At 48.9% G+C, this 71162-nt stretch overlaps 4 long non-coding RNA genes across 4 annotated transcripts; 2 read left to right on the top strand and 2 right to left on the bottom strand.

Moving 5' to 3' along the window:
* Positions 1-13579: 13579 nt before the first annotated feature.
* On the bottom strand, positions 13580-18829 carry LOC135180367 (uncharacterized). The gene is made up of 2 exons (XR_010304415.1): positions 18366-18829; positions 13580-14684 (listed from the first exon to the last, which is right to left on the bottom strand). It is a non-coding gene; the product is annotated as an uncharacterized LOC135180367 (long non-coding RNA).
* A 771-nt stretch (positions 18830-19600) lies between these two features.
* LOC135180366 (uncharacterized) lies at positions 19601-20786 on the bottom strand. The gene is made up of 3 exons (XR_010304414.1): positions 20717-20786; positions 20096-20191; positions 19601-19915 (listed from the first exon to the last, which is right to left on the bottom strand). It is a non-coding gene; the product is annotated as an uncharacterized LOC135180366 (long non-coding RNA).
* Positions 20787-32378: 11592 nt separating this feature from the next.
* Positions 32379-33345, top strand: LOC135180364 (uncharacterized). The gene is made up of 3 exons (XR_010304412.1): positions 32379-32448; positions 32974-33069; positions 33266-33345. It is a non-coding gene; the product is annotated as an uncharacterized LOC135180364 (long non-coding RNA).
* Positions 33346-33445: 100 nt separating this feature from the next.
* LOC135180365 (uncharacterized) lies at positions 33446-37430 on the top strand. Its single transcript, XR_010304413.1, has 3 exons — positions 33446-33652; positions 33764-33896; positions 37224-37430. It is a non-coding gene; the product is annotated as an uncharacterized LOC135180365 (long non-coding RNA).
* The last annotated feature ends 33732 nt before the right edge of the window (positions 37431-71162 follow it).

Below are 71162 nucleotides of genomic sequence, written 5' to 3'. Positions count from 1 at the left end.
CAGGCCACACCTTGAGTGCTATGTCCAATTCTGGGCTCCTCCATTGCAGAGAGATGTTGAGGTGCTGGAAGGTGTCCAGAGAAGGGCGATGGAGCTGGTGAGGGGCCTGGAGCAGAGCCCTGTGAGGAGAGGCTGAGGGAGCTGGGGGTGTGCAGCCTGCAGCAGAGGAGGCTCAGGGCAGAGCTCATTGCTGTCTGCAGCTACCTGCAGGGAGGCTGTAGCCAGGTGGGGTTGGGCTCTTCCGCCAGGCAAGCAGCTAGAGAACAAGGGGACGCAGTCTCAAGTTGTGCCAGGGGAGGTGTAGGCTGGATGTGAGGAGGAAGTTGTTGTCAGAGAGAGTGATTGGCATTGGAATGGGCTGCCCAGGGAGGTGGTGGAGTCACCACCCCTGGAGGTATTTAAGAGGAGGCTGGCTGAGGCACTTAGTGCCATGGTTTAGTTCATCAGAAGGGTTAGGTGATAGGTGAGACTTGAAGATCCTAGAGGTCTCTTCTAACCTGGCTGATTCTGTGATTCTGTGAAAGGATAAAGAACTGCTCAAATTACCAAGAAAAAGCTGTCAAAAGATTTGTTTGTCTTCTGACTCTTTAAGAAAGGAAAACTAAATTCAACCCAATTACATGTACATATCAAAGAATCAGAATCAACCAGCTTGGAAGAGACCTCCAAGCTCCTCCAGGCCAACCTATCCCCCAGCCCTATCCAGTCATCTAGACCTTGGCACTAAGTGCCTCATCCAGGCTTTTCTTGAACACCTCTAGGGGTGGTGACTCCACCACCTCCCTGGGCAGCCCATTCCATATGTTACTACAAAAAACATTGAAAGACTCAGGACAGATTGGTCTTGGTGCCAGCCACAGAATCATAGAATGAACCAGGTTGGAAGAGGTCTTCAAGATCATCCAGTCCAACCTAGCACCTGGCCCTTCTAATTAACTAAACCATGGCACTAAGTGCTTCATTCGTAGCTGTACAAGGAAAATTGAAGTTGTTGCATTGATTCTATGTTTCTGTGATTTTTGGTGATGGAATGGGAACCCAAATCAAGAATTGGATCTCTAGGGAGTGTAAGAAGCAACATCTTGATTGTCACCCAGCGAGGCACCTTTGTTTTAGGGTTAGCAATCTTGCTGGGAGAGCTCAGAAATGAGTCCAAGTTTTCAGGCTTAAAAGTGACAGAGCAAAGTACAGAGGCTCTGCTCTGGGAAGTCAGACAGAGGAGCTGTTATCTGAAACCTGCCAGACTTAACACATCCTTCCTCAGGAGTCCAGGTGGGAAACTTTACTCTAAGGAACAAAGTGAAATGCAGAAATACCTGCTAATAGTTCAACTCGTGCGTCATCAGCACTCCACAAATAAAGCTGTTAAAGCACAGCATCTCCAGCAGTGCAACTGCTAGGCCAGCTGGAAAGCATCTGGAAGGCAAGAAAATAGGGCTTCCATCACCTGTCTTAATTAGGGATAGATCAAAAGATGGAAACGTTTTTTCTTCATTAAACTGAGCAAGGAGATAGGTTGGGTCATTGGCTGTAGAGTTATGGCAGAGATTCTGAGCCTCTGATGGGTGCAATACACTTACACAAAGGCCATGCAACACAGGAGGAGACACTGACATCCAGGCACAGATCTGGAATAGATAAGCAAGCAGTTTGGGGAGAAAAAACACATCCCATCTCCCTAGAAGAACGTCATTCCAAGATTGGAAGGATCCAAGTTCTCTCCTCCTTAGATACTCTAAAGCTTTTCTGGCAGATCCTCCCTGCTGTTGACTGTGCCAGGCTCGACCACTTATCATAAGCTGGAGGGGGAGGTTTCCCCACATTTATATTTGGCACAAGAATTTTCAGCTCAAAAGGATGGAGTCGTTACTGAGGTAGTGCTTATGAGAGCAACATCCCCCCCAGATGGCCCCATAAAGGAGGGAGAGGATGAGCTTGTCTGGCTGACTTGGAATTGCCAAGTTGGCAGAGCTAAAGATGGAGTTTGAGAAGAAGAGGTCGCATTGCATCACAGAAGTGCTGCCCTCCCTAAGAGAACAGACAGCCTTAATCCAGCATCACATCAACAAGAGTTTTTCCAATCACTTGAACAGCAGCAGGAGCAAACTTTGGGGGCACCCTCTAAAGTCAGAAGAGAATAGGAAGCATAGAAGATAATAGGAAGCATAGGAGACAATTGGAAGCATAGAAGTTAATAGGAAGCATAGAAGACAATAGGAAGCAAGTTTGCTGATGGCACCAAGCTAGGAGGCTTGGCTGAGACAGCTAAAGGCTGTGCAACCATCCAGAGAGACCTGGACAGACTGAGAGCTGAGCACAGAGGAACCAGATGAAGTTCAACAAGGACAAGTGCAAAGTCCTGCATCTGGGGAGGAAGAACAAATGGCACCAGTACAGGCTGGGAGGTGATCTGCTGGAGAGAGGTGAAGAGAAGGTTAAAGGACTGGTGCAGAAGAGGAGGCTCAGGGCAGACCTCATTGCTGTCTACAACCACCTGATGGGAGGCTGTAGCCAGGTGGGGTTGGTCTCTTTTCCCAGGCAACCAGCAACAGAAGAAGGGGACACAGTCTCAAGTTGTGCCAGGGAAGGTCTAGGCTGGATGTTAGGAGGAAGTTGTTGTCAGAGAGAGTGATTGGCATTGGAATGGGCTGCCCAGGGAGGTGGTGGAGGCACCATCCCTGGAGATGTTCAAGCAAAGCCTGGCTGAGGCACTTAGTGCCATGGTCTGGTTGACTGGATAGGGCTGGGTGCTAGGTTGGCCTGGATGATCTTGGAGGTCTCTTCCAACCTGCTTGATTCTATGATTCTATGATTCTTGTGCTTGCATAGGAACCTCCCTACACTGAAACAGATGCAACGTGACTAATAAGCTCCTCATGACTAATAAGTTCACCCCAGTTACAGCACATCAGTCAAATCAAGTATTGCTTTTCACCAGACATGACACATCATGATGTGCAAGGCTGGGAATTTTGAAAGATAATATTAGTGATAGACTGCAGCCTGATGCAACATCTCCAAATGCAATTTTAACTATCTCAGGGGCAGCCATGTGGAAGGGCTGCCTGGAAGCCTTGGGGGCCCAGGATCTCAGCTGGGACTAAGGATCAGGTGTGCATAAGGATATTGATCTGCAGTGCTCCTGTCAGCTTGTTACACAGGGGATGTTTTCAGCAGGTCAGTCAGCCAGGTTGGGTTCCAAGCTTATTGGGATTAAGACTTGAGATGGAATCATGCCTTAGGTAAAATGCTTACAAAGATCAAACCTTTGAATTGCTTTTAACTAGGATTAAGAGGTGAATAAAACAGGAAAGAGCAAAAGTAAGCACTCGGCAAAGGGATCAGTCAGCATGGCTCTGGAGCTGGGAGCTCTTCAGTGGCTGTCCAAGCAAGGCAGGCCAGGGAATGCTGACAGCTTGAGGGTACCTGTCTGGTCTTGTGAGAGGTGGGTGCAGCTGCCCAAGTCCTGCAGCAATACTGCCACTACTGCCATAAAAAGGGGCTCTGGGAGAAACTGGGTGTTTGAAAAGCAAGCATCAGAAGTCTGTTAGTTAGGAAAACAAGAACTGGCAACTTCCTGCTGTAGTCATGACCTCAGTCTCCCACTGCAAATCTGCCTGTTCTTCCAGGTAAAGAAATAAGCACAGAATCAAGGCACAATTGAGCAGAGTCTGTCCCCTCCCTCTTGATCCCCAGCACTCAGATATTTATAAGCATTCATAGAATCATAGAATCAAGCAGGTTGGAAGAGACCTCCAAGATCATCCAGGCCAACCTAGCACCCAGCTCTGGCCAATCAACCAGACCATGGCACTAAGTGCCTCAGCCAGGCTTTGCTTCAACACCTCCAGGAACGGTGACTCCATCACCTCCCTGGGCAGCCCATTCCAATGCCAATCACTCTCTCTGACAACAACTTCCTCCTAACATCCAGCCTAGACCTCCCCTGCCACAGCTTCACACTATGTCCCCTTGTTCTGTTGCTGGTTGCCTGGCAGAAGAGCCCAACCCCACCTGGCTCCAGCCTCCCGTCAGGGAGTTGTAGGCAGCAATGAGGTCTGCCCTGAGCCTCCTCTTCTGCACCAGTCCTTTAACCTTCTCTACACCTTTCTTTTAACCCCCCACAGCCCATGAAGCAGGAATTATGCTCTCATCCTTGAGGTTCAACACACAGACCCTTGGAAAGGAGCTGCAGACTGAGAATCTGAAGCTTTGTCATGAGAACATCAGCATCTCTTAAGCTTCACAGCTCCCAGGCTTTATGTGGAAGCCTCAGCTCTGGCATTTCTGGACACTAACCCCCAGACCACATTGTTTTGACTGGCACCAGTAGGCAGCCCCTGGTTTGCTGCTAATTACACCACAGAGCTGTCTGTGAAGACCACTCTTGCTTGTGGGATTCATGGAAATGTGCAGAGTGAGAAATATGATGTGGGTTGATGGGAAGATTTCCTTCTGACCTTTGTGAATTCAAGTGCTGATGGGATGGTAGCACTGATGGTCAGCTTGGTTTGGGGGAATCTTAGCTTCATTAGTTCTGCTGCTTGATGCCACGAGGCTGACAAGTGTAGAAGGTAATGGCCAAAAAAAAAGATCTCCCAAGATGCAGTTAACTCTGACATAATGAGGACATTATAAACTCAGGGGTAAGTGTTTATGATTAACTAGGAAAGTCAGCAGCATTCAGTGGTGCAGAACAGCAGAGGAAAAGACAGTCCTCCAGACCATTATTTCATTACAAGGTCGTAACTCATAGCAACTTCTTAAGTGTCCTGACTGAAAGCAGGCATTTTCAACAGAGCCTGTGTGCTGGGTGTTACTGCACCCACATCAGTACAACCAGTACAGGCTGGGAGGTGATCTGCTGGAGAGCAGCCCTGTGCAGAGGGACCTGGTTGTGCTGGTGGAGAACATCCATGGCACAGCAATCTGCCTTGATGGCCAAGAGGGTCAATAGGATCCTGGGGTGTATTAAGCAGAGTGTGTCAAGGGAGGCTCTCTGCCCCCTCCACTCTGCCCTGGTGAGACCTCACCTTGAGTACTGCCTTCAGTTATGGGCTGCCCAGTTGAAAAGGGACAGGGATCTGCTGGAGAGGGTCCAGTGGAGGGCTACGAGGATGATGAGGGGACTGGAGGCTGAGGGACCTGGGGCTGCTTAGTCTGGAGAAGACTGAGAGGGGATTTAATCAATGTTTATAGATATCTGAGGGCTGGGGGTCAGGATGGGGGGGCACAGGCTCTGCTTACTTGCTCCTTGGGATAGGACAAACAGCAATGGATGGAAGCTGCAGCACAGGAGGTTCCAGCTCAACACAAGGGGGAACTTTTTACTGTAAGGGTCTCAGAGCACTGGCACAGGCTGACCAGAGAGGTTGTGCAGTCTCCTTCTCTGGAGCCTTTCCAGGCCTGTCTGGATGTGTTCCTGTGTGACCTGAGCTAGATTGTATGGTCCTGCTCTGGCAGGGGGGTTGGACTTGATGATCTCTTTGGATCCCTTCCAACCCTGACATCCTGTGAGCCTGTGTGATCAGTAAAGCTGATGTGAGTGCCTTGTAAACCTTTATTGAAGCACCAGAAGACATAGTCCCTACTGCAGCCTGCAAATGTTAGCTGGTGTAAACATGTGCTCTATTCTGATACTTTCTGAAACGAGCAGAAAAACTCTCTCCCCATTGGTGCATTTATAAACCATCTCATGGACTTAAAAAGAGGGTCAGGGAGAAATCTTGCTAGGAAGAAGAGGTTTATGCATAGCTGTGTTTAAGCCTGGGTAAGAATTTGCCAGATGATGAGGTAGCAGAACAGGCAATTCTGTTCAGAGCTGTGTTCCTTCAGCAGGGACCTTGCAGGAGTGAGTCAGAGGAAAGCCAGGCTGTGTGTGTGCAGTTCTGATATGGCCTCACCTGGCCAAGAGATCAACCTACAAGTGATAGAGGCTGGCAGACCTCCAGCATCCAGCCCAGGCTGTATTCCACATAACTAATGAGAAGAAAGATAGTGACAGGCTGGAGGGTGTTCAACAGAGAGCAGCAAGAGTGTTGCAAGGTGAGAGGAATTGAATTATAGGGAGGGATTACAGCAAAAATGAGATATTGCTCAGGGCCAGGTCTGTGCCTAGAGCAAATTTACACATTGGGTTGCAGTGATTTATACTGGTGAAGGTTTTCCTTTCTAATGACTTCATTCACTCTGTGCAGAAGGTCTTGGTCCTTGGATCATAGAATCATAGAATCAGTCAGGGTTGGAAGGGACCACAAGGAGCAGCCAGTTCCAACCCCCTGCCATGCCCAGGGACACCCTACCCTAGAGCAGGCTGTCACACAGCCTCAGCCAGCCTGGCCTCAAACACCTCCAGCCATGGGGCCTCAACCACCTCCCTGGGCAACCCATTCCAGCCTCTCACCACTCTCATGCTCAACAACTTCCTCCTCATGTCCATTCTGAATCTCCTGGAGAAGAGGAGGCTCAGGGCAGACCTTATTGCTGTCTACAACTACCTGAGGGGAGGTTGTGGCCAGGAGGAGGTTGCTCTCTTCTCTCAGGTGGCCAGCACCAGAACGAGAGGACACAGCCTCAGGCTGCGCCAGGGGAGATTTAGGCTGGAGGTGAGGAGAAAGTTCTTCCCTGAGAGAGTCATTGGACACTGGAATGGGCTGCCCGGGGAGGTGGTGGAGTCGCCGTCCCTGGGGCTGTTCAAGGCAGGATTGGACGTGGCACTTGGTGCCATGGTCTGGCCTTGAGCTCTGTGGTAAAGGGTTGGACTTGATGATCTATGAGGTCTCTTCCAACCTTGGTGATACTGTGATACTGTGATACTGTGATACTGTGAAAGGGGAATCAAAATAAGAGGGAGGGAACATGAGGTCTGCAGCACCCACAGGTACAGATGTTCATAGTTTTCCCACCCAAGCCTTAGCAGATAGCTTGATATGAGCCAACAGATCAATAGACTGTGTGCAACAAGAACTTATGCCTCTGTAATGTACTGCTGAGCTTCTGACCAAACCCTGCTCATATACATGGTGCCTAATAACCATTTCAGGGCTCATTTCTAGAACTGCACAGAACAGTCCCTGGAGGTGTTGAAGCAAAGCCTGGATGAGGCACTTAGTGCCATGGTCTGGTTGCTTGGCTTGGCTAGGGCTGGGTGCTAGGTTGGGCTGGATGAGGCACTTAGTGCCATGGTCTGGTTGATTGGCTAGGGCTGGGTGCTAGGTTGGGCTGGATGAGCTTGGAGGTCTCTTCCAACCTGGTTCATTCAATGATTCTAGAACCCTAAGTGGACCATAACATGCCATTGCAGAAGGTGCCTCAGTTACTCTGACAGAAGCTTTTCCCTTGAAGGAAGGGGCATTTAGATGTGGTGCTTAGGGATATGGTTTAAGATAAATCTTGTAGAGTAGAGTTATAGGTTGGACTTGGTGATCCTGAGGGGCTTTTCCAACCTGGATGTTTCAGTGATTCCATGAAACAAGTGTAGCTCAACATCTAAACAGCCCAGACAAGCAGTAACAGCTAGGGAAAAAAAAAAAAAAAGCATAAAACTCCACTTGTGGCAGCTGCCAAAGAAACAGAATTAATAAAAGCAGATTTACTTCACCCACTAAATCCATCAGCCCCTGGGAGGTGCATTAACAAACCTTCCTTTCGCCACCCCAAGGCTCTCACTCCCTAGGATGCTATGTGCTGTGGCCAGAATTGCCATAGTGCAAGGCTGGTGACATGCAGAGCTGTTTCCCCTTGCACTTTCTGCTGCAGAAACAGAATTTCTCCACACCAAAATTCTCTTTGTTTCTTTCCCCCCCTGTGCTCTGGCCAAACGTCCTGCGTGCTGTGTCTTCTCTGCACACCTCATCAGAGTGCCTGTGCCACCCCTCCCTCTGCATCCAGACCTTGCAAGAGGGAAGCTTGAGCACAAGGTGTCAGACCTGGCAGGGAGCAGTGCTGGCAGTCAGCTCTGCTCCTCTTGGCTCACAGGAGAGCAAAGCTCCGTCACTTTGCAGCCCTGTTACAGGAATCCTATGGTCTGCAACCTCTCAGGGGACCTGAACCTTAGCACTACCTGTGAAATGAGTCCCACACTGTCTGCTGGGACTGTTGCAGGACTTTCTGCAATCAAAACTTTGCACAGCTCTGAGACATTTTGGGGTAGGATAGCCTGTAATGAGCTCATGCTGGCACACAAGGTGCCAGACGCTGTCACACCCACCCAAGCAAAGACCTCATGCTTGCTGTTCTGAAGGATGGTGTCATGCGTGACCCCTCCAGTCTGATATAACATCAGCATCTACTGAACTTCCTCAGCCTGTGCCATGGAGTAGTCTGCATGAATCATAGAATCAGGCAGGGTTGGAAGGCACCACAAGGAGCAGCCAGTTCCAACCCCCTGCCATGCCCAGGGACACCCTACCCTAGAGCAGGCTGCCCACAGCCTCAGCCAGCCTGGCCTTAAACACCTCCCTGGGCAACCCATCCCAGCCTCTCACCACTCTCATGCTCAACAACTTCCCCCTCACGGCCAGGCTGCATCTCCCCACCTCCAGCTTTTGGAGAGCAGCTTGTGGGTTCTTCCTTTTTGGGGTACATTGGGGTGGTTGCCAGAAGGTGCTTGGGTGATCCTGTGGCCAAAGAGACCATTAGCTTCGGCCACTGTCCTATAAAAGTGTTGTGCTAGTTTGAAGCAGGCTAGAATGTTTTGTTGAGAACTAGATTACAGGCTGGGAAAGGAAAACAAGGCTGATGCCTACTTCACTCGTAGGCTTGCTGAGAGGTATAAAAACATAAGTCAAAACACAGATAAGACACTCGGCACCACTCTCACTTGGGCTGCTGGCTGAGCTGCATCTCTCTAACCTCACCCTCCATTGTGGACTAACCCACTTTGCTTCCTAACCCTCTGACCAAACTCTATTCTTCACTGAGACTGGGGCAAGGTTGAGAGGGGTAGGGGGAAGGTGAAGGGGTGGTTAAGAGCCCCTCCTGGGGACTCAGTTTTCTGGGAGGGCTGCTGTGTTTCTGTATTACCTTTTACCTTGTCTGTTTCTGTCTATAACTGTATGTACTGTAACTATCTGCTTGTATATTGTGCCAGCTGTAAATATAAGCTTCATTCACAGTGTCACAGTACCATCAGGGTTGGAAGAGACCTCTCAGATCATCAAGTCCAACCCTTTACCACAGAGCTCAAGGCTAGACCATGGCACCAAGTGCCACGTCCAGTCCTGCCTTGAACAGCTCCAGGGACGGCGACTCCACCACCTCCCCGGGCAGCCCATTCCAGTGTCCAATGACTCTCTCAGGGAAGAACTTTCTCCTCACCTCCAGCCTAAATTTCCCCTGGCATAGCTTGAGGCTGTGTCCTCTTGTTCTGGTGCTGGCCACCTGAGAGAAGAGAGCAACCTCCTCCTGGCCACAACCACCCCTCAGGTAGCTGTAGACAGCAATAAGGTCACCCCTGAGCCTCCTCTTCTCCAGGCTAACCAATCCCAGCTCCCTCAGCCTCTCCTTGTAGGGCTGTGCTCAAGGCCTCTCCCCAGCCTCGTTGCCCTTCTCTGGACACGCTCAAGCATCTCAATGTCCTCCTAAACTGGGGGGCCCAGAACTGAACACAGTATTCATATTTCCAGAGCTGGCTGATACTAGTCTGGGTGATTTCTAAAGTGAGGGGGAACACCCAAACCACCACAGGGGCATGACCAGGTGAATAAGGGGCTGCCCAGGGAGGTGGTGGAGGCACCGTCCCTGGAGGTCTTCAAGAAAAGACTGGATGAGGCACTTAGTGCCATGATCTAGTTGACTGGATAGGGCTGGGTGCTAGGTTGGCCTGGATGATCTTGGAGGTCTCTTCCAACCTGGTTCATTCTATGATTCTATGGTTCTATGATTCTATGCTTGTTCGCTCGCTCATCACCTCCACCTGCTGTGCCAGCCCAGAGAGGCTGGCTGACCCCTGGTGCACCAAATCCAGTCACCTTAGCCTCCAGCCTGGATTCTACTCTGCCCAGCCAGATGAACATCTGATGACCTTCTGAGAAGCCACCGAGGGACCTTGCCCCAGCCCAGCCACATGGCAGCCCAGGTGGAATCCACCACAGGACTTCTACTGTATGCTTTGGAGCACAGACAGGAAGGCTGAGGACCAGTGAGTATTCTGAATTCTCTTTGTTCAAGTTGCTAAAGGAATTTGGTTAACCTCACAAGCAGTGAATGAAGCCACAAGACTTCTCTAGCAAAGACATTTCTAAAGCCTCTTCAAAATTCCATTGTATGAAGGCATTCTGTAAAACAATTCTGCTGACCACATCCAAGAATTGGTGTGGAGAGTTGTAAATAAGTTTGGGGGGATTCTCTTTGTGTATATTAATGCATTATTTAATACCTTTTACATCAGCCTCATTGCATTTCACCCCAAACTCAGATTCAACTAGCCCCCTTCATAACATGCCTTCAGTTGTATTCTGTACAGGAGTGGCTGAGTCCTGGTTGCTATCAGATTTTCATTAGGTGTCTGGAGATGCTTGAGCGTGTCCAGAGAAGGGCAATGAGGCTGGTGAGAGGCCTGGAGCACAGCCCTGTGAGGAGAGGCTGAGGGAGCTGGGGGTGTGCAGCCTGCAGAAGAAGAGGCTCAGGGCAGAGCTCATTGCTGTCTGCAACTACCTGAGGGGTGGTTGTGGCCAGGGGGAGGTTGCTCTCTTCTCTCAGGTGGCCAGCACCAGAACAAGAGGACACAGCCTCAAGCTACACCAGGGGAGATTTAGGCTGGAGGTGAGGAGAAAGTTCTTCACTCAGAGAGTCATTGGACACTGGAATGGGCTGCCCGGGGAGGTGGTGGAGTCGCCATCCCTGGGGCTGTTCAAGGCAGGATTGGATGTGGCACTTGGTGCCATGGTCTGGCCTTGAGCTCTGTGGTAAAGGGTTGGACTTGATGATCTGTGAGGTCTCTTCCAACCTTGTTGATACTGAGATACTGTGATACTGTGATACAGACATAAATCAAAGCAATGTTTCCCATGGCACAGGCAAATCAAACCAGCAATTATTTACTCATTTCACTTTTAACCACTAAACTTCTTTTTTTTTTTATCTCCAGATAAAGCTGGATGTGGTTCTGACACCAGAGGTCCACATGCTCCTGCTGTGCTTGTTCAGCACAGAGCACAAAGAAGTTGCTTGTTAATATATGAACTGTCATTTAAGAAGCCACAGTTATGCATGATTCACCCCTACAAGCTATGTAAATCTGTGGTGTGTGGATGTGATAACAAATGAGTGCTACTTGATGGGAAAACACAGGTGCCAAGAGCTAGGACTGCCTGTACTGAGGATGTCAGGTACAGCATCAGTGTTAACACCTCCACCAACTCTTACCTTCAGGTAGACATGCTTCCAGAGGCTTATCAAGCATCCTCTATCACTCCAGTCTGTCAAAGTGCTGGCAGCAAGCCAGCCCATGCAGTATTGTGTTGTGGGAGGGGATGAGAGCAGAGCAAAGAGTTTGCCTCCTCCCATAGACCAAAGCCTCTCTGCTTCCAGTTTCCTTAACGGGCAAAATTTGGCCACGTGCCTGTTCTTGCCACAGCAGTGGTGATGGTTCTGACAAACCACAACAGAGCTGCACTGGCAAATGGCTGAGAGCATCCCTGAAAAACAGGCCCTGGGGGTCTGGGGTGAGGAAAAGCTCAACAGGAGCCTGCAGTGTGAGTGCAGCCCAGACACAACTCTGTGCTGGTCTGCAGCAAGAGCAGTGTGGGCAGCAGGGCAAGGGAGGGGATTCTGCCCCTTGGCTCTGCTCTCTTCACACCCCACCTGCAGTCCTGGGTGCAGCTCTGGAGCCCCCAGCACAAGAAGGACATGGAAGTGTTGGAGCCAGTCCAGAGGAGGCCACCAAGATGCTGAGAGGGCTGCAGCAGCGTTGCTAGAGGACAGGCTGAGAGAGTTGGGGCTCTGCAGCCTGAAGAAGAGAAGGCTTTGAGGAGACCTTGGAGTGGCCTTTCAGTGTCTAAAGAGGACTACAGGAAGTCTGAGGAGGGACTATTGACAAGGTCTTGTAATGAGAGGATGAGGAGGAATGGGTTTAAACTGGCAGAGGGGAGATTCAAACTGGATGTTAGGAAAGGGTTGTTTGCAGTGAGGGTGGTGAGACACTGGCACAGGTTGCCCAGGGAGGTTGTGGAGCACAGAATCACTGAACATGATCTTTGATCACATTGGGTGATTCTGTGCTCCACAACCTCCCTGGAGGTGTTAAAGGTCAGGCTGGATGAGTCCTTGAGCAACCTGTTCTAGTGGGAGGTGTCCTTGCCTATGTTAAGGAGTTGGAACTGGCTGACCCTTGAGGTGCTTTCCAAACTAAACCATTCTATGATTCATGGTGAAGCAGGCTCATGATTCTGACTGGAGACTCATTGGGCAAGGAAGACTGGAAACAAAGCATGTAAGGAGACATCTCAAAGTGTTTGTTGTCTAGTGGAGATGTTAGTGATGATGTGGGTTACTATCCCCCCCGTGAAGCCAGCAGGGATGTCATATATATATATATATATATATACACACATATTAAAAGCTTATTTTGTGGTTGTTGTTAGCAGTTGTGTCCTCTAAGCAGACATTAGTTCATTAACTCTCTCTGCCTGGAATCCTTCAAATTCCATTGTGGTGGATGTGGCTGTGACAGAGCACTCTGTGTGACACCAGGAAAGCAAGGCAGGAAAACAGAAGGCACAACACAGAAAGGTCTTCAGTCATGCACACATCTTCCATTTCAGCTCCCATCCTGACCTACAGAGTCACACAATCACAGAATTAACCAGGTTGGAAAAGACATCTAAGATCATCAAGTCCAACTTATTACTTAACACCTTCTAATTAACTAAACCATGGCACTAAGTGCCTCAGCCAGCCTCCTCTTAAACACCTCCAGGGATGGTGACTCCACCACCTCCTCAAGCAGCCCATTCCAATGCCAATCACTCTCTCTGACAACAACTTCCTTCTAACATCCAGCCTAGACCTTCCCTGCCACAACTTGAGGCTCTGTCCCCTTCTTCTGTTGCTGCTTGCCTGGCAGAAGAGCCCAACCCCACCTGGCTACAGCCTTACTTCAGGGAGCTGCAGACAGCAATGAGGTCTGCCCTGAGCCTCCTCTTCTGCAGGCTGCACACCCCCAGCTCCCTCAGCCTCTCCTCACAGGGCTCTGTTCCAGGCCCCTCACCAGCCTTGCTGCCCTTCTCTGGACACCTTCCAGCACCTCAACATCTCTCTTGAATTGAGAGCACTCAATTCTGTTCCCAGAGCACTGGAACAGGCTCCCCAGAAAATTTGTGAGGTCTCCTTCTTCCTAACATCCAGCCTGAACCTACCCTGGTGCACCTTGGGGATGTGTCCTCTTGAAGAGATCAATCCCACCTGGCTGCAACCTCCCTTCAGGTAGTTGTAGAGAGCAATAAGATCTCCCCTGAGCCTCCTCTTCTCCAGGCTGACCAACCCCAGCTGCCTCAGCTGCTCCCTGTAGGACTTGTGCTCCAGCCTACTCAATCAGCCTTGGTGCCCTTCTCTGGACACCTTGAAGCACCTCAACATCTTTCTTAAACTGAGGGGCCCAGAACTGGACAGAGCACTCCAGGTGTGCCTACAGTGTAGTATGATTTGTGCAGAGCTAGGGAATTCAGAAGTCTTTCCTCATGCAAACAGCTCATTACAGCTGTTAGCATCTTCCTCTCCTCTGCTTCATCTTCATCACTGGGCTAACCTTGGCCACCCCTTCTGTCTTTGGCTAGGCAAACAGGGCAGGGAGCAGTGGTTGCCTCCCCTATCCAATTCCACTTTAACCAGAAGTGCCAAGTCCCAAAGCACATTTTCAGGCTCTGCCCTGAAGCCCTGGGGGAAGTGAACAGGTTAATGTCCTGAGCCTTCCTAAGCCCAGCTTGAACTCTGCCTCAGGATGCCAGTGGAAGTCTGCATAGGTGAGTCTGAATTATGGACAGGGCAAGAATGCAAAATTATACTCCTCTTTCCAGAGAACAAATAGACAAACCTGCCAGTTTCAGGACACATCCTGACCACTTCAAAGCAAAATTAAAGGTTGCAGTGGTGGAGAGCTTTAGGTCAGCACAATTTTTAACTTTTGAGGGCCTTGATGAAGCAGCTACTAAAAAAGAGTGGTTTGTACTCTTTGGCTCTGATTTATTAGTGTTATAAATTATAGTGCAGACCACCCTGTAATCAAGTGCTTGTGAACTCTGTGTGTAACACCTTGGAAATGGGAGGTAACAGAAGCAGTTTCCTTCTTTAGGTAAAAATGTAGACTCTTGAAACACAAACCAGAGCAGTCCAGGGGTCAGAGTGAAAAAATAAAACCCTGCTTTTGCACACAGGTTTTGAATTCTTCTTCATGGCATTCTGTTAGTTGTGGTGTTGGATAACATATTTGGTGTTTTCTTAGCCCCCAGTGGACAGCAACACACAAAGCCAAGCTCCATGGACAACTGGAATCATCTCTGGGTTTCAGCAACAGAAAGCTCCACTGAGTCACCATTAACCTGTGTAACTGGGACCAGGCAGAGTGCCTCTTTGAACAGGGGGTACATCTTGATATGTGTCCTCAATTCTCACCCACACAAGGCAAGAAAAAAAAAGACCATTTCATTTTTTCCTGCTCCTCCATCCAATGCTTTGTGCTGTAAAGCCTGGAAAGGGGGAAAAAAGTATCCCTGATTTCTTTGGAAGGAATAAAATGCTTCCAATTTGTATCATAGAATCAACCATGTTGGAAGAGACCTCCAACATCATCCAGGCCAACCTAGCACCCAGCCCTGTCCAGTCAACCAGACCATGGCACTAAGTGCCTCATCCAGGCTTTGCTTCAACACCTCCAGGCACAGCAACTCCACCACCTCCCTGGGCAGCCCATTCCAATGCCAATCACTCTCTCTGACAACAACTTCCTAACAACATCCAGCCTAGACCTGCCCTGGCACAACTTGAGGCTGTATCCTCTTGTTCTGTTGCTGGTTGCCTGGGATAAGAGCCCAACCCCACCTGGCTACAGCCTCCCTTCAGGTAGTTGCAGACAGCAATTGTACTCCCAGCAGGGGAAGAAACTGTTGGGCAGTATGAACCAAACCCTGATCAGGCTGACCCTACAAAGACACAGCAAGAAACTGGATGCAATCATGCCAGGCACATTGTGTTCACTGTCAGGTGCTGTCCATGGGGCTTCTCACCTTCTGAGAACTTGAATTTGTCAGCAGTTTTCAGACAGGCTGTGTGCAGGAGAAACCCTGACAGCCCTGGGAACTCTCTGTGCTAGTTTGAGCCTAGCTGGGATATTTTGGTGAGAGGAATTAAATGCTAGGCTGTGAAAAGGCAACGATGGTGATGGCTGCTGCACTCATAGGCTTGCTGAGATGCAGAAAAACAAGAACATAAATACAGATAACAGAGTTGCTCTCTGGCTTTTGGCTGCCTCCTTTCTCTCTCTTACCTGCTGTCTAACTAATCCTTTTGCTTCCTAACCCCCCTGACCATCTCTCCAAACTCACCCTGCACATAAGGCAAAGTCTGGGGTATGGTAGAGAGGTGGGAAGAAGGTGGAAGGGTGGTTGGGAGCCCCTCCTGAGACCCCTGGCTTCTGGGAGGGCTGCTGTGTTTCTGCATTACTTTTAACTTGTCTATTCCTGTCTCTATCTGTAGAAATTGGAAATCTCTGCTTGTATCTTGTGCTGAGTTCTAACTATAAAGCTTCATTCTCTAATTTCCAGAGCAGCTGAGCCTAGTGTGGGTGATTTTCAGAAGAGTGGGGGGGCAGGTAACACCCAAACCATCGCACTCTCTCTGGCATCTCTGTACTGTCAGTCACCATAATATGCAGCCACCATTGCATGCCATAACTCAGTTTTTTCCCCCCTCTCCCTCTCACCCTGCCCAAGCAGGTGTGCAGGGCTGCTGAAGCAGCTTTCCCTCTGATTGCTCCTGCTGCACTTCCCAGCACTCGATTCCCAGCTGAAAGGCAAACGTTCACACAGAGCAAGCGCAGCTCCTTTGCTTGCTGCCTGCCGTACAAGATGCACAGAGCAAACACTTGTCAGTCACATTCCCTTCCTGCTCATATCCCCGAGGTGCAGCTCTGATACAGAGCAGCACAGTGTACTTTGCTCTGTACCCTGGGGAGCAGCATGTGCATCTCTTCATCTCTGCCTTCACGCTTCCTATTGCAGAGTTGCCCTCAAGCTCTTGAAGGTTTTCCTCCTTGCAGGATGTGCTCAGTTACTAACAGCATCTTAGATTTACACAGATTTGCAACTAAGACTCAGAAAGGAATGGAGTTTCAAAGACCTGTAGGTTTCTACACTGTGCTGCCTGGTCTACTTTTGAAAGCACTGAAGACCTAGATCTAAGTGACCTGCACAGAGTCACATTAGGAGGCAGTGACTGAACAGTGAGGCAAACTGCAACTTCTAAACCATCTGGAAAGAGAGTACAGTCTCAAGTTGTGCCAGGGAAAGTGTAGGCTGGATATTAGGAGGAAGTTGTTGTCAGAGAGAGTGATTGGCATTGGAATGGGCTGCCCAGGGAGGTGATGGAGTCACCATCCCTGGAGGTGTTGAAGCAAAGCCTGGATGAGGCACTTAGTGCCATGGTCTGGTTGATTGGCCAGGGCTGGGTGCTAGGTTGGCCTGGATGATCTTGGAGGTCTCTTTCAACCTGCTTGATTCTGTGATTCTAAGTCCACAGCTATGCACAACCATAATTGCAATGACTTGGTCACCAACAGCTAGCACATGCAGCAGACATCAAAGTGTTATCCCCCAGAGAAGGTAGTAAGAGACATTTGTCTCAAAGCCTATGGCCCATAGGGATTGAGAAGCCAGCAGCAAAGAGCAATGTAGCATTCTCCCCTCAAGCCAAACAGCTGTTGGGCACACAGCTGGCAGTTAAGACAAAGACAAAAGGATTCAAAAGGCATCCAAAGTCTTGACCTCCTTTCTGAACTGGTGAAGAAGGGTTTGATTTTATTTTTCATGACAGGTTGGGGGTATGATAGAAAACTCACTGCAGTTCATAGAATCAACCATTTTGGAAGAGACCTCCAAGCTCATCCAGTCCAACCTAGCACCCAGCATTGTCCAATCATAGAATAAACCATGTTGGAAGAGACCTCCAAGCTCATCCAGTCCAACCTAGCACCCAGCATTGTCCAATCATAGAATAAACCATGTTGGAAGAGACCTCCAAGGTCATCCAGTCCAACCTAGCACCCAGCATTGTCCAATCATAGAATAAACCATGTTGGAAGAGACCTCCAAGCTCATCCAGTCCAACCTAGCACCCAGCCCAGTCCAATCAGGTTGTCATCTCTTCCTTGCCTCTTTTCCCTCTCCAGCCTGTGTTCCTGTTTCTCATTTGGAGGCTTTGCTAACGAGCTGAGGTTTTCATCTCAGCAGGTCTGCTGATAGTACAGGACGTTCCCCTGGATGTGTGATTTCAATGCAGGGTTTTCTTCAGAGAGGGAGGAATTTTTTATTAGAACCAGCCAGTCTACAGTACTGAACTGTGCCTAAAAATAGAAGGGATTGCTTGCTTTTTTTTTTCCCAGTTGTTAAAAATAGAGATGCATAGAAACAGTCATGTGTAGGCTGCTTTTTACACAGAGGCGCTCTGAATGGAAACATTTGCTGTCTATCATCTGACCAGGAAATGGAGCATTTCACACTGCCATGAGTGGCTGCTGGTGAAGAACCAAGGAGAACACAGTAGCCCTGGTCTGCAGATCCCATGCACATACATCTCCAGGGAGAGCATAAGATCTCAGTGCTGTCTATAGCTACCTAAAGGGAGTCTGTAGCCAGGTTGAGCTCTTCTCCCAGGCAAGCAGCAACAGAAGAAGGGGACACAGTCTCAAGTTGTGCCAGGGCAGGTCTAGGCTGGATGTGAGGAGGAAGTTGTTGTCAGAGAGAGTGATTGGCATTGGAATGGATGCCCAGGGAGGTGATGGAGTTGTACTCCCTGGAAGTGTTGAAGCACTTAGTGCCATGGTCTGGTTGATTGGACAGGGCTGGGTGCTAGGTTGGACTGGATGTGATCTCTTCCAACCTGGTTGATTCTATGGCAAGACATTTGATTCTGTGCACACAAGCATCTCTTCAAAGACAGGGATCACAGAATGGTTTAGGTTAGAAGGGATATCAAAGCTCATCCAGTTCTACCCCTCTGCTATAGACAGGGACATCTTCCACTAGAACAGGTCACTCAAGGCCTCATCAAACCTGGCCTTGTACATCTCCAGGGAGGTAGTGGAGCACAGAATCACCAAATGTGATCAAAGATCTCCATTTTTCCTCCTGCAGAATCCCTCAGTTTCAACCTACATTCAGGTCAAGCACAGATGTCTTCCTGGGAAGAAATGCTCCCAGAAGCCAAGAAGACTCAAGCCCATGTAGAAAGCTGCATTCTCTGCTAAACACCATCCTTCTGGGTGATCTGGCAGAGTGAGGACAGATGGATTTTGTCTGCTGTGCTCTTCTCATTCCACGTTCCTCACAGTTAATTGTTGGTCATATTAATCTGCCATATTCCAGTTGAGACGTTCCAAGCTGCTGAAATGATTTGGGTAAAAAATAGCTACCAATAACTGGAACTTGGCCTCCATTTCTGTTAAAAGGGGAAAAGCCCTCAGCCTAGCATTCTACATGCCACTGAAGAGCTGTTTTGTTGGGTATTAATGGATTACTTTAAATGCTGTTTCAGAGTTGCACCAACTAACTATAGCAGAGAGACTCAAGGTGGATTTCACATGACACAGCCCAGAGACAAGCACTGCAGTACTCTACCTCAGCTCATCTAAATGAGTACCTGTGTCCAGTTCCGGGCCCCTCAATTCAAGAGAGATGCTGAGGTGCTGGATGGTGTCCATAGAAGGGCAATGAAGCTGGTGAGGGGCCTGGAGCACAGCCCTGTGAGGAGAGGCTGAGGGAGCTGGGGGTGTGCAGCCTGCAGAAGAGGAGGCTCAGGGCAGAGCTCATTGCTGTTTGCAGCTACCTGAAGGGAGGCTGCAGCCAGGTGGGGTTGGGCTCTTCTGCTAGGCACCCAGCAACAGAACAAGGGGACACAGTCTCAAGTTGTGCTGGGGGAAGTATAGGCTGGATGTTAGGAGGAAGTTCTTCCCAGAGAGAGTGATTGGCATTTGAATGGGCTGCCCAGGGAGGTGGTGAAGTCACCATCCCTGGAGGTGTTGAAGCAAAGCCTGGATGGGGCACTTAGTGCCATGGTCTAGATGACTGAATAGGACTGGGTGCTAGGTTGGGCTGGACAAGCTTGGAGGTCTCCTCCAACCTGCTTGATTCTATGAACTGCTGTTTTTTTCTCTTCTTCCCCCATATTACAAAGGGTTCACCAAATTCTTAAGATACACTAACCATCACCTCCCCAGCCTCCCACCACCACCTAAATCCCCCCCTGGAGAACCAGCTGTGCCTCAAAACTCTCAGGTCAAGCGCCCATGACATTTTATGAGACGTGGGTGCCATGTGTGTCAAATTCTGCCCTCGATTACCTCCAGCTAAGAGACACTCATATTTCCACCAAAGGATCTGGTACTCCTTGATTTAATGGCTGGGGCAGTTAAGGTTTTATTACTGTGGAGATATCCTTTCAGCTAGAGTTATGTGAAACAGCCACAGCTCAGTTCAATCCTCTCTCTAATACCAGGAAAAGAAAGTGGCCAACAGCCGCTTAACGTCAGTGGTGTTGTGGAGCTCAGTGTGCTGCTTGACCTCCTGGTCCATGAGGACTAAGACACAGAATCAGAGCTCCCTTCCAAGAGAGAGCAGAAAAGAAGCTTTAAAAAGCCATCATGGGATTGATGAAACAGGGAATACTTCCCATCTGGTTTGATTCCTCTTCTTTGCAAGGCTGCTCCCTGTAGAGGAACAAAAAAAAGGAGGCATGGAAGTACAGAACAAAACAATAGAGCAACATTTGTGGTTGTTACTCCTTAGGTATTTTAAATCATAAACCTCTGGATCTTACAGGCTGCATAAGAAAAACAGACTTTAAGTCTTTGGGGCGACCTGTGCAGTAGCTTTGCACCTTTACCCACCTGGAAAGAAAGAAATCAATGCATTTCCCAGCCAATCCACAGAGCCTCTGAAGAGATGCAGCTTGCAGGCATAGCTGAGATGAGCTTGCTTGGTGCCTGTGAAAATCAGCACAGTTTGGAGCAGAAACACACATGGGGTGTGAAAACCTCTGTCTGTCATGCAGCTTCATGGAGTGCAACCCTGAATCAGAGACATCCAGTACCCTGACCTGGCTTAACACAGCCAGGAGCTCACCTGGTACTGAAGGAGGCTGGGTTTAACTTAGGCATCAAACAAGGCAGAGCTTTAGCCACTCTGACATGAGAATGTCAGTGAGGTTTGAGTTCTGCTCCATTTGTCCCATCAGGGATTCTCTGCCATTGCCTCCATGCTCATTCAGTGCTTCTCCAAAGGCTTCTCTGAGTCAGCCTTGTCCTTTTTGCAGCTGCACAAGAGAGCAGGAAGAAGCTGCTAAACACAGAGGGGCTGAGCCTAAGTGCCCAGCCAGCACCCGTGGGGGATGTGGGAGCAGATGTTGGAGCAAATGTCAAGCCTAGCCCTACCTAGCCGGGGGGCCAAGCAGGCCCCCCGGCCTTTGAATCCCCTCCACCACTCACCCAGTGCTCACCAAGGGCACTCACCAGTGATGATGGGAGGAGGATCCCTCTGCCCACAGTGGGCAAGCTTGGGGCTTGCCTGTCCTGGGCTCAGTTATAAAGGGGAGTGGGGAGGGAGGGCAAAGTGGTTACACCTGGGGTGGGAGGAGACTCCAACAGCACTCAGGTGCTCTGAGTTAGGGGGGTAAGGGGAAAATGGCAGAATAAGGGAAAGAAGGGCAACAAAAAAAGGAAACATTGTTGTGATTCATGGAAGCAGACAATGAACCACCACACAATGACACAGCACACAATGACACAGCACAATGAACCACCACACCATGAACCACCGCACAATGACACAGCACACAATGAACCACTGCACAATGAACCACCGCACAATGACACAGCACACAATGAACCACAGCACAATGAACCACCGCACAATGACACAGCACGCAGTGAACCACCACACAATGAACCACCACACAATGACGCAGCACACAATGAACCACAGCACAATGAACCACCGCATAATGACACAGCACACAATGAACCACCACACAATGAACCACCACACAATGACGCAGCACACAATGAACCACAGCACAATGACACAGTACACAATGAACCACCACACAATGAACCACCGCACAATGACACAGCACACAATGAACCACCGCACAATGAACCACCGCACAATGACACAGCACGCAGTGAACCACCACACAATGACGCAGCACACAATGAACCACTGCACAATGAACCACCGCATAATGACACAGCACACAATGAACCACCACACAATGAACCACCACACAATGACGCAGCACACAATGAACCACCGCACAATGACACAGCACACAATGAACCACAGCACAATGAACCACCGCACAATGACACAGCACGCAGTGAACCACCACACAATGACGCAGCACACAATGAACCACTGCACAATGAACCACCGCATAACGACACAGCACACAATGACACAGCACACAATGAACCACCACACAATGACGCAGCACACAATGAACCACCGCACAATGACACAGCACACAATGAACCACAGCACAATGAACCACCGCACAATGACACAGCACACAATGAACCACCACACAATGAACCACCGCACAATGACACAGCACGCAGTGAACCACCACACAATGACGCAGCACACAATGAACCACTGCACAATGACACAGCACACAATGAACTACTGCACAATGAACCACCGCACAATGAACCACAGCACAATGAACCACCACACAATGACACAGCACACAATGAACCACCGCACAATGACACAGCACACAATGAACCACCACACGATGAACCACACACAATGACACAGCACACAACGAACCACTGCACAATGACACAGCACACAATGAACCACCACACAATGAACCACCGCACGATGAACCACCACACAATGACACAGCACACAATGACACAGCACACAATGACACAGCACACAATGACACAGCACACAATGAACCACCACACAATGAATCTCCACCCAATGAAACTCCACACAATGAAACTCCTCACTGCCCTTATCTTCTCAAAACGCTTAAACCTGGAATCAAGGTTATCACAGGAATGTGTTGCAGCTCTGCATGCATTCAGCAGTTACGCATGGGAAAGATTTTGAGTGGGAACTCTAAGGTGTAAGTCAGAAGAGGTTTCAGGAGTGGACTGCATGTCTGTGGGTAGCTTTGATCGTGCAGGAGATCCAACCCTTTGGGTTCCTACTCCCTTAACTCATCTTAAGTTGGTCTAATAGCCAAGCTAAAACACTGAACAAGTGTTGGTGGTGTCCACACTGCATGATGCTGAGGTCTTGCTATTCTGAAATGTGATGTAAGGCTTTTAACAGGACCACAGGATGTGAGGGGCTGGAAGGGACCCAAAGAGATCATAGAATCAACCAGGTTGAAAGGGACCCAAAGAGATCAAGTCCAACCCCCCTGCCAGAGCAGGACCATACAATCTAGCTCAGGTCACACAGGAGCACATTCAGACAGGCCTGGAAAGGCTCCACAGAAGGAGACTCCACAACCTCTCTGGGCAGCCTGTGCCAGTGCTCTGGGACCCTTACAGGAAAGAAGTTCCTCCTTGTGTTGAGCTGGAACCTCCTGTGCTGCAACTTACATCCATTGCTGTTTGTCCTATCCCAGGGAACAGTGAGCAGAGCCTGTCCCCTGCTGCTGACCCCCAGATATTGATAAACATTGATTAAATTCCCTCTCAGTCTCCTCTTCTCCTGACTAAGCAGCCCCAGGTCCCTCAGCCTCTCCTCATAAGGCCCCCAGGAAAAAAGAATCAATTTGTCACCCTGCTCATGCATAGATGCAGCAGACACTTACAACTTCATGCATATTCCAAAAGTGAAGCTGAGGTTATGTTTTTGTTTCACATAACTATAGATAGACTTGGCAGTGAATCATTGCATGAATGATATTCCCTTTGCAATGGTAATGGTGCTCCAAAACAGAGCAAATAATAAACAATACTAAAGCAACACATTCGTGAAGAAAAGTGTTATTCATAGAGTATAGAATCAGCCAGGCTGGAAGAGACCTCCAAGATCATCCAGGCCAACCTAGCATCCAGCCCTAGACAATCAACCAGGCCATGGCACTAAGTGCCTCAGCCAGGCTTGGCTTCAACACCTCCAGGCATAGTGACTCCAACACCTCCCTGGGCAGCCCATTCCAATGCCAATCACTCTCTCTGCCAACAACTTCCTCCTAATATCCAGCCTAGACCTCCCCCTGCACAGCTTGAGGCTGTGTCCCCTTGTTCTGTTGCTGCTTGCCTGGCAGACGAGGCATCATGGGTAGATTCCCATCATGGGTAGTAGTTCCAAACTGAGTACTTCTCTTTTAACTCTCAAACTACAAAGCAAAGGGCTTTTCCTGGAGTTTCATAGAATCATAAAAAGGTTTAGGTTGGAAGAGAGTTCAAAGCTCATCCAGTTCCAACCCCCCACCATAGGCAGGGACACCTCCCACTAGAACAGGTTGCTCAAGGCCTCATCCAGCCTGACCTTGAAAATCTCCAGGGAGGTTGTGGAGCACAGAATCATGCAATGTGACCAAAGATCACCCCCCACTATGGCAGGGGGATGGAACTGGATGACTCTTGTGGTCCCTTCCAACCTAAACCATTCTGTGATTCTATGAAATTAATTTGCTGGCTCACCACTGCAGGCAGAAAGCTCAAACTGAAATAACTGATTATTCAGAGGTAGGATTCTTGCATGTGGTCTCAAGAGCATATTTTGTTTGTGAGTACATGCACACATGCATGTGGCCATGAACATTCACTTGGTGAAATCTCCAAACCTTAGTCTATTGACAGACTCCCTCCTTGAATGCCATTGGAATGGGCTGCCCAGGGAGGTGGTGGAGGCACCATCCCTGGAGGTGTTGAAGCAAAGCCTGGCTGAGGCACTTAGTGCCATGGTCTGGTTGATTGGCCAGGGCTGGGTGCTAGGTTGGCCTGGATAATCTTGGATGTCTCTTCCAACCTGGTTGATTCTATGATTCTAATGGCTCTAACTCATAAAGTAGTTTGTCTGGACTCCTTCTGAAGCTTCCTGCCATATTTGCAACCCTGAAAGTCCAATTAAACCCCACCACCCCTCCAGGAATTTTCATGAAGGACAAAACTGGAATTCTCCCTTGAATGTAACTATTCTGCTTACTTGTTCAGCTTCAGGCCATATCCACACACACACACAAACACATAGCTTTGCAGGTGACCTATTTTCCAGCTGCAAACCACTGCCACTATCAGAGATTTGTGCCAACTAGGATAGGATGTGAACCAGGGAGGTGTGGAGCAAACTGCAGTGTCTGCATTATTTAGAGGCTCAGCATGCCAGGTCCACAGGTGTTCAGACTGCCCAGGAACCATTTGGCCTGCTGAAATGGAAAATATGACTCCAGAGATTGAAATCAGCAAGCAAAGGTGTTCAACCAACTAGCTACTGCAGGACAGGGGATAAGTTAAGACTTTCTTTGCGCTTATCATTTGGTGTTTCTTATTTTCCTCCCCCCAGCAGCACCTGCTGCTTGCTTAACACCCTGGGGAGCTGCTGGCAGTGGAGTATCTGTAGGAAATATTCTTCACACTTGCAACATTTCAGACAGAAAGGAACCTGAAGGAGGGAAAAGGACTAAAAATCAGATTCTGAATGCCTCAGTGAATGGAGAGCTCCAGGGTGTAACAACACAAGACAGTACATTTTGTAGAAGTTTGACCAAGGCAGTCACAGCTCAGTGCCACTGGGGAGAAACAGAGAATCATAGAGTCATAAAATCATAGAATCACAGAATCATAGAATCAACCATGTTGGAAGTGAACTCCAAGATCATCCAGGCCAACCTAGCACCCAGCCCTAGACAATCAACCAGACCATGGCACTGAGTGCCTCAGCCAGGCTTTGCTTCAACACCTCCAGGGACGGTGACTCCACCACCTCCCTGGGCAGCCCATTCCAATGCCAATCACTCTCTCTGTCAACAACTTCCTCCTCACATCCAGCCTAGACCTGTCCCAAGCACAACTTGAGACTGTGTCCCCTTCTTCTGTTGTTGCTTGCCTGGCAGAAGAGCCCAACCCCAACTAGTTATAGTTTTCCTTCAGGTAGTTGTAGACAGCAATGAGCTCTGCCCTGAGCCTCCTCTTCTGCAAGCTGCACACCCCCAGCTCCCTCAGCCTCTCCTCACAGGGCTGTGCTCCAGGCCCCTCACCAGCTTCATTGCCCTTCCCTATACACCTTCTAGTATCTCAACACTAAAACATAAAAATTGCCTCACTGGCTCCTACCTCAAACTCCAGTTTGCAAAGGAATTTAGGACTTCACTGCCAAAGATGTTTAGGTACCTGAAGGTGCAGTTAAGAATATTCCCAGGCATTCAGATATGGCCAACACCTATAACCCATTGACTTCAACAGACTTCAGGCTCCTGGATGACCTTTGAGAACTTCCAGCCTGCTTCTGCCTTTCTTAGACACTGCAAACTTGGCCCATGTATTATTTTTTTCTGCCCACATTCCTTACTTTGCAGAAACCAAATGTATTTCCTTTCCCCTGGATCTCTATTTATAAAGACACAGCCATGCACACACTCCAGGTCTGCACTGATTGGTATTTGCAGTGTAAGCAGTGGCCTTTCCTTCCTTGCCATCAATGAAAGTAAACATGATCAAAGCCTGCCAGTATTTCATGGTGAAAATGGCCCATGTCTCCACAGCCTTAATGCCATTGGAATGAAATCCAAGACAGGTTTACAGCAAAGATCATTTAAAAGGGGGTTCATAACAAATTGAGGGGAGGCAAAGGCATCTTTAGCTTTTCTTTAGCGTTCTCTGTTGGGTCTAAAGGGAAGAAAACCGCGCAGAGATGTTTTAAAGTGGCCTATTGAGGGGCAAATTAAATGCACAGAGATTTTTATCCAGCACTTCTAAGGAGCTTGGAAGTGCTACAACTGCACTGTAGTTTCTTTGTTATAGCTCTGTATACGTTGATACAAAAGAAAGATGAAAGGGGGAGAGAGTGGTTGATAGGGGTTGTGAGAAGTCGGTGGAATTAGATGGCAAGGGGTCAGGTTACAGACAATGTAAGCTGAAATGCATCAAAGGATATGAAGCAAAGGACTAGATCAAAGTCTCAGAAGCCAAGTACAAGAATAAAAGAGTGATAATTGTAGGCAGTGAGAGAAAGCACTGGAATAGAAACGTGATAATGCTGTGGCCTCATGACTCAGTCGCCACGCAGGGCGCGCAGGCTGGAGAGGGCAGGAGCGTGTGCGGCAGGAGGGAGCAGCGAGGAGAGGAAAGGAGATGAATTCTGGGGTGGGCAACCTTCAGGGGTAACATGGCTTTGGTTTCTTGCAATGTGTTCCATTGATAGGTTTCCCAAAGGTTAATGGAGCTGTCCTCACAGGCACTGGTGTAAAACAGCATAAAGCTGAAGAGAAGTGCCTGGGAGGTTGGAAAGCCAAAGGTTAGATCCTGCTCTTTCCTGAGATATTGGACACTAATGCAGCTGAGATGTCAAGGCTAGGAAAGTTGTTGTCATCTGGAGAGCTCCTAAATTATACTCATCTTCATCTGTAGGTTTATTCTGAGGATGGCATTTGCATTAGAGATTCACTTTGATAGGAACCAAATGCACTTCACTGCCAGGAAGAGACTTCCCCTTCATAAATAATGAAGCCTGGATGAGGCACTTAGTGCCATGGTCTGGTTGATTGGCCAGGGCTGGGTGCTAGGTTGGGCTGGATGATCTCAGAGGTCTCTTTCAACATGGTTGATTGTGTGATTCTATTCCAGGTCACTCAGTCCTGTTGTACAGCAAAGAATCAGATTTAGCCAGGTTGGAAGACACTTCCCAGCTCATCCAGTCCAACCTAACACCCAGCCCTGGCCAAACAACCAGACCATGGCACTAAGTGCCTCATCCAGGCTTTGCCTGAGCACCTCCATGCACAGCAACTCCACCACCTCCCTGGGTAGCCCATTCCAATGCAAATCACTCTCTCTGACAACAACTTCCTCCTAACATCCAGCCTAGACCTCCTCTGGTACAACTTGAGACTCTGTCCCCTTGTTCTGTTGCTGCTTGCCTGGCACAAGAGCCCAACCCCACCTGGCTACAGCCTCCCCTCAGGTAGTTGTAGACAGCAATGAGCTCTGCCCTGAGCCTCCTCTTCTCCAGGCCAACATCTTGAGGACATTCAGTGAATGCTTAAGCCTTTCCTTGCTGGGCCACACATTCATGTTCAGGACTTTCTTCCTTAAAAACCTAAGATATTGAGTCTCTGCCTCACTGAACTCTAAGGCTGAGTAGACTCCTTGCCCTATCTCTGTGGATTATCTCTTTCCTGATGCGCTCTCAGGTAGCTGTTGGGTTTTCATTTGCATCTGTCTCATAGCCACACTTAACCAGAATGATTCTTCAACCCATTAAACTGCCCTTTAGTTCATACCTGAGTGAAACAGCTTAGGAGGCCTTCCAGACAAAGATCTGTACCTTCTCTATGAGTCAAGCATCTCCAGCTGCCCTCTGCTAGATTGTTGAGGGACACTGTAGGCAATGAGCACATTGACTGACTTGAATCAGAAAGGTCCTTCCTTTCTAAAGCAATTTTGCTTCTCTGTGTGCCTCAATTCTTGACGTTTCAGCTTGTAGAGAATACAAAACCTGTGTGAGACTTCTATGAGATGTTGCTCTGGAGCTCAGACACCAATCAGCATTTTTAATGTATTAAAGGTACTCATTGTCCGCAGGAGCTGGGCTGGAAGAGTTACTGGAGGGAAAGCTCAGGCACTTTGAGGACACAGGAGGGTGTGGAAGAACAGAGAGGAGTGTGACAGTTTCAAGTTCAAAGTGTTTGTCATAAAGCATGTGAGAAATTTACAGGAGAATGGAAGTTCTTAGTGTTGCCTCTTCACTGGCTCCCGGCAGGCTTTGGCATTTGGGTCATTGACTGATGCTCCTGAGGAGCAGCTGCCATTTGGAACCTGGTTCTACCATCAACTGACCCCAGCACACCTGTGGGACAGTAGCAGCAGGCTTTAGCCAGAAGTCCAGTGGACCAAAGCTGCTGATTAGCAGTCGTGGCTGAATGCCAAGCTGCCTTGCAGGTACACTGATGCCGGCGTGGACCAGAGGCAGCTGTGAAATGAGGCATGTTTCGTGCTGCTCTCTGCCCTCACTGAAACCTGCTGCCCTGTGCTGATAAAACAGCTCAGAAAACGTTGTCAGACTTGATCATGGTTCAGTTGTGTCAGGCTTGGTACCACTGATGTGAGTCATGGAAGATAAAGAGTAAAACTGCAGGAACTTTTGCCTTTAAACTTGCTTGATCCCATCAACTGTTCAAAATCCAATACAGAGAAGCTGATCCCATACAGAGAAGATGACCCTTGTGGTCCCTTCCAATCCTGAGTGATTCTGTGATTCTAAGCAGCAGTCACAAGGTGCCAAATGCCTTCTAAACAATCATAGAATAGTCAGGGTTGGAAGGGACCACAAGGAGCAGCCAGTTCCAACCCTCCTGCAATGGCCAGGGGCACTCTACCCTAGAGCAGCCTGGCCAGAGCCCTATTCAGCCTGGCCTTAAACACTTTCAGTCATGGGACCTCAACCACCTCCCTGGGCAACCCATTCCAGCCTCTCACCACCCTCATGCTCAACAATTTCCTCCTCATGCCCAGTCTGAATGTCCTCACCTCCAGCTTGCTCCATTCCCCCTAAGCCTGTCACTACCTGAAAAAAGCTTGAAAGGGACATTTGTCTCTCATCTACCCACCTTTAGGTAGCCACCTTGACATCACCGAGACCCAGATCCACCACAGACTGATGCTGTTGTGCACTGAACTACCCAAAAGGCCCCTCTGAAGCCTTGGGATCATGGAAGAGCCTGAAGGAAGCCACATGAAGGGTAGAAGGAAGCATGGTCTGTATGGTGATATGGAAATTGGCTTGCACATTAACAGCCAGAAGGAAGAACAGAGTAAAACCCTTCTATATTGTTTCAGGATAAGGTGAATGTGTGCTGTGAATTCTGATCTCCATAGATGGGAGGTGACCTGTTCTAGTGGGAGGTGTCCCTGCCCATGGCCCATGGTTGGAACTGGATGAGCTTTGAGGTTCCTTCCAACCTAAACCATTCTAGTCTAACCTATTCCATTGGAAACACAGAACTCAGCCAGCAGTGTGCCCAGGTGGCCAAGAAAGCAAATGGCATCCTGGACTGGCTCAGGAGCAGTGTGGGCAGCAGGACAAGGGAGGTTCTTCTGCCCCTGTGCTCAGCACTGCTCAGGACACAGCTTGAGTACTGTGTCCAGTTCTGGGCTCCTCAATTCAAGAGAGATGTTGAGGTGATGGAAGGTGTCCAGAGAAGGGTGACAAAGCTGGGGAGGGGCCTGGAACACAAACCCTATGAGGAGAGGCTGAGGGAGCTGGGGGTGTGCAGCCTGCAGAAGAGGAGGCTCAGGGCAGAGCTCATTGTTGGCTACAACTACCTGCAGGGAGGCTGTAGCCAGGTGGGGTTGGTCTCTTCTGCCAGGCAACCAGCAACAGAACAAGGGGACACAGTCTCAAGTTGTGCCAGGGGAGGTCTAGGCTGGATGTTAGGAGGAAGTTGTTGTCAGAGAGAGTGATTGGCATTGGAATGGGCTGCCCAGGGAGGTGGTGGAGTTTCCATCCCTGGAGGTGTTGAAGCAAAGCCTGGCTGAGGCACTTGGTGCCATGGTCTGGTTGATTGGCTAGGGCTGGGTGCTAGGTTGGCCTGGATGATCTTGGAGGTCTCTTCCATCCTGCTTGATTCTATGATTCTATGATTCTGGGTGCCAGGTTAGACTGGATGAGCTTGGAGGTCTCTTCCACCCTGGTTGATTCTATGATTATAACAACTTTATTAAATATGGTCTTCATAAACCATTATCACAGGAAGCCAGGAGCTGGAAGTGACCTCAAAAGATCATCCAGTCCAAACCCCCTGCCAGAGCATATCTTGACATTACATGCCATAACTTGACATTACATGCCATAACTTGACATTACATGCCAATTCCCAGATCCAAAGTGTGTGGAAGGACTAGGGAATGGTGGTTCAGGGATATTTAAAGGAATCTGAAGGTATGCATGAAAAGTTTGTCTAAATGATTGCATTTTATTATGCAACAACTTGTTTTTAGACACCTGTAGAGGCCCTGAACCCAAAGCTGACGTCATACAGTGTCTTGTGGTTGTCTACCCCGGAAATGTGGGTAAAAGAAACTTCCCTTAAACCAGTTCCTGTTTTTCTTTTCCATCCCCATTCTCTTCAGAGCTCTGCCAAACCTGTAACTTGCAATGACTCACATCTCGATGAAGCAGCAAATTCAGGCAGGAAGTTTCCAGAGTGCTGTTAATTTTGGTGTCACTTGGCTGGGATTTGGCCATATCAATTACACTCCAAAATATCAATAGGTATCGATCCCTGACCTTTGGAGACAATGAGGGAGGGTAGGATGACCCAGGAAACTGAGCAACTGCCGCCCTACAGCTGGCCAGGGGACACGCCACACAAAGACACTGACACTCCTCGTTACTCAAGAAGACAGAGCAAGCAAAGTTCCCATCTGTAAGAGTGGGGTCAAAAGGACATGGAAGCCTTCTGGGTTTTTTTGCACAAGAGCTGTGGGCTTTCCAAAGTGGAAGATGGAGACTCCTCTGACCTCAACCATTCCCCTTTGCATGCTCAGCTAGGAACCCCTCATGATGGAGAGATGACCACAAACTTTGCAGGCTGCTTCAAGCTACTCCCCACCTCCTGCTGCTATCCCTCTCTCAGTTTGGGGAGATTCATTCCCTTGCAGGCTTCTGCACTTCCCTGCACCGAGGACAAATCTCTCCATGTCAGGCTGCATTAATGGTTCATCACTGTGGCACCGAACTGTAGACTCCAGCTTAGACCAAGGTCATGATTTCTACCGTTCTGAAACAGAGTAGAAAGCACAAATTCCACAAGAGCTTGTGACTATGAGTTAAGTTCAATATAGCTGGCAGCTCCTCTTAGGCAGATCTGTAGCAGAACTGACCTCGCTGCCTGAATGAATCACTTGTCCCCCAGGGGCAAGAATGTTTCTTCCAGGACAGGATTGAAGCTGCTTTCATACAAAAGCATTATCAGTCCCAAGCAGGGAGTTGGAAGCTGCCTGAGCCACACACCTGTCTTGTAGATAGTTCCTAGGCCTGACAGGCATTTACCATTCAAAAAATATACATTCTTCATCAACTCAAGCTGAACTCTGGCAGAGGGTGTAGGGGGGAGAGAGGAGAGGAGAGGAGAGGAGAGGAGAGGAGAGGAGAGGAGAGGAGAGGAGAGGAGAGGAGAGGAGAGGAGAGGAGAGGAGAGGAGAGGAGAGGAGAGGAGAGGAGAGGAGAGGAGAGGAGAGGAGTGGAGTTCAGCTGGAAGTTTTTGTTCAGTGCTTGACAGACATAAACACCCAGATCTGTCCATTTGGGCTCTGCTGCATCTGCTAAGAAATAAACACCCAGACCTGTCCATTTGGGCTCTGCTGCATCTGCTAAGAAATAAACACCCAGACCTGTCCATTTGGGCTCTGGTGCCTCTGCTAAGAAATAAACACCCAGACCTGTCCATTTGGGCTCTGGTGCCTCTGCTAAGTGTGCCAAGGGCAGAACTGTTCCCTCATACCTGCTTTCCAAGCAGTGCTTTATAAAGGAGCAATTGCCTCCTCAATAACAAGATTAGCCCAGCAACTTCAAGGTGAAGAACCACAAGATCTCAGAATGTTAGGGGCTGGAAGGCACCTCAAAAGGTCACCCAGTCCAACCTCCCTGTCAGAGCAGGACCACCTTGCTTTTTTCTCCCCTAGGCCAGTTTTTATTCTCTTTTTTAGTATCACTTCTCCCTCATCCCCTTCTTTTCCTCTCCACCTCCTATTTCCCCCCCATATTTCACCATTTCTTTCCATCTTCTTTTCCTCTCCACCTCCTTCCTTTTCCCCTTTCCTCTTTTCATATCCATCTCCATCCTTTCAGCACCACCTCCTCTTTCCCACCCCACACTCCATTTCCCCTTACTCCCCTAACTCAGAGCACCTGAGTGCTGTTGGAGTCTCCTCCCACCCCAGGTGTAACCACTTTGCCCTCCCTCCCCACTCCCCTTTATAACTGAGCCCAGGACAGGCAAGCCCCAAGCTTGCCCACTGTGGGCAGAGGGATCCTCCTCCCATCATCACTGGTGAGTGCCCTTGGTGAGCACTGGGTGAGTGGTGGAGGGGATTCAAAGGCCGGGGGGCCTGCTTGGCCCCCCGGCTAGGTAGGGCTAGGCTTGACATTTGCTCCAACATCTGCTCCCACATCCCCCACGGGTGCTGGCTGGGCACTTAGGCTCAGCCCCTCTGTGTTTAGCAGCTTCTTCCTGCTCTCTTGTGCAGCTGCAAAAAGGACAAGGCTGACTCAGAGAAGCCTTTGGAGAAGCACTGAATGAGCATGGAGGCAATGGCAGAGAATCCCTGATGGGACAAATGGAGCAGAACTCAAACCTCACTGACATTCTCATGTCAGAGTGGCTAAAGCTCTGCCTTGTTTGATGCCTAAGTTAAACCCAGCCTCCTTCAGTACCAGGTGAGCTCCTGGCTGTGTTAAGCCAGGTCAGGGTACTGGATGTCTCTGATTCAGGGTTGCACTCCATGAAGCTGCATGACAGACAGAGGTTTTCACACCCCATGTGTGTTTCTGCTCCAAACTGTGCTGATTTTCACAGGCACCAAGCAAGCTCATCTCAGCTATGCCTGCAAGCTGCATCTCTTCAGAGGCTCTGTGGATTGGCTGGGAAATGCATTGATTTCTTTCTTTCCAGGTGGGTAAAGGTGCAAAGCTACTGCACAGGTCACCCCCAGTGACTGTAAGTTTGTTTTTCAGCACTCTTATGCAACTTATAAGATCCAGAGGATTCAGAATTTCACTCCATGAAGCTGCTTGACAGACAGAGGTTTTCCCAAGCTGTACTCTCCACCCATGTGTGTTTCTGCCCCAAATTGTGCTGATTTTTACAGGGACCAAGCAAGTTGTTCTCACTCCACTGTGCCTGCAAACTGCATCTCTTCAGAGGCTCTGTGGATTGGCTGGGAAATGCATTGATTTCTTTCTTTCCAGGTGGGTAAAGGTGCAAAGCTACTGCACAGGTCACCCCCAATGACTGTAAGTCTGTTTTTCAGCACTCTTCTGCACCTTATAAGATCCAGAGGATTCAGGATTTCACTCCATGAAGCTGCTTGACAGACAGAGGTTTTCACAAGCTGTTCTCTCCACCCATGTGTGTTTCTGCCCCAAACTGTGCTGATTTTTACAGGCACCAAGTAAGCTCATCTTCCCACTCCCCTTTATAATAAGCCCCAAGCTTGCCCACTGTGTACAGAGGGATCCTCCTCCCATTATCACTGGTGAGTGCCCATGATGCACACTGGGGGCGGGGGGGATCTAAAGGCTGGGGGCCTACTGGCCCCCTGGCTAGTTGGGGCTAGGCTTGACATTTGCTCCAACATCACCCACAGATGCTGGTTGAGCTTCTTTATTCAGGTTGAGCTCATCTATGTTCAGCAGCTTCTTTCTGCTCTTCTGGATGCAGATAGCCCCAGAGAGAACACAAGGCATTAATTCAGCAGAGCAGTTGACATCCTGGACCATGTGAGTGCAGTTGGGGCAGTTTAAGAGTAGCAGTCAGGTTCCAAGGGGGAAGGCAGGCTCATAATATTCACACTGCAGTCACTTATTGTTTTGCTCAAGATATGTAAATGTGTCTGGTAGGCAGGAAAGTGAAAGACTTGGAGTGCCAGCTTTAGGTAGCTGCAGCAAAAAAACCCTGGAGGGAGAGAAAAATGTGTGATTAGCCAGCCTGGTTCCAAAAGCAATTAGTCTCCAACCTGCCCCAAAATATCCTTTAGGTGTCACAGAGAAGAGCCTGTTCCCACTGGGTTTGTGATGAGGCTCATTGCCCTCATTGTTCCAGAGGTATTTGTCCACTGTGTTGGGTGAGGAGTAAAAAGGGGTGAATTGGATAGTTAAATCACACAGCAAAGCAAACATGAATGGGACCCCCGCTTTATTCAGACTTGTAGTAGTCAAGCTTACACTCCCCAGCCTGGACACACTCAACCAGAGCTGTGATATGGCCCTTGAACTGTGCTGGGATATCCCTGAGGCTGGGGATAGATGAGATGGGTGGGGAAATGTGAGCTTGGGAGAGTTCACATAGAATCAGCCAGGTTGGAAGAGAGCTCCAAGCTCATTCAGGCCAACCTAGCACCTAGCCCTACCCAGTCAACCAGACCATGGCACTAAGTGCCTCATCCAGGCTTTGCTGAACACCTCCAGGGATGGCAACTCCACCATCTCCCTGGGCAGCCCATTTTATACACCCCAGCACTTCAGTGTGTTTCTATTTACAGCCCTATGAAGGAACTTTTCATCTAATCCTAGCTAGAAAAGGGCTTTGTTTCTATATTTATGCCTTGATTATAGTGAATAAAGGCATGAATAAGAGTTACCTTTACCTGTGAGCTTGGGATGTTTGATAGAATCAACCAGGTTGGAAGAGACCTCCAAGATCATCCAGTCCAACCTTGCACCCAGTCCATGGTCAACTACACCATAGAACTAAGTGCTAAAGAACTTTTCATCTAATTCTAGCTAGAAAAGGGCTTTGTTGAGATATTTATGCCTTGATTATAATGAATAAAGGTGTAAATGAGAGTTACCTTTATCTGTGAGCTTGGGATGTTTGATGCACTTCAGTGTGTTTCCACTTACAGCCCTATGAGGGAACTTTTCATCTAATTCTAGCTAGAAAAGGGCTTCATTTAGATATTTATGCCTTGATTCTAATGAACAAAAGCATAAAGAAGAGTTACCTGTAGCTGTGGCTATGGCTAAGAGATGCTGCATCCAAGACTTACATATTTTTGCGTGCCTGTTCCATACCTCCCATGTGCTAAGAAGCCTTTAAGCTCTTTTTAGCTGATGAGACATGAGCAGGTGGTCCAATTGTGAACAAAATGTCAGAATCCTTTCCCAGGTACAAAACCCCACTTAGAGAGACAGTCAAGCTATGCTGATAAACGTCAGGTAGCCCCAGGCACCACCAACCCCCAAATCTCTGCTTTCAGTACTAACATTAACTCTAATTATGTTCATCCTAAACCTGCTTCCAGTCTGTTTTCATTACCTTCATTCACGTCACTTTACTACCACTTGTCCCTGCTTGCTGCTCTGATCCATGATCAGATCTATTAGCAGTCCTGATGCTGTGTGTTTATGTTCCTCATCAGCTTGCACATGGCACTTCTGCTATCCTCAACCTGCAGTGCAGCTGGTAGGCTTCAGATGCCCACTTCTTATACTGGAAATCAGCTTCCTGTCTGTTCCTCTTCCCAAGACTTGTTCCTCTTTCACTGAGGTCAGCAATCACAACAAACATAAGTCCTGATGTGTCACTAAGTGAGACACTGTTCTTTACACCACCAAACAAAGCACCCCTGTGACACATGTACATGAGGTGCTGTTGTTGGATTTCCTGGAGCTCAGGTGGCTTAGAGGTCTGCATGAAAGCAAGTTTGTGTTTGCCAAGCTGCTCACTCCTCAGCTAAATGATCGTTTGAACAGGGATGTGAAATACACCTGGGAGATGGCAGCTCTGCTTTGTGCAGTGTGGTCACACACAGAGCAGCAGGACAGTTCTCTAATTCTCCTGTTGCTGTTCTTGTGTGGAGGTAGTAGAGCTTGTCTGCAGGTTGTCACAGAAACACCCAGGTTGGCAAAGCCCCTCAGGGTCACCAAGTCCAACCCAGAACCCTACTCCACAAGATTCAACTCAAACCGTAGCCCTAAGCACCACATCCAAACCACCCTCAAACACATTCAGGATTGATGACTCCACCACCTCCCTGGGAAGCTTGTTCCAATCCCTGACCACTCTATGAAAAGCTTTTTCCTAATGTCCAATGTAAATCTCCCCAGCCTCAGCTTGAGGCCATTCCCCCTTGTTCTGTCTCCAATTGCTTGTGAGATGAGACCACCAACAGCCTCTCCACAACTTCCCTTCAGGTAGTTGTAGACAGCAATGAGGTCTACTTTCAGCCTCCTCTTCCTCAAACTAACCAGCCCAAGCTTTGTTTCTCATAATATTTATTCTCCAGACCCTTCCTCAGCTTCATTGCTCTCCTCTGGACCTGCTCCAGCATCTCCACATCTCTCTTCTCTTGTATTGCAGTGCCCAAAACTGAACACAGTGATGGGATGAGATTGAACAAGGCCAAGTGCAGGGTTCTACACTTTGGCCACAACAACCACAAGCAGCATTACAGGCTGGGGACAGAGTGGCTGAGAGCAGCCAGGCAGAGAGGGAGCTGGGGGTGCTGGTAGAGAGGAGCTGAAGATGAGGCAGCAGTGCCCAGGTGGACAGGACAGCCAGGACTGGGTGATAGGTTGGACTGGATGATCTTGGTGGTCTCTTCCAACCTGGTTTATTCCATGACTCTACGGTACTGGGCCATGAGGCAGACTTTGTGTTCTTTGCTTTATAAGATCATTAGAAGGATTAGCAGTGTCACTGGAAAAAGATGCACATTTCAACTGACAAGGCAGAAAAAAAGTTCCTGGAAAGTAAGAGAAGACTCAGTAACTCCTTTCCTTTGCATGAGAGCAGAGAGGTGTTTAAGGCCAGGCTGGATGAGGCTGTGGCCAGGATGATCTAGGGTAAGTTGTCCCTGCCCATGTCAGGGGGATTGGAACTAGCTGATCTTTGTGGTGCTTTCCAACCCTGACTGATTCTATGAAATGAAGCAAAGACCCTCCTTGATTTGTGCAACTGGAAGAAAAGGGGGAACAATTGCACTCCAGGTGGCAATTCCTGTAATTTCTAGTGAGAGGGTGAACCACTGCAGAAAAACCTCCATTTGAACGTCATGTAGGAAGATATTTCCCATATGAAGTGGTTCTTTCCTCTAACAAACACAGGTGACAAAGTCCTGTACAACCAAGGGCATGAGACAGCCCATGTGAGGAGCAGTTGCTTGGAGAAGTGCATGGTATCAGCACTGGATATGATTCAAAGGACCTATTAGCACATCAAGGTTTTTGCTTCAGCATTTGAACCCTCTGCAGAGATTAATAACCTTTGGATGCTTGAGCAGCAGGTCAAATAACTACTGTGTTTTCCCTCTGTTTCTGTGTGGTTTGTTATCTGTGGTATGTATTGCCTATCCATCTGAATTATGGGATTTGGGGTTGGCTGGTTTTTAACCTTTTCCATAGAAATGGGGACATGTCCTTCAAGTCCATGCCTGTTGAGGTAAGGGAGGCAACCACTTAAGAGAAAGAAGTGGTTTAAATTCCTACCTTCTTCAGTCACTTTCTGAGCTTCACACAAGCACTCTTCTCCTGCTGGGTCACACTTGGGCAAGTGAATGCAATAGAGCTACCTCAGACCCTACCCTGAACACATCCTTCAGTCACTTTCTAAGCTTCACACAAGCACTCTTCTCCTGCTGGGTCACACTTGGGCAAGTGAATGCAAGAAATCTACCTCAGACCCTACCCTGAGCACATCCTTCAGTCACTTTCTGAGCTTCACACAAGCATTCTCCTGCTGGGTCACACTTGGGCAAGTGAATGCAAGAAATCTACCTCAGCCCCTACCCTGAGCACATCCTTCAGTCACTTTCTGAGCTTCACACAAGCATTCTTCTGCTGGGTCACACTTGGGCAAGTGAATGCAAGAAATCTACCTCAGACCCTACCCTGAACACCTCCTTCAGTCACTTTCTGAGCTTCACACAAGCACTCTTCTCCTGCTGGGTCACACTTGGGCAAGTGAATGCAAGAAATCTACCTCAGACCCTTCCCTGAGCACCTCCTTCAGTCACTTTCTGAGCTTCACACAAGCATTCTCCTGCTGGGTCACACTTGGGCAAGTGGATGCAAGAAATCTACCTCAGACCCTGCCCTGAGCACATCCTTCAGTCACTTTCTGAGCTTCACACAAGCACTCTTCTCCTGCTGGGTCACACTTGGGCAAGTGAATGCAAGAAATCTACCTCAGACCCTACCCTGAGCACCTCCTTCAGTCACTTTCTGAGCTTCACACAAGCACTCTTCTCCTGCTGGGTCACACTTGGGCAAGTGAATGCAAGAAATCTACCTCAGACCCTTCCCTGAGCACCTCCTTCAGTCACTTTCTGAGCTTCACACAAGCATTCTCCTGCTGGGTCACACTTGGGCAAGTGAATGCAAGAAATCTACCTCAGACCCTTCCCTGAGCACATCCTTCAGTCACTTTCTGAGCTTCACACAAGCACTCTTCTCCTGCTGGGTCACACTTGGGCAAGTGAATGCAAGAAATCTACCTCAGACCCTACCCTGAGCACATCCTTCAGTCACTTTCTGAGCTTCACACAAGCATTCTTCGGCTGGGTCACACTTGGGCAAGTGAATGCAAGAAATCTACCTCAGACCCTACCCTGAGCACATCCTTCAGTCACTTTCTGAGGTTCACACAAGCACTCTTCTCCTGCTGGTTCACACTTGGGCAAGTGAATGCAAGAGAGCTACCTCAGACCCTACCCTGAGCACCTCCTTCAGTCACTTTCTAAGCTTCACACAAGCATTCTCCTGCTGGGTCACACTTGGGCAAGTGAATGCAAGAAATCTACCTCAGACCCTACCCTGAGCACATCCTTCAGTCACTTTCTGAGCTTCACACAAGCATTCTCCTGCTGGGTCACACTTGGGCAAGTGGATGCAAGAAATCTACCTCAGACCCTACCCTGAGCACATCCTTCAGTCACTTTCTGAGCTTCACACAAGCATTCTCCTGCTGGGTCACACTCGGGCAAGTGAATGCAAGAAATCTACCTCAGACCCTGCCCTGAACACCTCCTTCAGTCACTTTCTGAGCTTCACACAAGCATTCTCCTGCTGGGTCACACTTGGGCAAGTGGATGCAAGAAATCTACCTCAGACCCTACCCTGAGCACATCCTTCAGTCACTTTCTGAGCTTCACACAGGCATTCTCCTGCTGGGTCACACTTGGGCAAGTGAATGCAAGAGAGCTACCTCAGACCCTTCCCTGAGCACCTCCTTCAGTCACTTTCTAAGCTTCACACAAGCATTCTCCTGCTGGGTCACACTTGGGCAAGTGGATGCAAGAAATCTACCTCAGACCCTGCCCTGAGCACATCCTTCAGTCACTTTCTGAGCTTCACACAAGCACTCTTCTCCTGCTGGGTCACACTTGGGCAAGTGAATGCAAGAAATCTACCTCAGACCCTTCCCTGAACACCTCCTTCAGTCACTTTCTAAGCTTCACACAAGCATTCTCCTGCTGGGTCACACTTGGGCAAGTGGATGCAAGAAATCTACCTCAGACCCTGCCCTGAACACCTCCTTCAGTCACTTTCTGAGCTTCACACAAGCATTCTCCTGCTGGGTCACACTTGGGCAAGTGAATGCAAGAAATCTACCTCAGACCCTACCCTGAGCACATCCTTCAGTCACTTTCTGAGCTTCACACAAGCACTCTTCTCCTGCTGGGTCACACTTGGGCAAGTGAATGCAAGAAATCTACCTCAGACCCTTCCCTGAACACCTCCTTCAGTCACTTTCTGAGCTTCACACAAGCATTCTTCTTCTGGGTCACACTTGGGCAAGTGAATGCAAGAAATCTACATCAGACCCTGCCCTGAGCACCTCCTTCAGTCACTTTCTGAGCTTCACACAAGCATTCTTCTGCTGGGTCACACTTGGGCAAGTGAATGCAAGAAATCTACATCAGACCCTGCCCTGAGCACCTCCTTCAGTCACTTTCTGAGCTTCACACAAGCACTCTTCTCCTGCTGGGTCACACTTGGGCAAGTGAATGCAAGAAATCTACCTCAGACCCTTCCCTGAGCACCTCCTTCAGTCACTTTCTAAGCTTCACACAAGCATTCTCCTGCTGGGTCACACTTGGGCAAGTGGATGCACGAGAGCTACCTCAGACCCTGCCCTGAACACCAGTGATGTGTAGAGTCCCCTGTTCTGCAGAGCTCAGCACTTTTCTGGGTTGGACCCTCAGGCAGTCAGTCAAGAGGAGTGCCATTGGGAGTTACCTGCCTGGGGGGATTTGTGCCTTAACCAAAGAAGAAGAGTTAGCAGCTGGTGCCTCATTTCAAGCGCCCTTCAAGCCACCGGTGGGAAGTCTTTATGCTGGCTCTGCTGGGGGTAGGTGTGTGGGGCAGTCCCTCTCCAGCCTGTGTTTGCAGTTAGCATGTTCCTCTGTGTCAGTGTGTGTCTTGGAATGAGCTGGAGGATGTGCTCACAGTCGCTTTTGCAGGTCCTCATTCTTGGCAGTTTTACGGATGTTTGCACTAAGTAGCTTTTAGTGGCATGCTGGTGAAACCAGGCACCTTGTTTGCCTTTCTTAAAGGCCCTTGGTTCTAATACCTACAAAGACTAATCCATTTGCCTCAGCTAATCCAGTCTAAAAGTACTCCAGTGCACTTGAAAGGATGTCCTGCGAGCAAAACATCTCACCTTGAGAATGGGGAAAAACTCGTTTTGGAGGGTTGCTTCCCTCTGAAGCAGCAGCTCCAATTGGCTAATCTAGTTAGCAAAATTAATTAGAGGGCCAGGGATTGAGTTTCATGGCAGGCTAAAGCCCAGCTTTCGCAAAGAAAGGAATTCATTGTTGAACCTTTGATGGGCTAAAGGAGGAGAGATGCATTCACATGTTTTGGGTAACTCCCTCATCATTACCAAGATAAAATAAAAAGGCTTTAAGGTTTCTTTCACCAATCACCCCCCAAGTTGGCAATTATACAGGATTACCAACATCCCATAGACCTGAGCTACCAGCAGCTGCTTGATTCACTTTGTCTAATGCATTTTGTTTCATTTTTGGGTTTGGTTTTTTTTTTTTTGCCCCTTCAGGCTATTTTGTGGTCCACACAGATTTTGAAGGAGGAGAAGGGGGGGTGGGGAGAGCTCTTATTTTTGTTGGTGTTTTGAGTGGGGGACAACAGGCAAAGGAAGGGGTTCCTCTGCCAAGAGATTAGCACGAAAGAATGAAGCGAAATGCTTCGCTCTTGTTCGGTTCTAGTCTAATCAAGCCTCCTCTCAGATTAATGAGCTCTTACCAGGGGGAACATCTCTGGATGCTGGAAGGCAGCAGTAAAGCTATGCACTTCTATTTCAAAAATATGTAAAGCAATATCCTCTTTGGCTGCAGATAAAACAGGGGGAAAGGAGCATTTTTCATCTCTTAAGGGTTGATTTAATGCTAGGCTGACTCGCAGGGATTGTGTTTATTGGAGGCATTTTTTTCTGGAGAAGTGAACAAATTGCCCATAATTTGAGGGTTAGTGTTCTGGTCTGCTTTGGCTTGTGGTGAATGAGTAGTGTAGAGAAGGGTGACAAAGCTGGTGAAAGGCCTGGAACACAAACCCTATGAAGAGAGGCTGAGGGAGCTGGGGTTTAGCCTAGAGAAGAGGAGGCTCAGGGCAGACCTCATTGCTCTCTACAACTACCTGAAGAGGGACATTGTAGCCAGGTGAGGGTTGGCCTCTTCTCCCAGGCAACCACCAAAAGAACAAGTGGACACAGTCTCAAGTTGTGCCAGGGGAAGTACAGGCTGGATGTTAGGAGGAAGTTGTTGTCAGAGAGAGTGATTGGCATTGGAATGGGCTGCCCAGGGAGGTGGTGGAGTCACTGTCCCTGGAGGTGTTGAAGCAAAGCCTGGATGAGGCACTTAGTGCCATGGTCTGGTTGATTGGCTAGAGCTGGATGCTAGATTGGCCTGGATGATGTTGGAGGTCTCTTCCAACCTGGCTGGTTCTATGATTCTATGACAAGGAAGTCTAGCAAGAGAAAACATGTTCCAGTTGTTTTGTGGAAAGGAATTGCTAAACCCTCTTCAGATCACACCAACCCTCCTTGAGTTCCATCTTCTGCTAACGTTTCCTTGTTCTTTCCTAAAGCCATGCTGCACTGCTCTGGATAGCTACAGAGTGGTCAAGCTCTGGTGTGGTGGTTCATAGACAAAGGGAGAAAACTTTCCTTGAAATGCATCAGGCATCAGTGGCTCACAAGACCCAGGGATTCTTCCTGGGATTCCTCCTCCTCTACTCTACATTGCTGAGACCCCACCTGGAGTACTGCGTCCAGTTCTGGAGCCCCTGGGACAAGAGGGATATGGAAATGGTAGAAGGTGTCCAGAGAAAGGCCACAGGGATGCTCAGAGGGCTGCAGCAGCTCTGCTGTGAGGAGAGATTGAGGGAGTTGGGGCTGCTCAGTCTGGAGAGGAGGAGGCTCTGAGGTGACCTTCTTGTGGCCTTCCAGGATCTTAAGGAGGCCTACAAGAAAGCTGGGGAGGGACTTTTTAGGTTGTCAGATAGTAATAGGACTGGGGGTAATGGAACAAAGCTGGAGGTGGGGAGATTCAGACTGGATGTGAAGAGGAAGTTGCTGAGCATGAGAGTGGTGAGAGCCTGGAAGGAATTGCCCAGGGAAGTGGTGGAAGCCTCATCCTTGTAGGTGTTTGAGGCCAGGCTGGCTGAGGCTGTGTGCAGCCTGCTCTAGGGTAGGGTGTCCCTGGCCATAGCAGGGGGCTTGGAACTGACTGCTCCTTGTGGTCCCTTCCAACCCTGACTGATTATGATTCTATAAACCACAGACATAGGTTTCTAGTGCCTGAGGGTGCTGTGCAACGACTCTGCATGGGGTAGTTCTCTGTGTGACAACAGATTCAGGTCACCTTGAGGTAATCTATGCTGCTGGAGCAAAATCCATACATTTTCTGCAATAAAACCCCCACCCAACTCTATACCATCAAAAGCTAAGACTGGCAGATCTCTTACTTGCACGGTGAGAAATGTCCACTGAAGACTTGTGCAGTTCATTTGCCCTTATGTGTGCCCATTAGGTGTGAATTAACACCTGTCATTTTCCTCCCTTTGTTTAGCACAGAGTGGTTGGGGCTCACTGGAACCATCTGTGGTTTGTATGCTCTTCTAAACTCATAATTTCAACAGTGTTTTCAGGTCTTATCTACTGTTCTTGACACCCAAACACTGTACTGAACCAAGGAGTGTTCATATGTTGAGTTTACAGACATTTCCTACTGGAGGTTTCTAGAATCATAGAATCAAACAGGTTGGAAGAGACCTCCAAGATCATCCAGGCCAACCTAGCACCCAGCCCTATTCAGTCAATTAGACCATGGCACTAAGTGCCTCATCCAGGCTTTGCTTCAACACCTCCAGGCACAGCGACTCCACCACCTCCCTGGGCAGCCCATTCCAATGCCAATCACTCTCTCTGCCAACAACTTCCTCCTAACATCCAGCCTAGACCTACCCTGACACAACTTGAGACTCTGTCCCCTTGTTCTACTGCTGGTTGTCTGAGAGAAGAGACCAACTCCACCTGGCTGCAGCCTCCCTTCAAGTAGCTGCAGACAGCAATGAGCTCTGCCCTGAGCCTCCTCTTCTGCAGGCTGCACACCCCCAGCTCCCTCAGCCTCTCCTCACAGGGCTCTGCTCCAGGCCCCTCCCCAGCTTTGTTGCCCTTCTCTGGACACCTTCCAGCACCTCAACATCTTTCTTGAATTGAGGGGCCCAGAACTGGACACAGCACTCAAGGTGTGGTCTGACCAGTGCTGAGTACAGGGGCAGAATAACCTCCCTTGACCTACTGGCCACACTGTTCCTGATGGAGGCCAGGATGCCATTGGCTCTCTTAGCCACCTGGGCACACTGCTGGCTCAGCTTCAGCCTACTATCCACCAGTACCCCCAGGTCCCTTTCTGCCTGGCTGCTCTCAGCCACTCAGTCCCCAGCCTGTAGTGCTGCTTGGGGTTGTTGTGGCCAAAGTGTAGAACCCTGCACTTGGCCTTGTTCAATCTCATCCCATTGGCCTCTGCCCACCCATCCAGCCTGGCCAGGTCCCTCTGCAGGGCTCTCCTACCTTCCAACAGATCAACACCTGCTCCTAGCTTGGTGTCATCTGCAAACTTACTGATGCTGGACTCAATGCCCTCGTCCAAGTCATCAATAAAGATAATGAACAGGACTGGGCCCAGCACTGATCCCTGGGGAACACCACTAGTGACTGGCTGCTAGTTCATAGAATGGTTTGGGTTGGAATGGACATCAAAGATCACCCAGTTCCAACCCCCCACTACAGGCAAGGACACCTCCCACTAGAACAGGTTGCTCAAAGCCTCAGCTAACCTCGTCCTGGACACCTCCAGGGAGGTCATGGAGCACAAATCACCCAATGTGATCAAAGATCACCCCCCACTATGGCAGGGGGATGGAACTGGTCCCTTCGGTCTGCTCAGGCAGAAGAATACACCATCATGGAAAATTCCAGTAGAGACCACTGCAAGTCCTTGTTACCATCTCCTTGTGATTTTGCCAAGCACTAGCAGGAAGAGACAGGCTGCTGTAGCAATAGCTGCTGCTGTCAGCTGCATGTGGAATGACACCAGGAGCCAATATTGTTGAGTGGTGCTGCCTGCTACTTCTGCCAGTGCTCAGAAAAGAGAAGGTTTTTATAGTAAATGGCATTGTGACAGGCCACAGTTGTGGTTGAGGTAAGTGGGTTTGCACTTGCAAGGGCTGCAAAGATGGAGCTGAATGAGGAAATGTGTATGACAAAGTCACAAAGGTTTCCTTCCATGAAAGGGTTACTATGAGGAGAGGCTGAGGGAGCTGGGGGTGTGCAGCCTGCAGAAGAGGAGGCTCAGGGCAGAGCTCATTGCTGTCTACAAATACCTGAAGGGAGGCTGTAGCCAGGTGGGGTTGGGCTCTTCTGCCAGGCAACCAACAACAGAAGAAGGGGACACAGCCTCAAGCTGTGGCAGAGGAGAATGTTAGGAGGAAGTTGTTGTCAGAGAGAGTGATTGGCATTGGAATGGGCTGCCCAGGGAGGTGGTGGAGTCTTCTTAATGCCCCCCAGAGCAGGACCATACAATCTAACACAGATCACACAGGAACACATCCAGACAGGCTTTGAAAGGTTCCAGAGAAGGAGACTCCACAACCTCTCTGGGCAGCCTGTGCCAGTGCTCTGGGACGCTTCCAGGAAAGAAATTCCCCCTTGTGTAGAGCTGGAACCTCCTGTGCTGCAGCTTCCACCCACTGCTCCTTGTCCTATCCCAGGGAGCAGTGAGCAGAGCCTGTCCCCCCTATCCTGGCAGCCCTCAGATACTTATAAACATTGATCAAATCCCCTCTAAGTCTTCTCCAGCCTAAGCAGCCCCAGGTCCCCCAGCCTCTCCTCATAAGCCATGCCCTCCAGTCCCCTCATCATCCTCGAAGCAAGTGCTCTTTGCAAACAAACCCTCTACTTATTCACCCACCTCAGCCACGTAAGCTTTTAATTAGCCCATGAGCAGAGCCTCCTAGGCAGCTCCCTGAAAAGGAACCACTCCAAGAGAGCTTTTCCAAAGTGAAAGCCATATCAGGTTGCTCTTGTTCACAGTCTGCCCTTGTGTAGGGAGCGAAGAAAAACCAAGTTCAAAGCAGGTAACAAACACTGCCCCACCTGAAATGGCTTAAGGGCTTATTATTATTGCTATTATCATCATCATGATGATTAGTGCTCTGTCTTATAGCAGTCAAATGCATTCCAGCACAGGCTCCAAAGTCCAAAGAAAATCCAGCTGAAGGCACTGTCACATCTTTCTCCTTATCTACCTTCTGCTCCAGATGCCACCTGACACATTTTCGTGCTTGCTCTCACGACAGGCGTGAATCATTCATACACAATAGTGCCGCTCAGATTAGCAAAGCATCTCTGGCTCAGCTCAGGCTGTGGCCTCTTTATGAGGCTGTCTATCGCTCCACATAGTTGGCAGTCTTGTGTGGACTGCCACGGATCTGCTTCTGATCAGATCTTCCAGTTAGACTGCACATGAGAACTCCTAATATGGGGCTATCAGCAGACAAATTGCTTAAGCCTAACAATGCCACATGAAGAAGTGTAAACAAGTGGGAACTGCTCTGGTTTAAGCAATGCACAATGCTTGCATTGTGTGCCCAGAAACAACAACTGGAAGGATCCTGCCTGGATTTTTCAGCCTGTGGGTTGCCAAAGCAAAATGGGAAAGCACACAAAAAAGGGAATGTTTTAACGCATCCACTGACACCACTTCAAACTGGAGCAGGATCACAGCAAACTCCAGTATTTGGGGGGGAAAAAAAAACAACAAAACAAACCCTTTGCCCTTGAAATTCTCCCTAGGAAGCTGGTGAGAGGCTTGGAGTACAGCACTGAGGGAGCTGGGGGTGTGCAGCCTGCAGAAGAGGAGGCTCAGGGCAGTCCTCATTGCTGTCTACAACTACCTGAAGGGAGGCTGTAGCCAGGTGGGGTTGGGCTCTTCTGCCAGGCAACCAGCAACAGAAGAAGGGTACACAGCCTCAGGACAGGTCTAGGCTGGATGTTAGGAGGAAGTTGTTGTCAGAGAGAGTGATTGGCATTGGAATGGGCTGCCCAGGGAGGTGGTGGAGGCACCGTCCCTGGAAGCGTTCAAGCAAATCCTGGCTGAGGCACTTATTGCCATGGTCTGGTTGATTGGCCAGGGCTGGGTGCTAGGTTGGATTGGATGGGCTTGGAGGTCTCTTCCAACCTAGCTGGGGCTTGGTTGGGCTGGATGGGCTTGGAGGTCTCTTCCAACCTAGCTGGGGCTTGGTTGGTCTGGATGGGCTTGGAGGTCTCTTCCAACCTGCTTGATCCCATGATTCTATGATACTTTAAACGTAACCAACATGTCTCCAAGAGAAAATAATCTATCTGTGGCTTGTTATTTTTTAAGGGTGGAGGTAATTTAGGACATTTCCACATTATTGGCACATTTTCATCACTTTTTTTTCCCTTCTTAAATGAAATATTCCCAAAAGTAAAAAGAGCTCACAAACTGCTTTTATTATTGTTGTTATTATTATTATTATTACTTTTATGCTACTGAATTTTATTGATTGGAGGGGGAAAAAATAACCAAAAAAACAACTTCCTCCATCAAAGTTTTTTTTTATTCCACTGAGTTCTGCTCCTGAGTCAAGTAGGAGCATGTCTGAAAATCTTTCAGATGGAAGATTTATTATGTACCACTGAGAAAAATAAGCTCTTCGGGGCCAAACTCTGATACAAGCTGGTTTGTGCAAATATGCTGAGCTCCAGCTAGTGGAAATGAGGTCTTTGCAGTGTACTTTGCAGTCCTGAGAATGAGAAATACTCAGTAAAATAGGTCAAAAGTGTTAGTGTGTCCATCTGCATACACACACATGTGTGCACAGAGTCATTCTGCTATTGCTCCTGCTGCTCAAGAAGAGCTTTCTAGATCATTTTAGGACCCTATGTTCATTGTGATGCTCATAGAAATACAATTTCAGGTGTTTGTATTGTCTATCAATTCTTCAATGTTAGTTTTGGAACAGTGGTTGATTTTTGTTTGGTTGGTTTTTTCAGTGGTCAGCAGGGCCAGGGAGGGGATTCTCCTCCTCTGCTGTGCTCTGCTGAGACCCCACCTGGAGTACTGCATCCAGTTCTGGAGCCCCTGGGACAAGAGGGATGTGGAGATGCTGGAGTGTGTCCAGAGAAGGGCCAGGAGGATGCTCAGAGGGCTGCAGCAGCTCTGCTGTGAGCACAGACTGAAGGAGTTGGGGCTGTGCAGGCTGGAGCAGAGGAGGCTCTGAGGTGACCTTCTTGTGGCCTTCCAGGATCTGAAGAGAGCCTACAAATAAGCTGGGGAGGGACTTTTGAGGCTGTCAGGGTGTGAGAGGACTGGGGGGGAATGGAGCAAAGCTGGAGGTGGGGATGGTCAGAATGGCTGTGAAGAGGAAGTTGTTGAGCATGAGAGTGGTGAGAGGCTGGAATGGGTTGCCCAGGGAGGTGGTTGAGGCCCCATGGCTGGAGGTGTTTAAGGTCGGAGCTAGATGATCCTTGTGGTCCTTGTCAATCCTGGCTGATTCTATGATTCCTTCTGAGCTTGTGAGAGAATTTTACAATCCTGTGACCAGTTCTATCAACTAAATTTTGGTGTTAATGAGCTAGACCACGCCTGGCAAGAGAATCAGCATGTGCTGGTGGAGAACATCCATGGCACAGCAGTGTGCCCTTGTGGCTAAGAGGACCAATAGGATCCTGGAGTGCATTAAGAAGAGTGTGTCCAGCAGATCAAGGGAGGTTCTCTTCATCCTCTACTCTGCCCTGGTGAGACCTCATCTTGAGTACTGCCTTCAGTTATGGGCTGCCCAGTTTAAGAGGGACAGGGATCTGCTGGAGAGGATCCAGTGGAAGGTTACGAGGATGATTAGGGTAGTTGAGCACTGCCTGATGAGGAGAGGCTGAGGGGCCTGAGGCTGTTTAGTCTAGAAAAGAGAAGACTGAGAGGAGATTTAATCAAGTTTTATAAAGCTCTGAGGCCTGGGGCTTGGGAGCTGGGGGACAGACTCTGCTCACTGCTCCCTGGGATGGGACAAGGAACAATGGGTGTAAGCTGCAGCACAGGAGGTTCCAGCTCAACACATGGGGGAACTTCTTTCCTGTAAGGCTCCCCAGAGAGGTTTTGGAGTCTCCTTCTCTGGAACCTTTCCAGGCCTGTCTGGATGTGTTCCTGTGTGATCTGTGCTGGATTGTATGGTCCTGCTCTGGCAGGGGGGTTGGACTGGATGATCTCTTTGGGTCCCTTCCAACCCCTGACATTCTGTGAAGTGCCCAAACCAGGAAAAGGGTTAATGAAAAGACAGCAGAAGTCAGCCAGTAGGTTTCTGGAGTACAATTAATTACCCTCTCTACAACTTCTATTTTTAGCAAGGTGGTAAATAAACCCACACTGCCAAGCTTCAGAAACCCACCCAGCCCAAAGGTTGCCTGAGAACGTGAGTCTGCTGCTCTGGCTTTGCAGACAAAAACATGGTGATGTGTATCAAAATACTGGGAAGAGGTAAGCAGCTTGCCAAAACAAAAGGCAGCCCTAAATAGTTGTGAAGCACAACAAGCTGGGGTGATTCACTCCCTTCCTCTAAACTAGATGCAATGGAAAGAGGTTGCATAATTAACCCAGTGCCCTAATAAGCGCTACTTCATTTGCCATCCCTTTCAAACGGAGCTGCTGTCAAAAGCAGCAGTTTCATTATGTTCAAAGCAAACAAAATCCTGTCTGTGGTATTGCCCTGAGCAACGACATGAACTGCTCCAAACGTGGGGGGTTGTGGCTTGTGATTTACAGCAGCATGGGAGGACCAACACGATGCTGCTGTTGCAGTGACCTGGATGCAGCTGAGAAACACCCAGCGCTCATCTGGGGCTGGGGAGCAACCACCACTTAATGTTCAGCTTGGGCCACCTGGATCCTGTCACATGAAGGCATAAATCAAAGCAAACCTCACATAACAGAGGCTTGTGCAGGCTGAGACTAGGTCAGATCCACTCCTTCAAGGAAACTTCAACTAAACTTGTGGTGTTATTAGTGTTTGCTTTGTAGCTCCTGGAGCCATTTCACCATGCAAGTGCAGGAAGTCATGGTCCAGGAGAGTTAAACTTGTCTTTGGTCCCTGTGCTTTGAACTTATCTGCACCTGCATCCCAGGTTCTAGGGGAGTTTCACCTTGAGCACAAACTTGGGCTGCACTTCATGTCCAGAGAAGGGCAGCAAGGCTGGGGAGGGGCCTGGAGCACAGCCCTGTGTGGAGAGGTTGAGGGAGCTGGGGGTGTGCAGCCTGCAGAAGAGGAGGCTCAGAGCAGACCTCATTGCTGTCTACAACTACCTGAAGGGAGGCTGTAGCCAGGTGGGGTTGGGCTCTTCTGCCAGGCAAGCAGCAACAGAAGAAGGGGACACAGTCTCAAGTTGTGCCAGGGGAGGTCTAGGCTGGATGTTAGGAGGAAGTTGTTGTCAGAGAGAGTGATTGGCATTGGAATGGGCTGCCCAGGGAGGTGATGGAGCTGGTGTCCCTGGAGGTGTTGAGCAAAGCCTGGATGAGGCACTTAGTGCCATGGTCTGGTTGATTGGCCAGGGCTGGGTGCTAGGTTGGCCTGGATGAGCTTGGAGTTCTCTTCCAACCTTCTTGATTCTATGACTCTGTGATTGGGGTTTAGTATTGATGCTACCACAGGGGACAATTTGCTCCTTTTCACACCACAGACTGATGGCAAAGGCAAGGTCAGGACTTAGGAAAAGTCAGGTGTTTGGCTCTGCCTTGGACCCCACTGCCCTGGATCCCAGTGCCTGCAGGGACAAGTGTGCTGTCAATTAGATCTGAGCTTTTCAGATGAGATGGAGTCTGAGACAAAGGCTTCTGCAGGTGGTAGAGCTTTAAACTAGCACCAGCTGGAGATAGTTCAGGAGCTACTTAACAATTGCACAATTTTCAGTCTTCCCTACCCTAACCAAGACAGATTGTAATAAACCCTCCTATGACATATATATTTCACTCAGAGTGGTAAATATTTATCCCTCTAGACATCCAGAGCTGAGCAGCACTGGATAATTGAAGTTATTCCTGTACCCACTGGAGTAGGTGGCCTTCACCTACTCCACTGCTACCACATGTTTACTTCAGCTCTGACGTGCAAGACCACCCTTCCATATTTATCCTCCATTGTGGCCATCATGTAAATGAAGAATGCCAATCACTCCAGACTGTGCAGAGATTGTGGTAGGGCTTGTGTCATGGTGACAGCTGTCCTCTGCAGTCAGGAAAAAAGGCTCTCTATAGGTGGTCTCTTAAATAAGGTAGCTTTTGTGGTAGGTGGAAGCATTTTTCACATTCAGAGGGGCAGAACTGTGGTTGAAATCCTGTTTAAAAGTGCCCAAGTGAAAGCTGGGAGCAACAGGTAAAGCTACTGAAAATAATCAAGATGCAATTGCCCATTAAAATATTTTCTCTCTTGATTTGTGGCAAAAAAGCTGCTCTTGAAAAGGGGTAAGAGTTGATTCTGTTCTGCAGATGGTGGCAAAAAAGCTGCTCTTGAAAAGGGGTAAGAGTTGATTCTGTTCTGCAGATGGTGGCAAAAAAGCTGCTCCTGAAAAGGGGGAAGAGTTGATTCTGTTCTGCACTTGGTGGCAAAAAAGCTGCTCCTGAAAAGGGGTAAGAGTTGATTCTGTTCTGCACCTGGTGGCAAAAAAGCTGCTCCTGAAAAGGGGTAAGAGTTGATTCTGTTCTGCACCTGGTGGCAAAAAAGCTGCTCCTGAAAAGGGGTAAGAGTTGATTCTGTTCTGCACTTGGTGGCAAAAAAGCTGCTCCTGAAAAGGGGGAAGAGTTGATTCTGTTCTGCACCTGGTGGCAAAAAAGCTGCTCCTGAAAAGGGGTAAGAGTTGATTCTGTTCTGCACCTGGTGGCAAAAAAGCTGCTCCTGAAAAGGGGTAAGAGTTGATTCTGTTCTGCACTTGGTGGCAAAAAAGCTGCTCCTGAAAAGGGGTAAGAGTTGATTCTGTTCTGCACTTGGTGGCAAAAAAGCTGCTCCTGAAAAGGGGGAAGAGTTGATTCTGTTCTGCACCTGGTGGCAAAAAAGCTGCTCCTGAAAAGGGGTAAGAGTTGATTCTGTTCTGCACCTGGTGGCAAAAAAGCTGCTCCTGAAAAGGGGTAAGAGTTGATTCTGTTCTGCACCTGGTGGCAAAAAAGCTGCTCCTGAAAAGGGGTAAGAGCTGATTCTGTTCTGCACCTGGTGGCAAAAAAGCTGCTCCTGAAAAGGGGTAAGAGTTGATTCTGTTCTGCATCTGGTGGCAAAAAAGCTGCTCCTGAAAAGGGGTAAGAGTTGATTCTGTTCTGCATCTGGTGGCAAAAAAGCTGCTCCTGAAAAGGGGTAAGAGTTGATTCTGTTCTGCATCTGGTGGCAAAAAAGCTGCTCCTGAAAAGGGGTAAGAGTTGATTCTGTTCTGCATCTGGTGGCAAAAAAGCTGCTCCTGAAAAGGGGTAAGAGTTGATTCTGTTCTGCTTCTGGTGGCAAAAAAGCTGCTCCTGAAAAGGGGTAAGAGTTGATTCTGTTCTGCATCTGGTGGCAAAAAAGCTGCTCCTGAAAAGGGGTAAGAGTTGATTCTGTTCTACAGAACTGGGTAAGCTCCTGGCCCAAACTGGCACAGAATTATCCATTAAAAAACTGCAGAGAAAAAAAAACCTCATCCCCTGCTGTGGAATTCTGCTTGATTTCTTTTATTGACTCATCTGCAGTCCTTATCAACACAGTACAAACCGTTTCCCTTCTGAAACATCATTAAATGACTGCCATTAAAGCCCTGGTAATTAAAGCTCCTTTGAGCAGAGATGGCCACAGAGTTTGTAAGCCACAGGAGCGAATTCCTGAAGCTGTCTCTTGCAAAGAGGTTTTGATCCGAAGCTCTTTGCAGATAGGGGCAGCTGAAATGTTAACAGAGACAATCTCAAGGCAATCTTAATTCATGTAAGGTTGATTTACTTACGAGCTCATAGCTCAAAATCGACTTTGATGGCAATAACTTATCTGCTTGGATCTGATAAACTCTGAGGACAGATGTATTGCTGCAATTACCATAAAGTATATACTGCAGAAAGCAGGGAGGAAAATAACTAGGCTAAGAAAACAGGCACTCCTTAATGCCACCTCTCCTACACCATATGCTTCAGAGCCAGGCTCCATTGCTAATTGAAGAACTCCCAAGTAAGCTCCAAGGAAAGAAATGTATACTGGGAGGCTCCCCATCATGCCTGAGCTCTTTCCAGGGGTGATTTTCACAGCCTAATTAACATCTGTCACCAGGCTTTCCCCTCATCTCTTCTTGGGGAAGAAAGCTCTCCTGTGGTCTTGTATTTATGAGGCTGGGGGGCAAACTTGAATCGTTAGATTGGGTTTCTGGATTGCTGCTGCAGTGAGGTGTTGCTGTCTGTTTATCTTATAAGAACAGAGGCCTTTGGAGAAGGAAGTGAGGACACTAGTCATGGGGCTGTGTTCCTGCAGAATTTGATCCCACTTTTTCAGACCCTGTTGAAGAAAGTTCTCCATTCTCCTACAGAAGCAGTTCTGCTGGAGAAGGTGTCCCATGATGTGGGAGCTGTCACTTCATTATCCTTCATTATAGAAACAACCAGGTTGGAAGAGACCTCAAAGGTCATCCAGGCCAACCTAGCACCCAGCCCTAGACAATCAACCAGACCATGGCACTAAGTGCCCCAGCCAAGCTTTTCTTGAACACCTCCAGGGACAGTGACTCCACCACCTCCCTGGGCAGCCCATTCCAATGCCAATCACTCTCTCTGACAACAGCTTCCTCCTAACATCCAGCCTAGACCTCCCCTGCCACGACTTGAGACTGTGTCCCCTTGTTCTGTTGCTGGTTGCCTGGCAGAAGAGCCCAACCACACCTGGCTACAACCTCCTTTCAAGTAGTTGTAGACAGCAATGAAGTCTCCCCTGAGCCTCCTCTTCTTCAGGCTAAGAAGTTGTAATGGTAACAACCCAAACCCGCAGCTCACAAGGCAGTACTCTGGACTCCAGGCACACACTGACTGGAGGAGTACCCCATCACTCTGGAGACACTTGGGCTGGCTGACTGCATCCTTTCATCTTCTCTGGCATACACAGAAGCTCACCCACTCTTGGGGTATCCCACACACAGGCCAGTGTCTGGACTCAGGTGGGGAGCACCAAGGAGAAGTGAGGATGGAAAGTACACTAAGACCATAAAAACAATCTTGCCAAGGCAAAGTAACTGAAGGAAGGCAGTCCTGATTGTGTGCCCTCTAAGAGAGCAGGAAATGCCATCTGAAAGCCAACTGCTAATGTCTTCCCTAACACCAACTTTCTTTACAAGCTCTTCATGGAGCAGGCAGCAATGATCAGAAACTGCTTCTTGGAGCTGGTCCTCGAAACCACATAAACACAATCAAACCACAAACTTACTGCTCTGTCTAGCTAGCATGCTGAAAATAACACAAGGGTGAAAAGCAAAGCATTTCCAAGTGATCAGTCAAAAGCAGCTTCTGCCATGCCTAGGGGAAGGACATAGCAGAAGAAGTGTTCAGTTCTGGGCTCTTCAATTCAAGAGAGATGTGGAGGCACTGGAACATGTCCAGAGAAGGGCAGCAAGGCTGGGGAGGGGCCTGGAGCACAGCCCTGTGCGGAGAGGCTGAGGGAGCTGGGGGTGTTTAGCCAGGAGAAGAGCAGGCTCAGGGCAGAGCTCATTGCTGCCTACAACTCCCTGAAGGGAGGCTGTAGCCAGGTGGGGTTGGGCTCTTCTGCCAGGCAAGCAGCAACAGAACAAGGGGACACAGCCTCAAATGGTGCCCGGGACAGGTCTAGGCTGGATGTTGTTAGGAAGTTGTTGTCAGAGAGAGTGATTGGCATTGGAATGGGCTGCCCAGGGAGGTGGTGGAGTCACCATCCCTGGAGGTGTTCAAGAACAGCCTGGCTGAGGCACTTAGTGCCATGGTCTGGTTGATTGGCCAGGTTGGCCTGGATGATCTTGGAGGTCTCTTCCAAGCTGGTAGATTCTATGATTCTATGACTAAGTATCCTCCATTGGAACATTTCCATGATCTCAAGCTCCTTTCCAGTTAAGCCTATGCAGAGAGGCTTTGCAAGTGCTTGCATGTTTGCAGGAGCCAGGCCATGGACATATCATTACAGTTCCAAGTTGTTTAATCTTTTGTCTAAATATAAATAGATGAGTGAATATCAGTAATTTCCTCTGTCCCTCTTGCTGCAGGGAGTTTATCTGCCTTTAGGATTTGGGCCAGTCATTGGGGCTGTTTCCAGGCTATCTGTTCAGGAAGGCTCATGAGCTGTTCAAAGATAACACCCTGGGCATGTTTGGCCTGGTCTGCAAAGGGCACCCCTCGCTCAGCTGCACCACTGATTTAAAGGAACAGCAGCTCAGCTGTTCTGTGCCCTGCTGCTTTGGGTGCAAAGTGGGGGTTTTCCCACAAGGCTGAGCTGACTAAAAGGGGCTCTTCCATTTGGCTTCATGGACCAACCTTCCATTTCTTTCATTCCTTGCTCATTTGGGACCTGCCAGTGAGCAGAAGTCACCTTCCCTCCACTGACCTGGCTAGCCTAGTAAAAGTGACATCTGTGCTTGGTTTTCTTCAGGACAGATCTGCTGGAGTTTTATGCCAGTTCCTTCTCTTGGCCATCATCACTGCTCTTATCTCTTCCCATAACTGCCATCAATGTTTTTCTTTTGATCAGAAATGTCTTCTTTTTCTCTCTCTTGGTCTCTGGTGGGTCTCTCACCTCCCAAGTACTCAGCAGAAGGATGAGGGTTGACCTTGGATGCACATTGCCCCCGGCCCCGCAGCTCTCCTCATATGACCCTGGGTTTCTGCTTTCCCTGTCCAAGTCCTACAGCTAAAAACAACAACCCCATCACAGTGGCTGGCTGACATAACCAGATAAAGATGACACAGCTCATACAGAAGACTTGGAAGGGAAGCCTTGAAGTTAGGATTACCCTCCACAGGGAGTTGAACGTTATGAAAATGACAGGATGAGGAGTAATGGATTTGAGCTGGGAGAGGGGAGACAAGGGAGGGCATTCTCCACCTTTACTCTGCTCTCCTGGGACCTCACCTAGAGTAATGTGCACAGTTCTGGAGCTCCCAGCACAAAAAGGACATGGAACTCTTAAAGAGAGTGCAGAGGAGCACCATGAAGATACTCAGAGGGCTGCAGCAGCTCTGTGATACTGTGAGTTGGGGCTCTGCAGCCTGGAGAAGAGAAGGCTTTGAGGAGACCTTGGAGTGGCCTTCCAGTATCTGAAGGGGAATACAAGAAGGCTGGGGAGGGACTATTGACAAGCTCTGGTAATGACAGGACAAGCAGGAATGGGTTTAAAGTGGCAGAGGGGAGATTTGAAGTAGATGTAGTAGAAGTTCTTTGCAGTGAGGGTGGTGCGACACTGGCACAGGTTGCCCAGGGAGGTTGTGGAGCACAGAATCACCCAATGTGATCAAAGATCACATTGGGTGATTCTGTGCTCCACAACCTCCCTGGAGGTGTTCAAGGCCAGTTTGGATGAGGCCTTGAGCAACCTGTTCTAGTAGGAGGTGTCCCTGCCCATGGCGGGGGGTTGGAACTGGCTGATCCTTGATGTCACAGTATCACAGTATCTCAGTATCATCAAGGTTGGAAGAGACCTCATAGATCATCAAGTCCAACCCTTTACCACAGAGCTCAAGGCTAGACCATGGCACCATGTCCCTTCCAACCTAAACCATTCCATGACACCATAAACCTAAAATAAAATGCACCCCCTTTCAAAACAACAAAAGACAAAACCATTCTCCCTATGGGATCTCTTTACCTCCACGAGGATTAAAGTTTCTGCTTAAGTGGGGCAGCTCTCCCACGTGCTAATGCCATAATTCAGCATTTTGCTGAGCTGCAGCTATTTGTCTGTTGTTAGCCTTGAAACCTCCTTTCATCTCTGCAATCTCATTCAGTCCCCCAGCATTGTGGGGATGCAGGCAATCCACTATAAATAACCGAGCCTTTTCATGTCAGCTGGTACAAATACCAAGCCACTTTGAACAATCTGACCTTTCTTGAGGACTCTGCCCAATCTGCAAGTGGAAGAGGGCTAATATCTTTCAGGATTTTCCATGCTGCTAGCTGCTTGTGTGCACTCCAAACGCTTTCTGGCTTGTTTAATCTGGCTGCAGCCGCTCTGTTCTGCGGTTAAGGAAGGAGAGTAAGGTCCCAGTTAATGATTTTTGATGAAACCCATTATTCTCACAGCTATTTTTAACCACCACAGAAGGCAAATCAATCGAACACACCTACAAGACTAATATTTTAATAAACTAACAGAGGCAGTGGTCTAAAGCCATGGTAGTTTTTTTTGCCTCTGAACTCTTGTTTTTAAATGGAAGCCTTTGAGCTTACCTTGGCATTCCTTTGCATGAAGAAAGCAAAACCCAGGAAAGAAATTGCTGCTGCTGCTGCTGTCTCTTGAAGTTCATCTTCACCTTTAAAAAGGAAAGCAAAGCAGAAAATGGCTTCAGCTTTATAATCAGCAAAAGCTGATGGCAGATCATAGAATCCTAGAATCAAGCAGGTCTCTTCCAGGATGGTTGATTCTGTGGTTCTATGTGCAGTTCTGGAGTCCCCAACACAAGAATCATAGAATCATAGAATCAACCAGGCTGGAAGAGACCTCCAAGATCAGCCAGTCCAACCTAGCACCCAGCCCTAGACAATCAACCAGACCATGGCACTAAGTGCCCCAGCCAGGCTTCTCTTGAACACCTCCAGGCACAGCGACTCCACCACCTCCCTGGGCAGCCCATTCCAATGCCAATCACTCTCTCTGACAACAACTTCCTCCTAACATCCAGCCTAGACCTCCCCTGCCACCACTTGAGACTGTGTCCCCTTCTTCTGTTGCTGCTTGCCTGGGAGAAGAGTCCAACCCCACCTGGCTACAACCACCTTTCAACTAGTTGTAGCCAGCAATGAGGTCTGCCCTGAGCCTGCTCTTCTCCAGGCTAAACACCCCCAGCTCCCTCAGCCTCTCCTCACAGAGTTTGTGTTCCAGGCCCCTCACCAGCTTTGTTGCCCTTCTCTGGACACATTCCAATATCTCAGCATCTCTCTTGAATTGAAGAGCCCAGAACTGGACACAGCACTCGAGATGTGCCCTGAGCAGTGCTGAGTACAGGGGCAGAATAACCTCCCTCATCCAGCTGGCCACACTGCTTCTGAGCCAGGCCAGGATGCCATTGGCTCTCTTGGATACCTGGGCACACTGCTGGCTCATCTTCAGCTACTATCTACCAGGTATGAAATGATTATGAGATTTCCCCTTCTCCCACACACCTGTTAAATGCAGTGTGATAATGCCACTTTTATTCATATCTGAAAAGTCAGAGGGGACTTATTCTTCATCAAGAGACATCCATGCTCTATTTGCCTCTATAATTCATTCTGGAGGACTGAATATTCTGGAGGACAAATCTTTCTGTTAGAAACCAAAGATCTTGACCCTGTTCTTCATTCTTGTAGCTAAAAAGCTAATGAGAACATGGCAACGTGGAACATCATCCAAACTGTGGCTTGCTTCCTAGCTTTGTCAGAGGCTGTACTGACATTTCAAGAGGATTTTTCATGCCTGGCATCCCCCTATTCAATCAGCATCACTGAGAGCTTTACCTCCAGCTGCCCCGTTTACACTAAGTGTAGCATAGGAAAACAGTTTTCACTCAGTGGGAGAAGCATGTTAGGGAGTTAAATCCTGGGAGGGGAAAAATCAACTCTTCACAGAGTTGCCTGACAGAGGCCAAAGCAGCTGTACATAGCTCACCAGAGTTGTTTAGTTCATTAAGCCACTTTACAACCCCTCATGAGCATAGTGCATCTCAGCTATAGATGATCCATGTAGCTGCTGCTAATGATGATGATAGCTGATGATGTTTCAAGATATCAGAGCTTCAAAATGTATCAAGATAGATGATGTTCCATATAGCTGATGATGATGATGATAGCTGATGATGTTTCAAGATAACAGAGCTTCAAAATGTATCTAGGTGGTTGAGGCCCCATCCCTGGAGGTGTTTAAGGTCAGGCTGGGTGAAGCTCTGACCAGCCTGATCTAGGGTAGGGTGTCCCTGCCCATAGCAGGGGGGTTGGAACTGGATGATCCTTGTGGTCCCTTCCAACCCTGACTGATTCTATGATTAAAGCAGAACTGTATCTTGGTCTAAAACACATTTTAGACTTTTGCCATGCCTTTTCTTGGGGTTTGGTCTCTCATTTTGCCCTTTTGCAGCTCGAGGACAAGTTCTCTGTTGTTATAGCTGGTTTAGAAGTTGTGTGTCTGAGTTAATTGGGGCAATTAATGAGGCAGGAATTATATAATATGTGGTTATTTTATTTCCAGAAAGCCCTGCCCACAACTCTATACAAATGAGTTACATTTGGGTCTTAATTTGGTCAGGAAAATCTTCAGAAGGATGCTTATGAGCAATTCATTCATTTAGGAGGATCAGGAAATGGGAAAACTTTAGCCACAAAATGGCTTTGCCTCACTTACAAATAGGCAGCCTGGAGCCCTAGGGAAAGTCCACTGTGGTGGAGTAGACATTTCAAGATAGTCCCTGGCTCCTTTATGGCAGTGTTGGAACTGCTCAGCCATTGAGAGGCTTCCAGAGCTTTCCAGGGTGCTGGGAAAGAGGTGGATGATCTCTGACCTGATCCTGGTTGCTCTTGGCATGGAGGTTTGCAGAGGTGCAGACAGATGTGCAGAGAGCACAATGTCAGTGGCACTTCTCACCATGTCATGAGGCACATAAATGCTTTCTCCCGGGGAACTTGAGGCAAACAAGTTTCAGGTAGTTCAAGCCCAAGCTATCATGAGGCAGAGCAGAGCACATTGTACAAGAGCAGTGAGGCAGAGGCAGCCAGGCAGAAGCAGCACAACTGCTTGCAACTCACAGTATCACAGTATCATCAGGGTTGGAAGAGACCTCACAGATCATCAAGTCCAACCCTTTACCACAGAGGTCAAGGCTAGACCATGGCACCAAGTGCCAGCTCAATATGTATTATTTGCCCAAGTATAATGGCTCTTTTGGCCACAGACATTCTCCAATCAGAATGGCATTTGCCAAACTGACCATATTAGGTGACCCCAGGGCTTGCTCACCCTTATTTGGGCAAGACACCAACAAGTGGGTACCTGTTTATCACTTTGGGATGGGACATAATGGCCCAAGCCTCTGTTTTCCTGCTGCCCTTGCTTCCCCCATCAGCAGAAGAGTGGGTCAAGTCAGCACAACTAATAGGTCTATTAGCCTTCCAGGACAGTGTCTAACACAAGATGTACAAGATCAGAGGGCAAAGGTCCTCATTCTGTAGGATTGATTTATCTGGTCTAGGACTGCAAGATTAATTCCTTATTGTGTCCTTGTATCAGCTCTCCAGTTGCCTGCACCTAAGCAAAGCAGTGTGGTGGTGAAAGAGTCTATGCTGGAGATAATCACAGAATCAGCCAGGTTGGAAGAGACCTCCAAGCTCAGCCAGCCCAATCTAGCACCCAGCCCTGCCCAATCAACCAGACCATGGCACTAAGTGCCTCAGCCAGGCTCTGCTTCAGCACCTCCAGGCACAGCGACTCCACCACCTCCCTGGGCAGCCCATTCCAATGCCAATCACTCTCTCTGACAACAACTTCCTCCTAACATCCAGCCTAGACCTCCCCTGCCACAATTTGAGACTGTGTCCCCTTCTTCTGTTGCTGCTTGCCTGGCAGAAGAGCCCAACCCCACCTGGCTACAGCCTCCCTTCAGGCAGTTGTAGAGAGCAATGAGCTCTGCCCTGAGCCTCCTTTTCTGCAGGCTGCACACCCCCAGCTCCCCAACCCCAGCATATGAATAAACACATGGTCCTCAAACCAGTAAATGCTGATGTTGAAACTTGAGAAGCCCTTCACTGCTTTAAAAAACGCAATAGATTTGAAAGACACCAGTCAGAAAAGGTGAGGAAGGACCAAAGGGAAGGAGATCAGCTGGAATACTCCCCCATCTCCCTGCATGGCTTTCTCTGCTCCTCCAAAAAAGCAGGCAAATTGCCCCACAGCTCCTGGATAACATTCACAGAGAGCTTCCACTCTCCACTGCACTGGGCAGTGCACAGCCAAGGTAGCCACTTAGCCCAGCTCTTCCCACTGCAGATGAACTTGCTCACAGCTATGTGTTGTGCTTGAGCGAGTGGCTGTGAGGTGCTGGGTTTTTTTTCTTCACGTTTGCCCCCTTGCAGTGAAAGAACAAAATTTGCATCTGTGTTGGTCCAGGACTGTGCTGTGGCTGCAGCTGAAGCCAGGAGCTGCTGCAGGGAGCAGAGAGTGACCCCATGACCGGCATGAGCAGCGCTGACTCTATTAAAGGCAGCCCTCAGAAAAGGGGAGAGTTACTGAATGTCAATTAAAACGCTTGGGTGATTTAAGTGGGCAGCTCCCATGCCCCGCTTTGTAACGCTACACCCCTCGGCTCCAGTTAACGGCACTGCTCTTACAGCAGCCCCTAGTAGGTGAATTTATGCAACAGCATTGACAGTGACCTTAAGGAGGGATCATTAAACTGTTCTCCTGCCCTGAAACTCGTAACTCTATCTGCTTCCTCTGCGGGAGAGGATGAGACAAGGAGGGGAGAGAAGGAGCAGCTCACTGACCACCCAGAATGAAGGGACGAGTTGGAATTGCTTCGTTAGCCTTGATGCTGCTCGGCGCCCATGCTAGGAGGGAAGTGGGAGAAGCAGTTAAATAAAGCAGGGGATGTGCTACCTGCAGAGTTTACTAGAGTTTAACAGCAGAGCCAGATGGATCTTGCTCCCCGGTGGAGTGGGCAGCACTCTGCAGACTGGCACGGGTCCGGCTGCAAGCAATGCCCCTCAGCCAGGGAGGACAAGGGGGCCTTTGTTCTTGCTGGAGCCGCTCTTGTCCCAGGGCTCCCCGGGCCACTCGCAAGCACTGTCCCAAGGCGCTGCCAGATGCAGCCCCAGCGCCCGGCACTCCGGGACGCGGCCGTAGGCTGGGAGGAGACATCCCTGCAAGCCGCGATGCCAGCGGAGCTTTCGGCAGCTGCGCCTGGCAGCCTATGGGAAAGGATGACTTTCGTCACTTGCCTCATGGCAGCCACGCCGCAAAGTTCAGCTGAAAGCTTTTAATGGTCCCTTGGTGCTGAGCCTGCAGATACAGCGAGATGGAGAACAGAATAAACCTCCAAAAGGCGATCTGAGCGCGGAGCACATCAAATGTGTATCTTAACTGTAGCCAGTGGAGCTGAAGGGAAACAAACACACGGCTTCCAACCAGACCACACACAGCAAGATAATGCACATGACTAATTCTGATGACTGATTTCATATAAATAATGCACCCAGACTAGTAAATGCAGTGTAATATCCCTGCATTCCACTCCTTTAATTAGCTTTTCGCCTAGATTCTGACTGCAAGGGGCTAAGAAAGTGTTTGCTTTTTGCTACTGATATTGAAAGTGCATCCAGCCCTCACCTAAACCAGGAAGAAACTGCAGGGAGCTTAGGGAATAGCCTGCTCAGTGCCATTCAAAACAACACTGGTGCTACAGCTCTCAGCTGCGTGGCAAAGGAAGAAATAGCAGGTGTAGATAAGGAGTGGGAAGAGTACAGTATTATGGTTGCTACACGTTGTAAATCGCTATGGGAACCAAACAGTTTTGTTCTAGATCGGTTTTGCCACCTACACAAAAGGGGAATAAGACATAGATAACCCCACAGCTGAATTCTGTTCTTCTGATGTCTGGCAATGTTTAAATGAACTCATGAAGGAAGTGTTGAGTAGCGAAAGACAAATGACCTTTTCCATCTGGGAAAGGTCTTAAAATCTTAAAGCTGCAATGCCTGTGTTTATCAGAAGAGAAAGGAGGGGAAATGCAGGTGAGGAGGAGAGAAGCCAAATCCACCCTGTCTGAATTCAGAGGGAACAGCAGGATTTAAGAGAGCCAGTGACCTTCAGGAAATTGATCCTGGTGCTGATGGATCACTTTATGCATAGGATGCTAACTGATAGATCAGCTGTCACCTCCTCACTGCAGAAAAGGTAAGACTTCCTACCCCTCCAGAGACAGGAACCCCAAACAGCTTTGAATGAAGCAATTTTAACACCTCTTACGCCATCCTCAGGGATTTTCAAACTAGTTTGCAAATCAGGCAGGCAGGTAAGGCAGACAAATCCTCCCATCCTGTCAGTATTGATGGAAAAGCTGATAGACAGAGATGCGACACGACTTGTCCCAAAAAACCTCCCAAAGAGAGACTCTCCTCGCTTGTTTCTCAGATATGTGATTAACCACTTCTCCCATTTATCATGTTTTATCAGCTCTTGCCTTGGAACTGTGCAGAGGCACAGGCTTCACAGTGGTGGTTGGGGTTTTTTTAGCACTGAGCCATCAGTTAGTCCAAGTTTACTCAGAACATTGCCCGAGATCTCTTTGGGAGTCTTTAAACCTGAGAGAGCCTATGTTGTGATCTTGGGTTGAGAGCTAAGTTTTAAAAGAAGGGTGAAACTGGAGCAATGTTTTCCATTACTTTGATTTTTCAGACTTAATTCTCTTACTCCACATTTGAATGTGCCTGCATGGCTCGTGTGGAAGGCAAGGTGGAGATTTCCAAGCTGGCTTTCTGTTTCAGCCTTGACTCCACTGAGGCTGGCAGCTCCTCCACACATTATCCATAACACTAACATCCGAGATACTATTTGGATTGGACCTTCCAAGATCCATTAGCAATCAAAGGCACATTCATGAGATCCATCTGCAATGGGTATTGCCCCTTTGTCACACCACGGCGTAGGAGAGCAGAATAATACAGCAGCCCTAGCAAAGCTGGGGAGGGGAAGCTAATAACAGCAAACAGAAGAAGAAAAAATAAATAATAAAAGGATTACCCACTGCATGGAAAGCTTCCCAAGGTTCAGCATGACTGTGGGAAAGAATTCATAATCCCAGGTTTCATTCAGACCATTACTGGGAACAAAGACACCTGTATTAGGATCAGTGCTGTTGATTTTGGCAAACCATGAGGGAAGGGAAGGGAAGGGAAGGGAAGGGAAGGGAAGGGAAGGGAAGGGAAGGGAAGGGAAGGGAAGGGAAGGGAAGGGAAGGGAAGGGAAGGGAAGGGAAGGGAAGGAGAAGGGAGGAGAGGAGGGGAGAGGAGAGGAGAGGAGAGGAGAGGAGAGGAGAGGAGAGGAGAGGAGAGGAGAGGAGAGGAGAGGAGAGGAGAGGAGAGGAGAGGAGAGGAGAGGAGAGGAGAGGAGAGGAGAGGAGAGGAGAGGAGAGGAGAGGAGAGGAGAGGAGAGGAGAGGAGAGGAGAGGAGAGGAGAGGAGAGGAGAGGAGAGGAGATAAGGTAGTACAAATCTGGTTATCTCTGGGCATATAATTCTTGGTGCTTCACATACCCTCTCTACACTCCCCACACCCTCTCTACCCTTCCCACATGCATCTTGGCATGACCTGGCATCCTTTGTTTTATACCACAAGACCTGGCATCACTTATTTTTGCACTGAGTGAAAGCTGAGATCTGAAAACATCCTTCAGATGGCAATAGCATGAGTATGAGGGAGCACTCTGTAGTTGGAGCAAGAAGGCTTCACAGGGGCAGCCCTTCTCCTACCCACTAAGTCTCACCACAGTCTCCTGTCCCCTGGGTCCTCTTGGAACCCACTCTGAGAAAAATTCAGTGGTATGTTTAGTTAATTATAAACTCAAAGCCAACCAGAAGACAACCAGCATTAGTAGTGCTCATTTAAATTAGAGGTTCTCCCATAGATGCAAAAAGTCCTTGGCTGGGTTATCTCAGCAGCTGGAAACACACACAGCTCCTTTCTCTCCATGGGCTAAGCACCTTCCCCAGTGTTTCTGTCTGAAGCTATCAAGAAGAACAAGATGTGAAAAGGAATAAATATTGGAATCATTCAATAAAATGTTAGAGAGAGAATCATAGAATCAACCAGGATCAAAAAGACCTCCAAGATCACCCAGTCCAACCTAGCACCCAGCCCTAGACAATCAATAGACCATGGCACTAAGTGCCTCATCCAGGCTTGGCTTCAACACCTCTAGGGATGGCAACTCCACCACCTCCTTGGGCAGTCCATTCCAAAGCCAATCACTCTGTCATGAACTTCCTCCTGATATCCAGCCTAGACCTCCCCTGCCACAACTTGAGACTGTGTCCCCTTCTTCTGTTGCTGATTGCCAACCCTACCTGGCTACATCCTCCCTTCAGGTAGTTGTAGACAGCAAGAGGGATAGGTAGAGGCAATAGTAGGTCTGGCACAGCATCTTTCCATGGCAAGGTTTGGATCAGCTTGAGACAGTTGCTGTGAGTACCTCTGCTGAAAATAACATGTCACATTTGCATATCTCCAAGACCCAAAGCATTTTGCAAGCAGAAAGAAGTGCTGCCAGCTTAAAGTGTCATTCACTACTGAACTGTAGTGTGGAGTGAAGAACAGCATCTATTCAACAGCTGCTTGGGACAGAAAGTGAAAAACAACATGACCATTGAAATGGCAGGAGGAATTTCTGGTAGGCAGAGCACAGTTAGCCAAGCTGGCCTGTGTCCAGGACGTGGAGGTTAGTCATCTTTTGTGACAAGTGCCATCAGATCTTCAATGACTAAGAGCATTCAGGACCTTGGGTCGGTGTCTAATCGGGAAGATAGATGACAATGCTAAAAAGGAAACATCAGAGGCGACTATGAGCATCAACAGGGAGGGCATGCAAGATATCTTCCAGACAGAATGGGGGGGAATGGAGCTCTAGGCACTGGCCAAAACAAACAGAACTCATTGTGAGTGGATTGGGGTCATTTCAGGCTACTATGTAAATTACATCAAGAGCCAACATTGCCCTCTGCATGGCTTGTGAAAGTTTGGCTTTAACACTTGAATGTCACTGGCAGAGCAAGACAAAAATGCTACTCCCACAGTCAAAGTGGGGTGAGGGTTGGTCTCTTCTGCCAGGCAACCAGCAACAGAAGAAGGACAGTGTCAAGTTGTGCCAGGGGAGGTCTAGGCTGGATGTTAGAGGGAAGTTGTTGTCAGAGAGAGTGATTGGCATTGGAATGGGCTGCCCAGGGAGGTGGTGGAGTTGCTGTCCCTGGAGGTGTTGAAGCAAAGCCTGGCTGAGGCACTTAGTGCCATGGTGTAGTTGATTGGCCAGGGCTGGGTGCTAGGTTGGCCTGGATGATGTTGGAGGTCTCTTCCAAGCTGCTTGATTCTATGAAAGTGAAGCCAAAAAGGAAACTCAAGGAAAATAGGAGCCTGATTTCACTTGGAGGAACAAGTAAGAATTATCTAGTGAGGATGAACTAATGGAGCTTAATCTTCAGGGGAGAGCTTTCATAGAATCATTGAATGTCAGGGGTTGACAATGTGCTCTCGTGGCCAGGAGGGGCACTTTGGTCACATTGGGTGATTCTGTGCTCCACAACCTCCCTGGAGGTGTTCAGTTCCAAGTTGGCTGAGGCCTTGAGCAACCTGTTCTAGTGGGAAGTGTCCCTGCCTATGGCAGGGGTTGGACCTAGATGATCATTGAGGTCCCTTCCAACCTAAACCATTCTATGGCAGGGGAGTAGGAACTAGGTGATCCTTGCAGTCCCTTCCAACCCTGACAACTCTGTGATTCCATGGTAAAGGCCTTAGCTTTTAAAATATGCTGTCTTGTAGCCCTTGGCAGCAGTAATTACACAACAATAAGGCACTGCATTGAGCTACTTCGAGCTAAAGTTTTCTTGAGGTTAAACTGAGTGGGAAGTTAGGGATGTTGGATTCATTGGTGAAAAGGAAAGTTTCTGGGGTTTGTTAGCAAAGGAAGAGATGGAGAATGGTGATTTTTCTTCTCAATATATACCAGTTTTGCTGGTATATATTGAGAAGTACTCCAAACTTCCTACTTCTTGATGCCTCCCCATGGAGCTGCCATGATCTGCCATGGCACAGTTCAGTCCCATGTGGATTTGAAGGCTCTGTCTACAACTCAGCCACAATTCATTAGGATCAGATGGCAGCCAGTCCCGGATGCATCTCCTGAGAGCTGGGACTCTTCTCACCCATCATGGAGCAAAAAACAATTATCTGAAGCTACCCACCTGCTCCAGGGCCACTTTGTCAAATGTGATACTTGAGGGAGTGATATCTACCTGTCATACTCATTTTGGGGGCTGTTGACACAGCGGTTGGAGAGAACATCTGCTGCTGCTACTCCAACTCCACTGTGATCTCATTTAGGCTCTGCAGAAGCAAGGAGATGAAAACATTTCAGTGCCTCCCCCCTGCCTGCTCCACCTGAGAAAGCCTCTGTTTCTTGTCTGAGTGGCTGAACAGCTGTGACCAGATGACACCTTATCCCATTCTCTCTCTGAAACACCAGTTTAATATCCAGCTACTCACTCTCTGAATGCTCACTGTCAGTGACATTCCTCTGGGTAGCTAGCTGTGCAGATGGTCACTTCCTCACCCCCTCTATAAATATCTTAGCACCAAAATCAAGGGGAAATGAGACCATTTGCTTTGTGGCTGATGCTTCCACCATAGATGCTTCCATCACAGAATGATAGAAGAGTTTCCTCTAGAAAAGACCTCTAAGATCGAGTCCAACACTCAACCTAACACCACCATGGCCACTAAACCATGTCCCAGAGTGCCAAGCCTACACAGGTTTTGAACACTTCCAGAGATGATGACCCCACCACCTCCCTGAACAGCCTGTTCCAATGCCTGACCACCCCTGCAGCAAAGAACTTCTTCCTAATATCCAACCTAGACCTTCCCTGCTGCCATCTGAGGGCATTTCCTCTTGTGCAATCACTTGATGCTAGGGAGAAGATGCCAATACACAACTCACTACAATCTCCTTTCAGGTAGATGTAGGGAGCAGTAAGGACTACCCTCAGCCTCCTCTTCTCTTCTTGGATTTGCTCATTAACTGAGTTTGGGGTTCTTGGAGGTGGTTTTTGTACACTTCCTACCTTGTTCCAGTTGCAGCCTCAGTGCGTCTGAGTGAGTTGAAAAACAGCACAGGTCCCACCCCTGTGTGATGCTACTGTAAAAGAGACCCAGGAAGAGCCAGGGAGAACACTCAGACTGGGCAACTGAGAGTCTATTTGGGTACCTGCTCACAGTCATAGAATCATAGAATCAACCAGGTTGGAAGAGACCTCCAAGATCAGCCAGTCCAACCTAGCACCCAGCCCTGGCCAATCAACCAGACCATGGCACTAAGTGCCTCAGACAGGCTTTGCTTCAACACCTCCAGGGACAGCAAATCCACCACCTCCCTGGGCAGCCCATTCCAATGCCAATCACTCTCTCTGACAACAACTTCCCTCTAACATCCATCCTGTACCACCCCTGACACAACTTGACACTCTGTCCCCTTCTTCTGTTGCTGGTTGCCTGGCAGAAGAGACCAACCCCACCTGGCTACAGCCTCCCTTCAGGTAGCTGCAGACAGCAATGAGCTCTGCCCTGAGCTTCCTCTTCTGCAGGCTGCACACCCCCAGCTCCCTCAGCCTCTCCTCACAGCGCTGTGCTCCAGGCCCCTCACCAGCTTTGTTGCCCTTCTCTGGACACCTTCCAGTATCTCAACATCTCTCTTGAATTGAGGAGCCCAGAAGTGGATTCAATCAGCCTGTGAGAACCTGCCATCACCAGTTCTCACTCTGGGTCTCAGCCCAAATTACTTTCTTGAGGTGCAGCAGTGAAAACTCAACCTAGACCATCATCCCCATTGGGCTTCAGGCTTAGATGCAGTATCAACCTCTCTTCCCAAAGCTGACAGCAATTAGAGGAGGCTGGCAGATGCTTTCTCCCAACAGCCTTTCATTTTAATGAGCACCTTCTCTGAAGCTGAGATGCAGCTGCCCCTCTGGATGGGAGACCCTTCACAGCATGCAGAAAGCTTACACTCAGTGCCACTCAGTAACTAAAGACAGCAATAGAACCATAGACTGCCTATGGGATATGCCTTTTCTCAGCAAGACAGCTTCCAGAGGTTCAAAGCCTTGCCTGAACAGGACACACAAAAGCAGTGTGTAACTAATCAGTGTTCCCATCTCTAGGTGATCATTTTCTAAATTGCCCCAGAAGTGGCACCAAGAGCACAGAAGATGACACTTTTCTGTCTGGCTGCTGTAATCTCACTGAAGACATCTGAGCAGACTGCATAGCAAATGGGCACTGGAGGTTTTAATAGATCTCACTTTTCATCAGCAAACATCACAAGCTAGTTCCTGTTCCCTTCCCAGTCACCTCTCCTGCCTCCATCAGGCTATTGATTGAGCACTGAGTGATATGCTGCTCTCAGTGCAGATTAATTATTGCTTTCTTTAAGGCTTCTACAATCCCCCATCCCCTCTGGGTCTCTCGTTTGGTGAAGCAGCATGTCAAAAACTAATGGGAAGATGTGAGATGTGACAGGAGTTGAGAGGAAAAGAACATTTGGGCCAAGGAAGATGTAGTTTGGGTTTTGACAATGGATTTTGGGTTTCTGTTTGTGTCTTCCCCCTAAGAATGTGCTTTTGCTTTGAAACATGAATGCATTTCTGTGATTCCTGCTGTAAATCATGCTACAGGAAAGCAGGAGGGACTGTACCTGCACAACAAGCTGGGGACTGTACCTGCCACAACAAGCTCCTGGCCAAGCTGGCAGCTGGTGGCTTGGACAGATTCACTCTGATATAGGGCAAGAACTGGCTGGAAGGCTGGGCCCAGAGAGTGGTGGTGAATGGTGCCACATCCAGCTGGCAGCTGGCACTAGCGGTGTGCCCCAGGGATCAGTGCTGGGCACAGTCCTGGTCAATATCTTTAGTGATGATCTGGACCAGGGGATTGAGTCCAGCATCAGTAAGTTTGCAGATGACACCAAGCTAGGAGCAGGTGTGGAGCTGTTGGAGTGCAGGAGAGCCCTGCAGAGGGACCTGGCCAGGCTGGATGGGTGGGCAGAGGCCAATGGGATGAGATTGAACAAGGCCAAGTGCAGGGTTCTGCACTTTGGCCACAACAACCTCAAGCAGCACTACAGGCTGGGGACTGAGTGGCTGAGAGCAGCCAGGAACAAAGGTACCTGAGGGTGCTGGGAGAGAGTAGCTGAAGCTGAGGCAGCAGTGTGCCCAGGTGGGCAGCAGAGCCAATGGCATCCTGGGCTTCCTCCTAACAGCCAGCCTATACTTACCCTGGCACAACTTGAGACTGTGTCCCCTTCTTCTGTTGCTGCTTGCCTGGCAACAGAGCCCAGCCCCACCTGGCTACAGCCTCCCTTCAGGTAGTTGTAGACAGCAATGTGGTCCCCCCTGAGCCTCCTCTTGCCTAGGCTAAACACCCCCAGCTCCCTCAGCCTCTCCTCATAGGGTTCGTGCTCCAGGCCTTTCCCCAGCCTTGTTGCCCTTCTAGCTGGCACTGGTTACAGAAGATGGTTAGAAGAGAGCTCTGAAGTGTTCAGGTTTGATGAGATGGGATGGCAAGGAGGCAAACATTAGAAGCATCAGAGCTTGGCGTCTGACACCGGGGCCTAAGGGGGCCAGGTTTGGGTGAACAACTGCTCTGTCCTGGTGCCTCTCTAACTAAAACTCTATCTGAAGAGCAGAGATTGTTCAAGGTTTTTCTTTTCTTGCACTGGGTTCTTTTTCTTTCCTACTTCCCACTGCCCAGAAATAGAACATGACATTTATTTCTATGGACAGCCTGATCTTATGGCTATTCCCCTGGGGTGGGCTAATCTGAACACAATTATCTTCTGTTGACAAAAAGTGATAAAAGTCTGTTGTGTCAACACTCTGAACTAACAGATTTGTCATCTGCTCTACTCTCAGATAACAGAAACAGAATTAGAAAATGCTCTGACAGCCTCCAACTTCTTCTGTGCTTAGCTCAGCCCCAGCTCTCTGCTTGGTTACTGTGCCCCAGCTTTTTCATGGCCACCACAAAAAAAAAAGGCATCCCCAAATTTCTGCAAAATATTTTAGTTTGCAGCTGAGAATCCTGTGCTGTTGAATGCCATTGTGCTAGTTTGAGACTAATGCAGATTGGGAGTGAGTGGCTGGAGAGCAGCCCTGAGGAAAGGGTCTTGGGGGTGCTGCTGGACTAGAAGCTCAACAGGAGCCAGCAGTGTGCACTTGCAGCCCAGAAACACAACCAGAGGCTGGGCTGCAGCAGCAGAAGTGTGGCCAGAAGAGCCAGGGAGGTGATTCTCCCCCTCTGCTGTGCTCTGCTGAGACCCCACCTGGAGTACTACATCCAGCTCTGGAGCCCCTGGGACAAGAGGGCTGTGGAGATGCTGGAGTGTGTCCAGAGCAGGGCCAGGAGGATGCTGAGAGGGCTGCAGCAGCTCTGCTGTGAGCACAGACTGAAAGAGTTGGGGCTGTTCAGGCTGCAGAAGAGGAGGCTCTGAGGTGACCTTCTTGTGGCCTG

This window comes from Pogoniulus pusillus, chromosome 13 (assembly GCF_015220805.1).
Source record: "Pogoniulus pusillus isolate bPogPus1 chromosome 13, bPogPus1.pri, whole genome shotgun sequence".
In the NCBI taxonomy this organism is placed as follows: Eukaryota; Metazoa; Chordata; class Aves; order Piciformes; family Lybiidae; genus Pogoniulus; species Pogoniulus pusillus.
Note: the sequence above shows the minus strand (reverse complement) of the source record. Positions and strands in the feature narration are given on the sequence as shown.